We start from the raw sequence: 71,791 nt of genomic DNA on the forward strand, positions 1-71,791 counted from the left end.
GGAGAGAGGGAGAGAGAGAGAGAGTTCTGCTCCCAGGGTTGGCGTAGTGGGTCCTTCGTAGACTCGTGCGTAGCCCTGACATGGTGTCGTCCTTTCATCCTGCTCTGGCTCTTATAGCGAGTCCATCACTGATGTCTTCGTAATAGGTTCCACGGACCAGTCTCAAAATGCGGTCATACGGGGTGTGGCTTCTCCTGTCATCATGGACTCTTCGTCTCCTGCCAGCGTGGGTAGGCGCAAGCTCGATATGGCGCGCTTTCTCGTCCTTCCTATGTATGGGTCACTATAGAGACCCTAGTACCCATTCGGTGTGCTGTGCGCATATCCAGACATGGCTTGATGGTGACGTGTCCCGTCGTAGCTGACGTGGATCAGTAGCATTGGACTTAGATCTTTGCCTCGCCGGGTTGCTCGACGGAGAATTGGTCGACTGGATCTGATTGGCGGAGAGTTGGTCGTCAGAGTTGGTCGTCTGAGAGTTGGTCATCATCAGAGAGTTGGTCATCATCAGAGAGTTGGTCATCATCGGAGAGTTGGTCATCACTAGAGAGTTGGTCATCATCGGAGAGTTGGTCATGCGGTCCATCTCACAGAGTTGGTCGACGGAGTGGGCCGTTTTTGAAGGGCCTATTTCGGGTATCCGGTTCTTGAGTACTCGACAACTATCATAACTCATTATGTTAGAAGGCCAACATATCAATGAATTTGTTATTATATATAAGTATATATAAACATTTTATATGTAATATCTATATCTATATCTATACTATACTTAAAGCACCAGTTTCAACGGTCGTCCTGCATCTTTTTACAAAAAAGTCCAAATCAACATAGAGTAAAATATTAAAAAGCGGTGCAAGAGGTGGGGTTTGAACCCACACACTGATGGAAGAAGGGTGGGAGACACTAGGCGAAGCTGTCTAACCAGTAAAACATCATATTTAAGTGTTTATAATATTTAATATAAATTGTACATATGCATATATGATTTTTTGTAAAATAAACAAATAATCGTGTCGAACTAGGCCAACATTACGGGCCGAGGCTACGACCCAAACACCGCATGGGGCTCGTGCCGGGTTGGCTCAGGCACTATTAAATGGGTCGTGCCTAGGGCCGGCTCGCCAGACACTGCCCATTTGGCCATCTATACCTCCGCACGATAATGATGGTCCTCGCCTGAGTTGCCACCACCTCGTTTGTCATTCTACTTCATTTCTCTCTCCCCTCATGCCTCTACCTTCACGCCACCCCATTCTCGGCAGAGGGCGTATGAGCAGGTGCCTCCTCCCCGTATTCGTCTGACACTAGACCCGACACTTACTCACACAGTGGCTATTGCACGTCCACGAGGACGTTTCACATCATGCGCGCACCATTGTTTTCGCCGTCGTCGGACGTCCCGTTCGTCTTCCCGGCCTTCGCCCTGTTATTCCTCCCCAACCTGCTGCCTCTGCCCACTGTCGTAGTCGCGAGCCGACCGACGCTCGTCGACGCGGGTACGGGGCGAGTCGGTCATGCTCTTGGCCTTTCTCTGTGCGTGGCGTCGAGGAGGTCATGGTGGCGCCTGCTACCCTTAGGTTATCTTGGCGATGAGGAGTACAACTCTGAGATATTGGACAACCAAGGATCGTAGCGTGGCAGCAATCGGCATATGCTACGGAGTTGGTGGTGGTGTTGTGTCGCTTTGGCGGGTCCAGGGCTAGGAAGACACTCGCATTCTCTCGCCCTTCTCGGTCTGGCGCTGGGTGCGGGTGCCTCTCGGTTTGGAGCTGCTCCGGCTGGGCTTCTTTCTCCGTTTACGTGCTCTCTCCCTATATATCTAGCGGTATACTACCTATGTCGGCTCCAGATGCCCAGGTCTTCGTCGTGTCCTTCTCCGGCAACGAACATGTATGTCCGCCTCTTTCTGTCGGCGTTTCGAGACCGGGGGGTCCCTAAGCCGACGAGTGAGTGTGCCGCGTGCCCCAGCCCAGATGGGTTGAGCGCGTGGGCGAGCGCGAAGGGGGGAAGCGAGGTGGCCGGAGACGGGCGTGAGAGAGGTGGAAATCCCGCGGCCTTCGTGTTCGTCCCGCGCCCAGGTCGGGTGCGCTTGCAGTAGGGGGCTACAAGCGTCCACGCGGGTGAGGGAAGCGAGCGGCCCCAAGAGAGCGCCTGTCCCGTCCTCGTCCCCGCGCGGCCAACCTTCTCTAAGAAGGCCCTGGTCCTTCCTTTTATAGGCGTAAGGAGAGGATCCAGGTGTACAATGGGGGTGTAGCAGAGTGCTACGTGTCTAGCGGGGGAGAGCTAGCGCCCTAAGTACATGCCAATGTGGCAGCCGGAGAGATCTTGGCGCCCAGCTGGTGTGGTGTCGTGGCTGTCGGAGGAGCGGCGGAGCCTGGCGGGGGGACAGCTGTCGGAGCGGTTGAGTCCTTGTTGACGTCCTCCTGCTTCCGTAAGAGAGCTAGGAGCCGCCGCCGTCACAGAGCATGCGGGGCGCCATCATTGCCTATCTGGCGGAGCTGGCCGGATGGGACACCGGTCTCGTTCTCTGCGGCCCGAGTCAGCTCGGGGTAGGGTGATGATGGCGCTTCCTGTTGACGTGGCCGGCCTGCGCCCTAGGTTGGGCGACGTGGAGGCTCCTCCGAAGCTGGGGTCGAGTCTGTCTTCCGTGGCCGAGTCCGAGCCCCTGGGTCGAGCGAGGCGGAGGTCGTTCGGCAGAGGCCAGGGCGGAGTCCGAGCCCTGGGGTTGGGTGAAGCGGAGTTCGTCGTCTTCGGGGGCTGAGCCCGAGTCAGAGCCCCTGGGTCGGGCGAGGCGGAGGTCGTCGTCTTCCGGGGCTTAGCCCGAGTCCGAGCCTTGGGTCGGGCGGAGCGGAGTTCGCCGTCTTCCGGGGCTTTGCCCGAGTCCGAGCCCTGGGTCGGGCGGAGCGGAGTTCGCCGTCTTCCGGGGCTTAGCCCGAGTCCGAGCCCTGGGTCAGGCAGAGCGGAGTTCGCCGTCTTCCGGGGCTTAGCCCGAGTCCGAGCCCTGGGTCGGGCGGAGCGGAGTTCGCCGTCTTCCGGGGCTTAGCCCGAGTCCGAGCCCTGGGTCGGGCGGAGCGGAGTTCGCCGTCTTCCGGGGCTTAGCCCGAGTCCGAGCCCTGGGTCGGGCGGAGCGGAGTTTCCTATGGTGCCTTTGGCAGGACCTGACTTCCTGTCAGTCTCACTCTGTCAAGTGGCACTGCAGTCGGAGTGGCGCAGGCGGCGCTGTCCTTCTGTCAGACCGGTCAGTGGAGCGGCGAAGTGACGGCGGTCACTTCGGCTCTGCCTGGGGGCGCGCGTCAGGATAAAGGTGTCAGGCCGCCTTTGCGTTAAATGCTCCTGCAACTCGGTCGGTCGGTGCGGCGATTTAGTCAGGGTTGCTTCTCAGCGAAGGCAAGGCCTCGGGCGAGCCGGAGATGTGTCCGCCGTCGGAGGGGGGCCTCGGGCGAGACGGAAACCCCTCGGGGTCGGCTGCCCTTGTCCGAGGCTAGGCTCGGGCGAGGCATGATCGAGTCGCTCGTATGGACTGATCCCTGACTTAATCGCACCCATCAGGCCTTTGCAGCTTTATGCTGATGGGGGTTACCAGCTGAGAATTAGGCGTCTTGAGGGTACCCCTAATTATGGTCCCCGACAGTAGCCCCCGAGCCTCGAAGGGAGTGCTAGCACTCTCTTGGAGGCTTTCGTCGCACTTTTTTGCAAGGGGACCAGCCTTTCTCGGTTGCATTTTGTTCCGGTGGGTGCGCGCGAGCGCACCCGCCGGGTGTAGCCCCCGAGGCCTCGGAGGAGTGGTTTCACTCCTCCGAGGTCTTAATGCCTCGCGTAATGCTTCGGCTGGTCTGGTTGTTCCCTCATGCGAACTGGCCGTAGCCCGGGTGTACGGCCGGGGCCCAAGTTCTCGGGCTGGTATGTTGACGCTGTCAACGGTTTGGCCGGAGCCGGGTTTGCGAGAGCAGCCCCCGAGCCTCCGCACAGGGCGAGAGGGCGATCAGGGACAGACTCGGCTTTTTTACATACGCTCCTACGTCGCCTTTCCGCAAGGAGGAGGGGGGAGAGCGCCATGTTACCCTCGATGGGCACCGAACATGGTGTCTCCGGTGAGCTGCAAGCGGGTAATCCGAGTGGACGTCCGTGCCCCGTTCGTTAGGGGTCGGCTAGGGGCCCAGAGGCACGCCCAAAAGTACCTGCGGGTGATCTGCCGGAACCGGTCCCCTAGCGACGGGGTCTGAGGGCTTGATGCCTCCCTCCGATGGGATTCCGTTACAAGATCGCTCCCGCTGGTCTCGGAAATGTCCTAGGGTACCTCGGGAGCGCAGCCCGAGCCTTGGTTATGTATCGAACGTACCCCTGGTCATCCCTCGCTCGGCGTCTGAGGCGACTGTGAACCCTTCGGGGGCCAGCCTTCGAACCCCTGATCAGTAATGGGCGCGGAGCCCGAGTAGCCTGAGGCGGCCGTGGAACCCTTCGGGGGGCCGGCCTTCGAACCTCTGACCAGTAGTGGGTGTAGGGCCCACGCGATCTGAGGCGGCTGTTGAACCCTTCGGGGGGCCAACCTTCGAACCTCTGATCAGTAAGGAGGCTCGGAGCCTGGTTCCTTCACGGGGAAGGATCCTTTTCGGGGTATCCCCTTTTCTCGGTCCCTGTTGCAAGAGATAGAGAAAAAGGAGAAAAGGAAAAGGATACGAAATTGAACGACGCGGCGTACCTTTTTCGGCGTGGTTATTACGGCGAAGGCGAAGCGTCGCCCGCTTCTCCTGCCAGAAGCGCCGCCTGTCCCGCCGCGGAGTTAATGCGACGGGGCGAGTGGTTGGCAGGGCGGCCGTTGCGCGTGCGCGAGCCGTTCGAGGAACGGATCACGGGCGCCCTGTCTTCACGCCGTGAGAGGGGGTTCTCTTGCTGCCCCCGGATGGGACGTGAGTCTGGCCGACGACGTGACCGCTGCTCCCGCCCGCCTGCCACCGTCATTACTGCCGGCCCACTTTCGGCTGCATTGACCGTCGCGCCAGGCTGGCGCTGCTGGGTCGTGCGCTGGGTCGCCTCGAGTCGCGGTATTGGTTCCGCAATCGAGGAGGCGCGGTGGTGGCGCAAGTGGCGGTGCGGTTGCTTGCATGCAGCATCCGACGCGCCGGTTGCGTGACGCGTGGGCCTGGGCCTCCATGCTGGCGTGTTGGGAGTCGGAGAAGCGCGTCCACTTGGCGCGGTTGCATGCCGCCTGCATGGCTGCCCGCCCCTTCCGCCCGTTGGTCTGGGCAAAAGTGGGGGGTCGCTTGTAACCGCTGGGCGGTTGTGTGCACCACGCGCGGTGGTTTGGCTTCTTCTGCTCTGAACCGGTTTGCATGACATGCGGGACTCGGCCCCCGCGCCGCAGGGGAAGGCCTTGGAGCGCGTTGGAGAAGACTCAACCCGTGACGGTTGGGGGCGCACGTAGGGAGAGTTGCCTTTAAAAGGAGGGCGACCCCTTTCGGAAGGCGACCATGTCTTCTTGCTCCCTTATGCATCGCGTCTCTCCACCTTCCAAGCCCCCGGATGGGGGATACCCGTCGTCTTTTCGCCTCATCGTCGGAGGAACGCAACTCCGTGGGAGTTGGTACCTTTCAGCCATCGTTCGGCTTCAAGGATTTTCATCAGCCAGCCCGGCTGTACCCCCCCCCCCGCTGGTGGTCACCCAAGACGGTGACCACCAGTTCCTGGGTGGGGAGAAGCAAGTCGGGCTGCGATCTTGGTCCCACCCTCAGCTTCAAGGATGTTCATCATCCTCGCTGGGGTGGGGGCCGGGCTGAGCCGGCGCTCTACCTCCCGCGCGGGTTCGTAGGGGACTTCGACAACGCGGGGCTGGTCGACGGCGGGCGTCGTCACCCCCAGCGTGTCGGAGTCGTCGGCTTGGCTCCCGGCGGCCCCTCCTGCCGGAGGGCGGTTGCCGCGCCGTGTGCACGGGAGGACCACCCAAGATGTCGCGCGCTGCTAGGGCGGCGTTCGTGTTCTGGGGTGGTCCTGCCTTTGCACCGGGATGGCGCCCTCACGCGGAGGCCGGTGCCCCACTCGTCCGGGAGGATTTGAGTGGGGATCTACCGAGGGGCTGATGACCCCCGCCATCGGTGCCGAGGCGGAGGCGGCTCGAGAAGTCCCCGTCACCGACGGGATCACCGCCGCCATCCGCGCCCCGGGCCTCCGGTTCTTCGTACTTGTCCTCGCCCCCCGAGCGTCGGCGTGGGCGAGGGCAAGATTGCAGCAGCGCCCACCCCGAGGCCGGCGCTGCTGCAGCTCGGCCACCCGGAGCGGGGGTCGTTGTCGTCGTAGTCAGAGCGGGCGGCGGCGAGCCGCTCGTCAGTCTTCTGTTGCTCCGCAGGCCCACCCCTATCGAGTGGGGTTGTTCGTACCTGCGGAGGGGGAACCGGAGTTCCGTTTGTAATGGCACTTTGAATGCCAGTGTTTTTGTTCATTATGGCTGTCGAGGCCTGAACATGTGTGTAATTTTGGCACGGAGCCGTGTTTTTTCCTCATTTTCGAGCACTAAGTCTCGCCTGTTGATTATCTGAACCGCTTCACCAAGCATGAGTCGCCCCGTGTCAAGGTGACGAGTGAGGTATCCGTATCCCGGAGGCGTAGGAGTCCCTCGGCTCGATCGGCCTTGTTGTCTGAGGCTCCTCTAGCTTAGTTAAAGAGACCCCTTGGCCGCTCTTCGACGAGCCGAGGCCAGGGGTAGCGATATCAGCACGAACAGAGGCGAAGTTGGCTCAAAAATGAAAACCTGGTTGGCCGGAGCCTAGCCGGGTTGTCCGTCAGCGGGACCGACGCCGGAGTTGATCAGCCGAGGCCTCGGGTCGGGCTGGCGCCCTTGGAAGATAGTCGGCCGAGGCCCCGGGGGCGACCGACCGAGCCGCCTGCTCGGGCCGGATTCCCGGAGAAGTCCCTGGACCGCGTCGCCGTCCGAGGCTGGGTCGGACCTTGCTGAAGGCGTCGTCGATGCCGAGGGTGCTACAGCTCCCTTCCAGCGTGAAGACCCAAGCCTGCAGGGTCAGAGTGTCTTGTAGCGTGTGCCTTCTGCGGCCGCCGAGGCCAGAATACGCACCCTCGCTGTGTTGTAAAGCTGCGTCTCCTTTCCTCTTGTTTCGAGTATCTGAGCTCTTTCGTCGGTAACAGGGATGTTTGTGCGAGCGAAAGTTGCTTCTCGCGGAAGGTGATGAGTGAGGTATCCGTATCCCGGAGGCGTGGGAGTCCCTCGGCTCGGTCGGCCTTGCCGCTTACGCGCGCTTTCACTCGTCCATGAGGCCCTATCACCGACTCAGTCGAGAAGGCTCGAAGGATCGCTTTGGCAGAAGAACTTCCGAACGTGAAGACTTGTTCGGTCCGCGGAATCGCTTCATCCGAACGCGAGTTACTTATCGCAGAAGGTGATGAGTGAGGTATCCGTATCCCGGAGGCATAGGAGTCCCTCGGCTCGGTCAGCCTTGGCTGCTTACGTGTACTCCGTCGTTTTCAGGATCCACTTTTCGAAGTAGTCAAAAAGCACGAAAGATATTCTGGCAAAAGAGATCTTTTTTCGAGGAAAATTTCGACGCAGAGGGGGTTCCCCCCCTTTTAGCCCCCGAGGGAGGGTCGGGCTTTGCCGAGGCGAGGCCGACCCTTCCTTGATAACTAAACTTTGCGTGGGTGCAAGGTATATGAACAACTTGAAAATATCTTAAGGGTAGAAGCGACGTAGCTGTTGGATATTCCAAGCGTTGCCGTAGACCTCGCCTTGACTGTTGGCCAGCTTGTACGTTCCGGGCTTCAGAACTTTGGCAATGACGAATGGCCCCTCCCAGGGGGGCGTGAGCTTGTGCCTCCCTCGGGCGTCTTGCCGCAGCCGAAGCACCAGGTCGCCCACCTGGAGGTCTCGGGGCCGGACCCCTCGGGCGTGGTAGCGTCGCAGGGACTGCTGGTACCGCGCCGAGTGTAGTAAGGCCTTGTCCCGAGCCTCTTCCAGCTGGTCCAGCGAGTCTTCTCGGCTAGCTTGGTTGCTTTGATCGTTGTAGGCCCTCGTCCTCGGGGAGCCGTATTCCAGGTCAGTGGGAAAGATGGCCTCGACCCCGTAGACCAGGAAGAACGGCGTGAAACCCGTGGCTCGGCTCGGCGTTGTCCTCAGGCTCCAGATCACCGAGGGGAGTTCCTTCATCCATCGCTTGCCGAACTTGTTGAGGTCGTTGTAAATCCGAGGCTTGAGCCCTTGTAGAATCATGCCGTTGGCACGCTCTACTTGCCCATTCGACATGGGATGAGCCACGGCGGCCCAGTCCACCCAGATGTGGTGATCCTCGCAAAAATCCAAGAATTTTCTGCCGGTGAACTGGGTACCGTTGTCGGTGATGATGGAATTCGGGACCCCGAAGCGATGGATGATGTTGGTGAAGAACGCCACCGCCTGCTCGGACCTGATGCTGTTTAGAGGTTGGACCTCGACCCACTTGGAGAATTTGTCGATGGCGACCAGGAGGTGCGTGTAGCCCCCGGGTGCCTTCTGCAAGGGGCCGACGAGGTCCAGACCCCACACGGCAAAGGGCCAGGTGATGGGTATGGTCTGCAGAGCCTGAGCGGGCAGGTGGGTCTGCTTCGCATAGAATTGACACCCTTCGCAGGTGCGGACAATTCTTGTGGCGTCAACCGCCGTAGGCCAGTAGAAGCCTTGTCGGAAAGCATTCCCGACGAGGGCTCGAGGCGCTGCGTGATGGCCGCAAGCCCCCGAGTGTATCTCTTGCAGGAGTTCCTGACCTTCGGCGACGGAGATGCATCGCTGAAGGATGCCCGAGGGGCTGCGGTGGTAGAGCTCCTTCTCATCGCCCAGCAAGACGAACGACTTGGCGCGTCGCGCTACCCGCCGAGCCTCGCCTCGGTCGAGGGGTAGCTCTCCTTGGCGGAGATATTGCAGGTACGGGGTCTGCCAGTTTCGATCAGGCGTGGCCCCGCTCCGCTCCTCCTCGATGCGCAGTGCCTCACCCTCGGAGGCCGAGGGTACCTCGGGCTGAATCGAGGGCGCCTCGGGCCGAGCTGAGGGTGCCTCGGGCTGAGCCGAGGGTACCTCGGGCTGGACCGAGGGTGCCTCGGGCTCGGGCGTGTCGTTGATCTTGACGGAGGGTTGATGCAGATCCCAGGAGAAGACGTCCGGGGGAACCGTTGTTCGCCCCGAGGCGATTTTTGCCAGCTCGTCCGCAGTCTCATTGTAGCGCCGAGCGATGTGGTTAAGCTCGAGCCCGTAGAACTTGTCTTCCAGGCGCCGAACCTCATCGCAGTAGGCCTCCATCTTCGGGTCGCGGCAGTGGGAGTTCTTCATGACTTGGTCAATGACGAGCGGCGAGTCACCGCGGGCGTCGAGGCGTCTGACCCCTAGCTCGATGGCGATCCGCAACCCGTTGACCAGAGCCTCGTACTCAGCCACATTGTTGGACGCCGGGAAATGGAGGCGTAGCACATAGCGTAGGTGTTTCCTGAGGGGCGAGATGAAGAGCAGGCCCGCGCCGGCTCCCGTCTTCATCAGCGACCCGTCGAAAAACATGGTCCAGAGCTCCGATTGGATCGGAGCCGTCGGCAGCTGGGTGTCGACCCATTCGGCTACGAAGTCCGCCAATACCTGGGACTTGATGGCCTTCCGAGGGGCGAACGAGATTGTCTCGCCCATGATTTCCACCGCCCACTTTGCGATCCTGCCCGAGGCCTCTCGACACTGGATGATCTCCCCCAGGGGTAAGGATGACACCACAGTTACCGGATGAGACTCGAAGTAATGTCGCAACTTTCGCCTCGTCAGGATCACTGCATATAGCAGCTTCTGAACTTGTGGGTAGCGGATCTTGGTCTCGGACAGTACCTCGCTGACGAAGTAAACTGGCCTATGAACGGGCAATGCATGCCCCTCTTCTTGCCTCTCGACCACAATCGCGGCGCTAACCACCTGAGTGGTCGCGGCGACGTAGACCAAGAGGGCTTCTCCATCAGCTGGGGGCACCAAGATAGGCGCCTTTGTGAGGAGCGCCTTCAGGTTCCCGAGAGCTTCCTCGGCCTCAGGGGTCCAAGCGAAACACTCGGCCTTCCTCAAGAGGCGGTACAGAGGCAGATCTCTTTCGCCGAGGCGTGAGATGAAGCGGCTCAGGGTCGCGAGACATCCCATGACCCTCTGTACGCCTTTTAAGTCCTTGATGGGCCCCATGCTGGTGATAGCTGCGATCTTCTCCGGGTTGGCTTCGATGCCTCGCTCGGAGACGATGAACCCCAAGAGCATGCCCCGGGGCACCCCGAAGACACACTTCTCGGGATTGAGCTTGACGCCTTTCGCTTTGAGACATCGGAATGTCGCTTCAAGGTCGGAGAGGAGGTCGGAAGCCTTCCTTGTCTTGACTACGATGTCATCGACGTAGGCCTCGACTGTGCGACCGATGTGTTCACCGAACACATGGTTCATGCACCGCTGGTACGTCGCGCCCGCATTCCTCAAACCGAACGGCATGGTGACATAGCAGTACATGCCGAAGGGCGTGATGAAAGAAGTCGCGAGCTGGTCGGACTCTTTCATCCGGATTTGGTGATACCCTGAGTAGGCATCGAGGAAGGACAGGGTTTCGCACCCAGCAGTGGAATCCACGATTTGATCGATGCGAGGCAGAGGGTAGGGAACCTTCGGACATGCTTTGTTGAGACCAGTGTAGTCTACACACATCCGCCATTTCCCCCCTTTCTTTCTCACAAGCACAGGGTTGGCAAGCCATTCGGGATGGAATACCTCTTTGATGAACCCTGCTGCCGTTAGCTTGTGGATCTCCTCGCCAATCGCTCTGCGCTTCTCCTCGTCGAATCGGCGCAGAGGCTGCCTGACGGGTCGGGCTCCGGCTCGAATATCCAGCGAGTGCTCGGCGACATCCCTCGGTATGCCGGGCATGTCCGAGGGACTCCACGCAAAGACGTCGGCGTTTGCGCGGAGAAAGTCGACGAGCACTGCTTCCTATTTGGGGTCGAGCCCGGAACCGATCCGAATCTGCTTTGAGGTGTCGCCACTGGGGTCGAGAGGGACGGCCTTAACCGTCTCCGCTGGCTCGAAGTTGCCGGCATGACGCTTCACGTCTGGCACCTCTTTGAGAGGCTCTCCAGGTCGGCGATGAGGGCCTCGGACTCGGCGAGGGCCTCGGCGTACTCCACGCACTCCACGTCGCATTCGAACGCGTGTTTGTACATGGGGCCGACAGTGATGACCCCGTTGGGGCCCGACATCTTGAGCTTCAGGTAGGTGTAGTTGGGGACGACCATGAACTTCTCGTAGCATGGCCTCCCCAGTACCGCGTGGTAGGTTCCTCGGAACCCGACCACCTCGAACGTCAGAGTCTCCCTTCGGAAGTTGGAGGGCGTTCCGAAGCAGACAGGAAGGTCGAGCCGTCCGAGGGGCTGGACGCGCTTCCCAGGAATGATCCCGTGAAAGGGCGCAGCACCTGCTCGGACGGAGGACAGATCGACGCGCAGGAGCCTGGGGGTCTCGGCGTAGATGATGTTGAGGCAGCTGCCCCCGTCCATCAGAACCTTGGTGAGCCTGACGTCGCCGACGATGGGGTCGACGACGAGCGGGTATTTCCCCGGGCTCGGCACGTGGTCGGGGTGGTCAGCTTGGTCGAAGGTGATGGGCTTGTCGGACCAGTATAGGTAGACTGGCACCGCCACCTTCACCGAGCAGACCTCCCGGCGCTCTTGCTTGCGATGCCGAGCCGAGGCGTTCGCCGCATGCCCACCGTAGATCATGAAGCAGTCGCGGACCTCGGGGAACTCTCCTGCTTGGTGATCTTCCTTCATGTCGTCGTCGCGGGCCCTACCACCCTCTGCGGGTGGCCCGGTCCTGTGGAAATGGCGCCGAAGCATGACGCACTCCTCGAGGGTGTGCTTGACGGGCCCCTGATGATAGGGGCACGACTCCTTGAGCATCTTGTCGAAGAGGTTAGCACCTCCGGGGGGCTTCCGAGGGTTCTTGTACTCGGCGGCGGCGACAAGGTCCGCGTCGGCGGCGTCGCGTTTCGCTTGCGACTTCTTCCTGCCTTTCTTCTTGGCGCCGCGTGGAGTTGACGCCTCGGGTGCATCTTCCGATGGGCGGCCCTGGGGCTGCTTGTCCTTTCGGAAGATGGCTTCGACCGCCTCCTGGCCAGAGGCGAACTTGGTGGCGATGTCCATCAGCTCACTCGCCCTGGTGGGGGTCTTGCGACCCAGCTTACTCACCAGGTCGCGGCAGGTGGTGCCGGCAAGGAACGCGCCGATGACATATGAGTCGGTGATGTTGGGCAGCTCGGTGCGCTGCTTCGAGAATCGCCGGATGTAGTCCCGGAGAGACTCTCCCGGCTGCTGCCGGCAGCTTCGGAGGTCCCAGGAATTCCCGGGGCGCACGTACGTGCCCTGGAAATTGCCGACGAAGGCTTGGACCAGGTCATCCCAGTTGGAGATCTGCCCCGGAGGCAGGTGCTCTAACCAGGCGCGAGCGGTGTCGGAGAGAAACAGGGGGAGGTTGCGGATGATGAGGTTGTCGTCGTCCATTCCACCCAGTTGGTAGGCCAGGCGGTAGTCCGCGAGCCACAGTTCCGGTCTCGTTTCCCCCGAGTACTTTGTGATAGTAGTCGGGGGTCGGAACCGGGTCGGGAACGGCGCCCGTCGGATGGCCCGGCTGAAGGCCTGCGGACCGGGTGGTTCGGGCGAGGGACTCCGATCCTCCCCGCTGTCGTAGCGTCCCCCATGCCTGGGGTGGTAACCTCGGCGCACCCTCTCGTCGAGGTGGGCCCGACGGTCGCGATGATGGTGCTCGTTGCCGAGGTGGCCCGGGGCCGCAGGCGCGGTGTTGCGCGTGTAAGGGTGGTAATGGATTACGATCCAAATGCTTCTTCACAAAAAGTTAAGGTCCTCAAATAATATTAGTTCAAAAATGAATAAGAATAAGGCCCGATCCTAATCCGATTCGACCCTTAAAATTTGCAGTATAAAGTTTATAGCCCATTACCACTCCTATGCGCGTGCGCCCGGTGTAGACCGAGGCTTCCCGCATGAATCGGGAAGTCGCGGCATGAGGTTCCGAGGGGTATCCCTGCCTTCGGGAGGCAGAGCTCTCGGCCCGTCGGACCGCAGCGCCTTCCAGGAGATTCTTGAGCTCTCCCTGGATTCGCCGACCCTCGGTGGTTGATGGCTCCGACATCGCGCGGAGAAGCATCGCTGCGGCAGCCAGGTTCTGACCGACCCCACTGGATGTGGGTGGCGGCCTGACCCTGACGTCGTTTGCGACGCGGTGCTGGAGACCTTGGGGCAGGTGACGTATTTCTCCGGCCGGGGGTTGGCACGCCCATGCCTGCTCGACGTCCCGGCGGATCGGCTCAAGCGCTCCTGCTCCCTCGTCGAGCCTGGCCTGCGCCCCGCGGACTTGCTCGAGCTGTGGGTCGTGACCCCCCGCCGGAACGGGGACCATAGCTAGCTCCCGCGGGATGTCAGCGCGAGGCACCGACCTAGGGAGATCACCGTCCTCCGGCATGCCGAGGTGATTGCCTTCGGAGGGATCCCCTAGCTCGACGTGGAAACATCCGCGGCTTGGGCCACAGTCCTCGTTGTCGAGGCTGCGGCTACCGTCGGAACAGTCGGAGAGGCAATAGTCACATGCGGTCATGAAGTCCCGCATGGCACTGGGGCTGCCAAATCCAGAGAAATCCCAACAGATGCTGGGATCGTCATCTTCCTCGGACCCAGAGGGCCCGTAGGTCGAGACGTCCGTCAATCGGTCCCAAGGCGACCGCATGCGAAACCCTAGAGGGGTTGCACTCGCCTCAACGAGAGCGCCCGCCAAAGCGAGGTCGCTAGGTGGGTTGAGGCCGAGTCGAAATGATGTAGGATGGGAATCAGTCGGTACCTTCTGGTCGACGAGGAGCGACATAGTCACGTCGGGGACTGATTGCACCGTCGTCTCAGGTACGAGGGCGACGTCCTGCAAGCTCTTCGCAAGCGCGCTGGCGTCGTCCACTTGCTCGGGATTGGTGTGTTGCGGGGGGACGGCGCTCGCCTTCGTCTCAAACGCGAGGTCGACGCCCGACGCGCCCCCCGTTGGGGCGCTGGGGACGTCGACTCGCTCGACAGCCGACGAAGCGCGGCCTCCCGCTTGGCCTTGGTTGCCCCGCCTCCTCCTCCGTTGGCGGGGGAGAGGACAGGGCGAGCTCGAATGTTGTTCTTCCACCACGCGGGGAAGATGTCGTCGATTCCGCCGCCGACGGGCGGGTTGTCGGCCGCCATTGTCATTGTCGCGCGGCGGTGGAAGGAGTATCATGTCGTAGCTGCCGTCGAAGGACATGAACTCAAGGCTCCCGAAACGGAGCACCGTCCCGGGCCGGAGAGGTTGCTGGAGACTGCCCATCTGGAGCTTGACGGGAAGCTGTTCGTCAACACGCAGCAGGCCCCTACCTGGCGCGCCAACTGTCTGCGTTTCGAGACCGGGGGGTCCCTAAGCCGACGAGTGAGTGTGCCGCGTGCCCCAGCCCAGATGGGTCGAGCGCGTGGGCGAGCGCGAAGGGGGGAAGCGAGGTGGCCGGAGACGGGCGTGAGAGAGGTGGAAATCCCGCGGCCTTCGTGTTCGTCCCGCGCCCAGGCCGGGTGCGCTTGCAGTAGGGGGTTACAAGCGTCCACGCGGGTGAGGGAAGCGAGCGGCCCCAAGAGAGCGCCTGTCCCGTCCTCGTCCCCGCGCGGCCAACCTTCTCTAAGAAGGCCCTGGTCCTTCCTTTTATAGGCGTAAGGAGAGGATCCAGGTGTACAATGGGGGTGTAGCAGAGTGCTACATGTCTAGCGGGGGAGAGCTAGCGCCCTAAGTACATGCCAATGTGGCAGCCGGAGAGATCTTGGCGCCCAGCTGGTGTGGTGTCGTGGCTGTCGGAGGAGCGGCGGAGCCTGGCGGGGGGACAGCTGTCGGAGCGGTTGAGTCCTTGCTGACGTCCTCCTGCTTCCGTAAGAGAGCTGGGAGCCGCCGCCGTCACAGAGCATGCGGGGCGCCATCATTGCCTATCTGGCGGAGCTGGCCGGATGGGACACCGGTCTCGTTCTCTGCGGCCCGAGTCAGCTCGGGGTAGGGTGATGATGGCGCTTCCTGTTGACGTGGCCGGCCTGCGCCCTAGGTTGGGCGACGTGGAGGCTCCTCCGAAGCCGGGGTCGAGTCTGTCTTCCGTGGCCGAGGCCGAGTCCGAGCCCCTGGGTCAGGCGAGGCGGAGGTCGTTCGGCAGAGGCCAGGGCGGAGTCCGAGCCCTGGGGTCGGGTGAAGCGGAGTTCGTCGTCTTCTGGGGCTGAGCCCGAGTCCGAGCCCCTGGGTCGGGCGAGGCGGAGGTCGTCGTCTTCCGGGGCTTAGCCCGAGTCCGAGCCCTGGGTCGGGCGGAGCGGAGTTCGCCGTCTTCCGGGGCTTTGCCCGAGTCCGAGCCCTGGGTCGGGCGGAGCGGAGTTCGCCGTCTTCCGGGGCTTAGCCCGAGTCCGAGCCCTGGGTCGGGCGGAGCGGAGTTCGCCGTCTTCCGGGGCTTAGCCCGAGTCCGAGCCCTGGGTCGGGCGGAGCGGAGTTCGCCGTCTTCCGGGGCTTAGCCCGAGTCCGAGCCCTGGGTCGGGCGGAGCGGAGTTTCCTATGGTGCCTTTGGCAGAACCTGACTTCCTGTCAGTCTCACTCTGTCAAGTGGCACTGCAGTCGGAGTGGCGCAGGCGGCGCTGTCCTTCTGTCAGACCGGTCAGTGGAGCGGCGAAGTGACGGCGGTCACTTCGGCTCTGCCGGGGGGCGCGCGTCAGGATAAAGGTGTCAGGCCGCCTTTGCGTTAAATGCTCCTGCAACTCGGTCGGTCGGTGCGGCGATTTAGTCAGGGTTGCTTCTCAGCGAAGGCAAGGCCTCGGGCGAGCCGGAGATGTGTCCGCCGTCGGAGGGAGGCCTCGGGCGAGACGGAAACCCCTCGGGGTCGGTTGCCCTTGTCCGAGGCTAGGCTCGGGCGAGGCATGATCGAGTCGCTCGTATGGACTGATCCCTGACTTAATCGCACCCATCAGGCCTTTGCAGCTTTATGCTGATGGGGGTTACCAGCTGAGAATTAGGCGTCTTGAGGGTATCCCTAATTATGGTCCCCGACACTTTCCTTCCCTTCCTGCCCTACGAAACCTTGGAAGTGGGAGAGACGAGGGATGAAGATATTTGATTTGCTGACTATGATATCCATGCGTTCATAAAAAATATTATGTGAAGACCGGAGACAAGCAATAAAAAATTTTGAGATCTTTTTGATAGATAGTTTACATGAGTATTGTTGTGATCCGTCGCAACGCACGGGTAACCGACTAGTTTTTTTATGACATGCGTGTCTCACGTGTGTCACCAATTTATCTAAATATAGAGAAAATTCAATTTTCTATAGCCTTCCACGATGTGGTTTAAGATCTCATCTAAATATAAAAGATACATTTTCATTCTTTTATACATGGAGACTCTTATGTTAATTTAATATAACACTTAATTATTTTAGCAGCAGAAACAAGATGCAAACTGATTTCAAATTCGTATTATAAAAGACTACCTTTTTATAATAGCTACGGAAAATCTGAACCTTTTTTTAAAGGAAAAGCGGGGGTTTTTTTTTCAAAAGTAGGACCAAACCTATATATGCAACTTGAATAAAACATGTCGCTAACTGTACCGTGCGGATGAGAGTTCGGATGCGGGTAAAACTTAGAAATATCCTTCAAAGGCGGGGCATAAAATTTCCTAAAATTTACAGATGGATCTCTCAAGCCTTTTGAGGCCACCAATGGTGAAAACCGAGGCGGCGGAGGAGCGGGAGCCCCTCTCCCGGACGCCAGCGGCGGCAGTAGCGGTCGAGGGTAGCGGCAGAAGGACCGCCACGGCGGTGATCGACCTCAGCAGCAGCGACTCTGATTCCGACGGCGAGGGTGCGGTCGGAAGCGGTAAGAGGGTGAGGGGCGTTGGTGGAGACGGCTCCGCGACTAAGCGGGCTAGGGTTTCAGCGGTCGTCGATCTGCCCCCGGGTTTCCTCGAGCCAATCCCGCCGCCGCCGGTGCCGGTGCCATTGGCAGCTTGTGCGACGAAGCAGTTCTGGAAGGCTGGGGACTACGACGGAAAGCCGCTCGGTGATGGGGTGGCTCAGCAGTCAGGTACCATCCTGACACTAAAACCCTTCTGCATTCTATTTCTGTTTCATTAATAGTTTTCCTATTGAAGAATTCGAGGGCAGTTTAGTTCTTTAATTTGGAAACTTATGCATGGTCAAATTTTTTTGCATCCATTTTTGCTTTCATATCTGCCTTCTGAAAAAAACATTGAAGGGTAAATAAACAGGTCCTTGTTTGTAATAGCTTGTCCATGGATTTAGTACAAATCATAACGCTGAACATGCGAACTGTGGAATGATGGTTCTTGTAGCTACTGATTTTTTCCAATATTGACTTTCCACGCTGAAATGAAATGCAATACTCTCTCCGATCCAAATTATAGTTCAATCTGGCTTTGTCTCTAACTCGACCTGCGAGGGGTAAGACAGCCCCCGGGCATTGAATTAAGAAGAAGACCTTCTCACACAGGTCTAGAAAACCCCCGAACCCCTGCCCCACCCATACACAGCGGCATCGAAGCCCATGTGAGAACGACCACGACCGGGGCTGAGCCTTAGACCTGTGCTTTGGCTTGGGACAGACGAGGAGATTTTTTTAACCACAGCCTGAAATTCGCTCCCACGAGGAGTCGAACCCAAGACCTGAGGAGTGCTACTCAGACCACCTAACCAGCTCAGTTAGAGGCCCTTTCGCGGCTTTGTCTCTAACATCGACTACGTTTTTAGAAAAATGATAAACATTTACAATGTCAAGCTAGTTTCACTAAATTCTCCATGAAATATATTTTGCTACTTGATAGGGTATTTATCTGAACTTGTAGATGTTATTATATTTTTCCTAAAACTTGGTCATCAAAATTATAGAAGTTTGACTTAGACAAAGGTAAGGTGAACTATATTTGGAATGGAGGGATAAGGGATTTAAATTAATAGTACTTGTGTTATCATGCTGTGTGTTGTCGCCTGCGCTTGTGTCTATGTCTGTGATTTCTAGTTTTTTTTTCCGGTAATTTTTGTTGTTCTCTCCTGTTTCTCATTTCAGTCTCTGGAATGGATCATGTTCGCGTGCACCCTAGATTTCTGCACTCAAACGCAACAAGTCACAAGTGGGCTCTAGGTGGTATGTATGACCCCCTCTTCATTTTGCCTTAATCAGAGTTCTAACACACCACTCAGCAATCTGTTACTGAATTCTGTCGTAAACTAGTCATATTATTTGGCTAACATATGCTATGATATTACAGCTTTGGCTGAGCTGCTGGACAATTCTCTTGACGAAGTAAGCTTAAATGGGAATATTAATCATTCCTTCTTAAAAAAAATTCTTGCATGTTTATTTAGTAGTATGTACTCTTTTGAAGGTTATAAATGGAGCTACCTATGTGAACATAGATGTGTTAGAGAATGATAAAGATATCGATAAAAAGAAGTCCAGAATGCTTCTTGTTGAAGGTGCATAAAACTTTCTCATACCTTGCATTGTTTACATTTATGTCAGTTGACATGGTTATTTTTGTTTGATTAATCTGACTAGAAGTAACTAAGTTTTCCTTTAGCAATGGCTATACCTCTTTCTAATTCCTATTGAGGCTAGAACTGAATCTATAATAATATCTCTTATGAAGCAAACCCCCACTAACACTAATTTTATCATGATAATCTCTAAGTACAAATAAAATATGTTAATTAGCATCTTCTTGAACGAACTCATTCTAAATAACAATTGGCTTAGTGCTATTTTTTATCCTGTATGTACACAATATACAACTTGTCAATGTAGGAAATTTGTGATACATCTGTCAGATGATGTGGGTGGACCACTGGAGCCACTGAATCATGTTCTAGCTGATTCCTTTTCTTGTTAATTGCCAACAGATGATGGTGGTGGAATGGACCCCGATAAAATGCGGCAATGCATGTCCTTGGGTTATTCAGCTAAGAGCAAAGTTGCTAGTACTATTGGACAATGTGAGTTCTGAAGAATGAATTTGTCTTAGCCCATAAAATATTTTGGTCAAGTTTGATGCATTTAATGTCCTTAATTTGTTGCCTTGCAGATGGTAATGGTTTCAAGACGAGTACAATGAGGCTTGGTGCTGATGTTTTGGTCTTCTCCCGTAGTCCTGGAAAATCAGGCAAAAGGTTATGACCCAGTTTTATTATCTTAACTTACAATGTAACAATAAATTTCTTGAAGATGCCTGCTATCTTTATTGTCTAGGATTTGAAACCATACTCTGCGGAGACAGAAGTTTGTTTGGTTTACGTGAATTTTTTTATGGATTCTTGTATATGATCTTGACAGTGATAGGAAAGTCCTGTGCCTATGTCTGAATTTTATCTAGTACTTTGGCATTTTATCTTCTACCTTATCTCTACTTCAGTAGTTGGAATCTTATTTCTACTTTCAGTTGTAACAGACCACTTGGTCCTACATATGTAACCATAACGAGCCATGGTTCATAGTGTGGCATACTGGCATAAGATGATAAGAAATAGAAAAATCCGCCCCATACCTGTGTTCAACCCAACAAATGGTATCTAGAGCCTAGTTCTTCCTGGGAGGGGCAGGCTTCAACTCCTGTGGTGCCATGGCCAGCCACTCCCACTCCCTCTCCTCTCATGAGTCAGCCACCTCTTAGCATGTAAGTTGTCACGTCTTAGGCTGTAACTCAAGGTCTTTACTTAGGCTGTAAGAAGCCACTAGGGCTGTTTCGATGTACTACAGTTCAGCTATAAATAAGACTTAAATACACCAGCCAGCTGCAGTTCAGCAGCCCTATTCACGTGTGCGTGTGTGCTCTGTTCTCAACTCCCTCTCTTCTACCTTCAGCCCAACTCTGTGTGTGTATATGCTTGGGCTGTGAGCTGCTGCTCACCTGTGCAGGCCAGCCGGATTCTAACACTGCTCATATAACCGAGCTACATTAGATTGGTTTCATGACAATGGCATCAGTAGCTTAGTCTTACTAACAGATAATGAGAAGCAGTGGCAATATATCTTGAGTCAGGGATGACACAAAGGGTAGAATGGTTGTAGTAATTCTTATATGTGTTATGACTTGCCTTTTTTCCTCAATCCATTTTGAGTAACTTGTCAGCAAACTGACATCTTTTCACTTAATACTTTTTGATTGGCATGAAGGCCTACTCAAAGCATTGGCATGCTATCTTATACATTTCTTAGGAGCACTGGCAAAGAGGACATCATTGTTCCTATGGTAACATCTCTTCCTTCATGATTTTCTTATATCTTAAATTCTTTGAATACCATCCATTCTTAACAATCACTGATTAATTGTCTTCTGAACATAATGTATATTTTTTACATACTTGAATCTGTTGTTTGATTATTATTTTCTATGAAGAATTTTTTGCTGGACACTTTGTGTGTTGTGTGTCTATAAGTTGTCTGGCAGCCGTTTTTATTTTGAGGCACACAATCAACTTCTTGATCGTTAAATAGTCTGGTACAATCTGACATTGTGATTTTGTCACTTATTCTGCAGATTGATTATGAATATAAACAAGGCTGGGAAAGAATGGTCCGGACTACATTGGATGATTGGAGCACAAGCTTCCAAACCATCATTACATGGTCTCCATATTCAACTGAAGCAGAATTACTTGAACAGGTATAGTTGATGCCATGTATGATTGTACTGTGCAGTTCTCAAGGCTTCTTTTCATGGTGCTTGGTTTTGAGAGTAACATAACATGCCTAACTTTGGAAAAGTACTAAAGTCATTGCTTGTTGAGCAATGATACTTAGGACTAGTTGTCACAATACATTGTAAAAAACAGGAAAATTATTGTAGAAAACCAAGGTTCTTAAGGCATTCCTTGGTGACAAGTTGTCAATGTTATTAAAACTACGTTTAAACGACGTTTAAACGTCAAAACGGTAATTAGAGGTTGAAACCACGTTTTGGCGTTCTAAACTGTAAAACACAGTGTTTCATGCGTTTTAGACCATTAGCTACTTTTGGGCCTGGTCTGTTAGTTACTTTTGGGTCCAATCCGGCTCATGGGTGAAGTTTTGGTAGTATTTAAATTCATGTTATTGTCTGAAATTATGATATATTGGTATTTTTCCTATGTTGTTTAAAACTACGTTTAAACATTGTTTAAACGTTTAAAAGTCAAAACTTCACCCATAAGTGTTTCAACGTCTTATTGTTTTAACAACCTTGCAAGTTGTATCTTGCCACATGGGTCTTGTTGCATGTACTGAGTCTCCATTGATGCCTTACTGGCTTATTGTTGTAAGAACCATGTAGGAAGGTATTAATGCTCTTGCTACAAGTAAAAAGTAGTGTATTCATGATAGGCATATATAGAAAATGCAAATACGCTCTCCCTGTATGTCACTGTAACTTGGAGATGCTAAGCCTACTAAAGCTAAACTTTGGTGCAAAATCCTTGCAGCACCTCCACGATCCTGTCCAGCCCGAGCCACACGCCCCCATCCTCGCCCCACGCGCCTGCGCGTCTGCATGCTACAACGTCGCCCCGAACGCTGTCCGCCAATCCGGCACCGCCCAGTTGGCCACCAGCGCTACACCCGACCCCACGCACGCCTCTAGCAGCCCCTGCCTGGCCCCAGCTAGCCGGCCGCCGGCGTCCAGCTGCCCCTGCTTGGTCGCCTTACTCAATTTCGAAGGTGAGGCGAAGCGACGCTTCAAGGACGCCTTAAAAACTATGGGTAGGGGGAGGGATTGAGGGGAGGAGGCGATCAGAGATAATTTATGGATTAATGATATTAATGGGAGTTTATCAGTTGGAGCTCTTGCAGACTTTCTGCGCCTTTGGGACATGGTGGCCCAAGTTGATCTTTGCCTTGATAAAGAGGACAAGCATATTTTTCGGTTGGCTGCTAATGGAAAATATTCGGCTAAAGCTGCTTATGAGGGGCTCTTTCTTGGATCAGTGGAGTTCGAGCCTTATGAGAGGATTTGGAAAACTTGGGCTCTGCCCAAATATCGCTTCTTCTTGTGGTTGATGGCTCATAAGAAATCTTGGACGACAGATAGACTTGAAAAGCGAGGTCTGGATCATTCGGAAAGATGTCCTCTTTGTGATCAGGAAAGGGAGACAATAGACCATCTGCTTGTGACTTGTGTCTTCTCTAGGGAATGCTAGTTCCTCCTGCTTAGGCAATTCGGGCTGCATGTTTTGGCACCGCAACCATCTAATATAAATTTCATGGAGTCGTGACATGAAGCAAATGAAGCTATTCAGGGTCCCTTCAGAGATGGCCTAAACTCTCTTATTATGCTAGGTGCTTGGGTCTTATGGAATCATAGAAACAGATGCATCTTTGATGGCCTTTCCCCTAATATTGCTAATTTCTTAATTCAAGTTGGGGACGAGCGCCGTCTGTGGGAGTCTGCTAGGGCCAAGGGGTTGTCCTCCCTTGCTGCCTCCTTCTCAGATGTGGATTAGAGCTTTATAGATGGATCAGTTTATGTTTGTTACGTTTAGACCGTCATAAGGCGTCATTCGGTCTATTTTAGACCTTGTTTCTTTCTCCTTTTAATATAATGATACACAACTCTCCCGCGTGTTCGAGAAAAAAAGCCTTAAAAACTATGGGTAGGGGAGGGATTGAGGGGTATATGAACTAAGATCACAAGACTTATGGCTTTGTTGTCCATGGACCGAACTGAATTGACACATCTGATACAGTGAGCTCTAGCACTTAGTTACATCATCCCCTTCTTTCCATGTTGGCATCCTGGTTTCCTACGTGTAGTGCTGGAAGTGAGATCTATCTACCTTTAGGGGAGGTTTCAAATCGGTGTTGAGTTGTCAAGTGCAGGAAACACAAGGGTATTTACGTCTTTAAGTGATATCTACAATTCTACATTGTATTTACAATTTTTCTTTGAATTTTATTTTCAAACCATTTAGAGCATGCATTGTTTCATTGGATGTGTCATATTATTTATTGATTTATTCTTGCTACAAATGACCATATTGTGTTGTACTTCATGATTGACTTGGAAAACCAAAATATATGGAAAACATGTAAGGGCTAGTTTGGTAACCCCATTTTCCAAGTGATTTTCATTTTTCCAAGGGCATTAGTTCATTTTCCCTTGGGAAAATGGAGTTGCCAAACTAGCCCTAAACAATATGGAAAACTGTCCATCTGATTTCTGAAATGCCACAATGTGTCAAATACTCAAATTTTCAACTTGTAATTTTTAATTGCATGCATCTTATTTAATTTATGTTTGAACACAATAACATGCATCTTAGGGCCTGTTTGGGAGTAAAATATTTTTACAGTTCCTATGCAATACCATGGTTTTGGGTAATACGTAGTATTTTATGGCATGAGGTGTTTGGTTCATTCTAGAAAATTATGTTTTCAAAACCATGGTATTCTAGATACCATATTATTTTTTGAGTATTGGAAACTCCACTCCAACCCAAAGTTTTCATGGCATGGCTAGCTTTTTGCCTAATACCATGGTTTACAATGTTGTATCCAAACAATGTTTCTCAAAACCATGGTATTTTTGGAGCTGCCAAAACTATGGTATTGTCATAACAATTGTGAAGTATAGTATTGTAAAACCATGGTTTTGAGAAACATTGTTGCCAAACAGGCCCTTATTTTACTTTTAGAATGCACTAGATTATAGCATCCCATGTGGGCTTTTGCAGTTTAGTTCTATGAAAGATCGAGGGACACGAATTATTATTTACAATCTTTGGGAGGATGACCAAGGGGACTTGGAGCTTGATTTTGATGCTGAAATACATGTAAGTTCTGTGGCCAAGGACTGTAGGCTATATCATCGTTTTAGTTAAACTGCTCACTATGATTCTACTGATGCCTAACATGGCAGGATATTCAACTCAGAGGTGGTAATCGTGATGAGAAAAATATCCAGATGGCAAATCAGTTCCCAAACTCCAAGCATTACCTCACATATAGGCATTCATTGAGAGTAAGTTTGATGTATGCATACTCTAGTTGCTGGTAACTTGATGATGTGATGTATATAATTGATCTTTTTTATTGTGTTATACTTGTTATAACCTAAGCACCTTTTTTTTGCTATTACTCACTAAACAGTGGGTGAGTTTGGTTCTGCACTTCTGCTGAAGAAGCACACCTCACCTCGCCCAGTGAGAAACTGGAGAGAAAAACACGTTTAGGGCCTGTTTGGCAACAATGTTTTTCAAAACCATAGTTTTACAATACTGTACTTCAGTGTTTTCATTCCGTCCGATCGACTGATTGTTCTAACTGGGCGATTAGTCGTGATTAGGCGACGATCAGGACAATTAGTCGTTCCTGATTGACCCTAATCGTCCACCTGTTCATCCTGCATATTTCCAGGATATATATGTGTGTGTGTGTATATATATATATATATATATATATATATATATATATATATATATATATATATATATTTGCGCCCCGCGCCCGATTGATCGAGTCGCGCCTCTGCCAGTTGGTCGAGCGAGGCACCTCTTGAATGACTTAGTATTTTCTCAAATGACTGAACCAATAACCAAAAATGTCTGAGAAAAAACTAGAAAGAATGCTGAAGATAAGAATAACTTAATATTTCTGAAAAAAAAATTAATATTTACTAGAGTGACTTAATGTTGATTGGAATGACTTAACGTTGTCTAAATGGCTGAATGACTTTGCTTGGACTCTGAAATGACTTAATGTTGTCAGGACGCTAGAATGCCTTAATATTGCCTAGAATGACTGAAACAATAACAAGGAATGTCTGAGATACATAAAAAAGTGACAGAATGACTTAATGTACGCTAGAATGTCTGAAACAGAAGGGAAATGACTTATAATAGGCACACGCCTATGGAGCCGACGCATGCGTAGAGGGAGCCGCACATGTGGAGGAGCCGACGCGTGACTAGAAACTGAGTCGCGCGGGGTGCGGAGCCGCATGGGGGGTGGAGCCACGCTGGCGCGGTTGGGCGGGCTGATGGGCGTGGCAGGTGGTCTAGGTGATGACAGTTGGGTCCATCACTCTAGCTGATGAATAGAGTATATATATAAATATAAATATATATGCTATTTGGCACCCTAGGTTCCAAATAACTATTTGGCACCAGCCTCCACTAGCACCTTATCCCGAGTGGAATGAACAAAAAAAATTCCACCCGTCGAGAATGGAAGCAACAGGCTATTGCATGCTCGCGTACTGGTGGCGTGGTGCCCAACGGAGCAAAAAAAGTCCAATTGCTTGACACATGCATCCACCACATAAGTAAGCACGCATGCATGCATTAGTAGTTCACTTAAAAATTAATATTTACTAAACCGAGTGTCAAAATCGAAAACCGATTTCACCATTTTGTTCGTCGCGATGAAAGCTTCAAAACTAGATCCCACTTGATATATTAATCTCACATTCAATTTTTTGTATTTTCTCAGGGTCAATTATTGTAGTTATCGGATTAGTCATTCTACGAATACTCAGTCATTCCATCTTTTAACCTTAGTCATTCATTAGAATTGTTGAGATATCATTCATTTAGTGAGTCAATTATTCTAAAAAATATGCATTACACGAAAAGATGTGAACAAACTCAGTCATTTTATGAATACTCAACTATTCCATCTTTTTAGCCTTAGTCATTTACGAGGATAATTGACATAGAAGTTATTTAGTGAGTCAGTCATTCTAAAAAAATAGGCATTACCGGAAAGAAAGTAAACAAACTCAGTCATTCTATGAATATCCCGCCATTCTATCTTTTTAGGATCAGTCATTCATGAGAATAACTAGATAGGAGTTATTTAATGAGTCAGTTATTCAAAAAAACATTGTAGGAAAGGATATACATCATTTAGTGAGTCAACTATTCTAAAAAATTATAGAAAAAGTATTGAACAGACTCAGTCATTCTATAAATACTCAAATATTCCATCTTTTTAGTCTCAATCATGAGAATTAGGGGGGTTTGTTTGGGATTATAATCTGTCCAGATTATATAATCCAACAAATTTTGAACTAAGTGTTAGTTCAAAATTGTTGGATTATATAATCTGAGCAGATTATAATCCCAAACAAACACCCCCTCTCTCTGTAGAGGTGACTCCTTGATTCATCCATGCATCCAACGACACAGTAGTTACCTAATTCATCTAGCAGCAGGCTAGCTACATCTAGCTAGTAGTATTGGACAAGTAGCTATTATTTATTTGAGTTATCTTCCTTTAACTTTTTTCGGCTCGTTTATATAGCGCACCCAACTTAACTAATTAATAAGCGAGCCATATGCTATTGCAGACGTGATAGTTTGTACAAATAAAACATACGGCCATGATTTCAATTGATCCTTGAGCGGGAGCGTGGGACGTGCGGCACGGCCGCGTCGGAGGAGAAAATGGCAGGGGCGATATACACCTGGTGCCAAATAGCACCGCCTGACCGCCGTGTGTGTGTGTGTATATATGTTTGTGTGTCTATATATATAACACTATATATTGATATATACTTATATAGTATAGAATATACATAGAACATAGAGATTAGAATATAATTTGCAGGGCAGCAAGCCTGAAACGATCACCAGCAAGGCAGCAGTATGAAAACAGAGATCACCAGCAAGTCTATATGAAACTATGGAACTGCAATTCTACAACTTACAAGACCATGACCAACAACTATATGCGATCATCATCCAGCTTGAATTTATCACCAACAGCTCCAGATTCTTCTTCATCATCAATTGCTTTTTCTGCAACATCTTTCTCATTTGAAGTTGACTCTTGATGATCATCTTTGTTGTGACTGTCACCGTTATCTCCTTGCTGCAAGACTGCAAGTCCTGAGCTGCTGCAACTGCAACTTTTTGGCTCTTCCTACTCCTAATATAGGTCTCGGAGTAGGTCCTCCCACCATGTGCAGCTGCTGCCCTAGGCAAGTTTCTGCCCTGGGTAGCTTGAGTTGCACCTAAAATGTCATCCACGGCACTCCAAAGAACCCACTCATTTTTCCACATAAGCTCTTCAAGCACCAGTGGTTTGCTTCTCTTTCCCTTTGAACCTTGCTCTCTTATCTCTGCAAATCTGTTTTCCATCTTCCTGTTGTGGCTCACATAATTTGCATAGCCTTTGGTGCTCTAGCCGGTTCCTCTATTTGGTGTGGATTTGCACATGCAAATTCAAGGTCATCAAACATCATTAATCATTTTAGTGCATATGAACATTGGACAAAGTAAAGTAACACTTACTGCTGAAAATTCACTCTAGTTTCTCTCACAACCAGAGACCAAGCAACAGAGGCTTATAACTCTTTTTGCAAGGGTTTGTAGTTCAAAAGCAAATCCTCCATATGCACCCCACCATAGCACTGTTATAAAGACAAACATTGTAAGTTCAGTTGCAAACACATAAACAAATTACATAACTAATATCATAAGAATTTAGAAATAAACTTACTAGGTTTTTTTTTTCTGTCCCTATCTCATTGCTCTTGGCTTCGAGAAGCATTCCCCTTTAGACCTCTCATAGTCATCTGCTTGCTTACTTATCTTTGTTTGCTCATCTTCATCACTGACCATCTTCCACACAACATCATTAAACATGGGTCTTAGCCTTGCATCATGCCTCCTGTCTTTTTCCCTTACGCCCCGTTTGGATCATATTTATGTGCTATATTTTTACTATAGAGGAGTGAGACGAAGAGTGTCATGTAAGTTACATAGTAGAAACAAAATTCTACTATGCATAAAATCATTTCCCGTCCTCCACCCAAAGAATTTAAGATAGGCTTATATCTGAACTTTAGAAAGTGGTGGAATGTCAAATTCCAAACTAAATAAGTTACTTTATTGAGTGAATTCCAATTCCTCTAAAATGAAGGGATCCAAACGCCCCGTTATGTCAAAGGATTTGCTCGGATTAAAAGATAGGGCTGCCTCGTACAACTTCTGACTTTCCCACCTTTTGTCAAAGCATGAGATTACTTCTGCAAGTAATCTTGGCTTATTTTTATTGCCTCTTTGACGGTGGCTTTTGCTTTGTCCATAGCCGCCATGATCTCCGGAGCAGCAGGTGTCTCATCACCATCAGAAATCCTTAGGTCAATGAGAATAGGTTGAGAAGCTTGTAGACAGTAATCAACACCATTCCAAAACTCTGTAGAGAGGATAATATTTTCAGTTTGGATACCTTGATTGGTGGAGAACTTGCTCTGCTGCCAACTGCCATTCGTCACTAAGAAATAGACTCTTCAAACCATTCTTAAGCTTGTGCATGCTAGCCAAGGTGAGAAAAGACGTGGCAAACCGAGTAATACCAGGCCTAACAAGGTCACCACCAATCTTGTCTCTCATAAGGCTATGGAGTCTTCCATGCTTGTAAAGGAACCGAGATACCTTCTTTGCTTGGTTCATGCAAGTGATGAAGGACTTAATCTTCCCAATGTCTTCCAGCAACAAATCCAAGCAATGGGCAGCACACAGTGTCCAAAACAAATGCGGAATGCTCTCCATAAGGAGCCTCCTAGCTGATTTGAAGTTCGCTCCGTTGTCAGTGATTACTTGCACTATATTTTCTCTGTCGATTTTGTCAATTTGCTTCTCTAGCAAATTTGCCAACATGTTGGCATTAGCTATCTCACTTGATGCATCAATAGAGCAAAAAAAGTATGTCCCTATTGGACTTTTTTGCGAGAAAGTTGATGAGATGTCATCCTCTAATATCTGTCCATGAATCTGACATCAATGAGCAGCCATACTCCTTCCACGATTCTTCATGCTTGGACCTTAGCGACGATGTCCTCTCGACAACCCTTTCAAGCCATGGAATTCTAACGTCGTGGTATTCAGGACTATACTGCCCTATTGACTCCAACACGATCTCCCAGCTTCTTGAGTTGACCATGTCCAACGAAATCTTGTTCTCGTACAAGATATCGGCAACGTGGTCATCAACGATCTGCTTGGTCTCCTTGCCTTTCTTTGTGCAATGCTCTAGAGTGGACTGGGAAGCTTTGTTGCTGTGCCGTTCAGCAACCACTTCTAGGCTCTTGCAAAGCTTTGTTGCAGAGCCGGAGGTGGATGGCGACGAAGAATCGGTCTCGTAGTAGACCACTTTCTTCATTTTCTTCTTGTCGCCACTCCGGTGCGACTTGACGCGGGGAGGTGATTCCTCCCTTTTGTTGCCGGACTCTCCCGATGGAGCCTTCCCGTGGCTTGTGGCGGGCTTCTCGCCGGTCACCATCTCCTTGGCGTGAGCTCCCGACATCACTTCGAGCGGTTAGGCTCTTAATGAAGTACCGAGCTCTGATACCAATTTAAAGTCGCCTAGAGGGGGGGTGAATAGGCAAATCTGAAATTTATAAAGTTTAAGCACAACTACAAGCCGGGGTTAGCGTTAGAAACATAATCGAGTCCGAAAGCGAGGGCAAAAAACAAATCACAAGCAAATAGCGAGAGTGATACGATGATTTGTTTTACCGAGGTTCGGTTCTTGCAAACCTACTCCCCGTTGAGGTGGTCACAAAGACCGGGTCTCTTTCAACCCTTTCCCTCTCTCAAACGGTCACTTAGACCGAGTGAGCTTTTCTCTTCAATCAAACGGGACACTTAGTCCACTACAAGGACCACCACAACTTGGTGTCTCTTGCTTTGATTACAATGACCTTGAGAACAAGAAAGGAGGAAGAAGAAAAGCGATCCAAGCGCAAGAGCTCAAAAGAACACGACAAAACTCTCTTTTCTAGTCACTATTGCTTTGAGTGGAATTGGGACTTGGAGAGATTTTGATTCACTCTATTTGTGTCTTGTATTGAATGCACTAGCTCTTGTATTGAATGTGTTGGCTAAAAACTTGGATGCTTTGAAGTGTTGGTGGTTGGGGGTATTTATAGCCCCAACCACCAAAGTGGCCGTTGGGGAAGGCTGCTGTCGAAGGGCGCACCAGACAGTCTGGTGCGCCACCGGACACTGTCCGATGCGCCAGCCACGTCACCCAACTGTTAGGGTTCGACCGTTGGAGCTCTGACATGTGGGGCCACCGGACAGTCCGGTGGTACACCGGACATGTCCTGTTCACTGTCCGGTGCGCCATCTGGCGCCTGCTCTGACTCTGCGCGCGCAGTCGCACTGTTCACTGTTCACTTTTGCAGTCGACCGTTGGCGCTGTTAGCCGTTACTCCGCTTGGCACACCGGACAATCCGGTGCTACACCGGACAATCCGGTGAATTATAGCGGAGTGACTCCCCAAATTCTCGAAGGTGGCAAGTTTGGAGTTGATCTCCCTGGTGCACCGGACACTGTCCGGTGGCACACCGGACAGTCCGGTGCGCCAGACCAGGGCAGCCTTCGGTTGTCTTTTGCTCTTTTTATTTGAACCCTTTCTTGGACTTTTTATTGGTTTGTGTTGAACCTTTGACACCTGTAGAACTTATAATCTAGAGCAAACTAGTTAGTCCAATTATTTGTGTTGGACAATTCAATCACCAAAATCATTTAGGAAAATGTGTTAGCCTATTTCCCTTTCACCTTCCCCTAGGCAATTTGGGACTACGGGAAGATCACTTCAACAACAGCAGCACGTCGGCCATCACCATCTATATCTGCGACATCAAAAGGATGCAACAAGCCAACAACAACATGATCAAGACAGGAGCACTAGATCAGATGGAAGCCTAGAACTCTAAAGTCTGAATAGAACACAATGAGAGAATATGGAGAGACATGTACCTTGAGAAGAGGTGCTTATCTTTGAGATGGATGCTTGCTGCCAGTGAGACAGGAGGGTCTGAGGGAGAGAGAAGGGAGCTGCCAGTGAGACAGGAGGGTTGGAGGGAGAGAGAGAAGGGAGTCACCGCTGAGACATGATGGTCAGAGGGAGATAGAAGGGAGCCGCTGGTCCTGGGAAGCAGAAGAGTCGTCTTGGGCGGCTATATATATTATGGGTTGAAAACTGCATGTTGGACTTCCTTGATCAGTAGGCCCTGTTGCTCAACTGATCGCCCATCAAGACGACTAATCGCTAGTTCGCTACTATTGGTGCCGATCTGGGCGCCAATCACTGGTGGATGAACCACCTGGTGGTGCTCTCTGTAGAGGCGTGGACGGTCTGCGACCCTGGGCTGGACAGTTCGCGACTTAGGCGCAGGAGCGGCTCCTTCTCTATGTACGTCTAGATGGTCCGCGCTTGGGGCTCGGACGGTCTGCGATGGTGCAGAGGGTCGTCTTCGCAGCAGACCTAGATCTCGCCTCCCGGGAGGGACCCCGTCGAGGATGAGAGATCCTAGGGTGTGTCTTGAGGTTGGTAGGCCACCCAAGACGCCTATAGTCGACGTAGAGCCGAAGAGAGGTGAAGATTCGAGGTATAGAAAGGCAAACTAAGGCTAAACTAGGTCTACTCCTAATGCATAAGGTAAAAATGGCAAGTAGAATTGATTTGATCGATTGTGGGGGGTTCAATCGGCTGTAACCCTTCATTTGTATAAAGGGGGGACGGTCTGGACCCGTTACAAGTCGGTTCCTGAGTTAATCCCGCAGGTTTTGCTAACAAATCCCGCTAGAAATCCAGAACCCTAATTCATTCTGTGCACGCGCGGACCGTCCGCGTCACCACAGCGGACCGTCCGGACCGCGGACAGGCTGCCCACTTTGGTGTTCAACATATGCCCCCATGCCTTTTGGTGGAGGTTGACGAACCAAAAGTATATGTATTGCCAGCTCTCTTCGAAAAATAAGAGATCTCACAAGTCATCTTGTTCACGAAGTAAAAAATAAGCCTGATGCAAGTCACCGACTTTTCAATCCAATAGAGTGATCCTTCCATAGAGCTCTAATGCATAAAGGCCATTTCTAATTGCATCTTTCTCGGCCATGACCGTTTGATCAATGGATCAAAAGGTATAAAATAGAGGTGCCCACAGACTGAATAAGCAAAGGGATTATGCTTGTACCATGGGCTCATCGTTGAACCATTCCACATTTGAACAGGACAATATATCGACGATGAGTAGGTGGGGAAGTATCCTGGCATCACTGGATGATTAGGCGATGCTTGCTGCGTCGTCTTTCGGGCCGTTTTATTTGGCCGTTTTGTTTTAGCGGGCGACCGAGGTTTATTGTTGGCCGCTCGGCGTAGAACGACCTTCTTGCTAGCATATTTGGAGAGCAATTGATCAAAAGTAGGGCCGACTTTGACCAGTCGACCATGTGCGTTATATGTACTTAGCCCCTGTGACCCCTTTTTTTCGCTTTATGTGGAGGCCGACGCCTCTGGCCATCGGCGGACTGTCGAACCGTCTGCTTGAGCATCGGACCGTCCCTGCGTAGGTGCTGGACCGTCCGTGATGCTCGAGTCAGGGAGCTTTGCCTGGCTGCTTGATTGAGCCTGCCCCCGGTGCCTCCGAAATTGTTAGTCTTCCTGTCCGAAGCTTTCCGAGCAATCCCTCCTTGTGATATATTTGACGTGTGAGGATTACCAATGACGGCGGCGGGTGTGGCCAGAGATGGGTGGGCCCGACGGCGGCGGAACGGTGGCCGGCGGCGGCGGAGAGGGGTGGGCGCGACCAGAGCAGAGGGGGCGGCCCGACGGTGGCGGACCGGAGCAGAGGGGGGTGGGGCCGACGACGGCCTGCGCAGGGGAGGCGGGCTGCGCCGGCGGTGGCCGGCGCTGGGAGGTGGAGGGAGTGAGGGGGGGGGGGTGGCCAGGCCAGGGAAGGGTGGCGGAGGCGGCTGGATGGGTGGGGGGAGGGACAGAAAAAATATCTTAGCTCTATACCATGTGGGAGACCCTAACCCTAGTGAGGGGTTGGGAGATGTATTAATAGACTGAGTTAGGTGGGCCTGGCCCATTACAGGGGTGAGACGGTAAATACACGGGGTAGAACCCCAAACCCTAAACGGGTACACTAACACTTACAATGCAGAACTTCTTTCCTGCTGCATTTTCCTTGGTTGGCAAATTATAATTTATCTGTTATTCAAAATAATGTTAGCTTGTCGAAGCTCTTTGTCGAAGCTCTTTTCTCTGCCTCGGTCCACACTACTGTAGGTGATGGCTCTCGAACCCTGTTCTGGACTGATCGCTGGATTCATGGGCAATCAATATCTACCCTTGCCCCCACTTTGGTCAGCCATATTACAGTGAGAATCAAGAAAAGCAGATCTGTGCAAGAAGCCTTGGTAAACAATAGATGGGTTAATGACATATCTGGCAGCCTGTCAGCCCAGATTATCATCGACTTCTTAGTAATTTGGGACCTAGTGCAAGGTTTTCAGTTACACCCGGGGATTCCTGATGTGCATAGATGGTCCCCGTCTGCATCTGGAGATTATTCCACTAAATCGGCATATGACCGTTTTTTGGCTGGTTCAGTCTCTTTTGAGCCGGCTACTAGAATTTGGAAAAGCTGGGCCCCCCAAGGTGTAAATTCTTCATTTGGTTGGCTTCTCTAAATCGTTGCTGGACAGCGGATAGATTAAGCAGACGAGGTCTTGTGCATCCTATAAGGTGCCCCCTTTGTGACCAGCAGGAGGAAACAGTTCAGCATATCTTAGTGGCTTGTGTGTTTGCCAGAGACACTTGGTGGCAGACTTTGCATAAGGTAGGGCTGCATCGCCTGACTCCAGGATTGGCAACAACGACCTTCCAAGACTGGTGGAGAGAAGCTGAGTGCCAGGTGCCAAAAAACCAGAAAAGAGGATTTAATTCCTTAGTGATTCTGGTGGCTTGGTGGCTATGGAAGCATAGAAATGAATGTGTGTTTGATGGTGCATCCCCCAACATCAGCATCATCATGCAGCATATTCATGAGGATGCTGTTCGGTGGGGCTTGGCAGGGGCAAGAGATCTTAGGAGATTGTGGCCTTAGGTGCTGGTGTGGCTGGGGGTTTTTACTTCTTCTTTTTTCCTGTCTTGATCTATTTTTTTGGCAGCTTGTACTGGGTCTATTTTAGACCTCTATCTCCTTTTTCTTAATATATAAGATGCGCAGTTCTCCTGCGCGTTCGATAAAAAATGTTAGCTTGTCAGCCCTCATAGGTGTTTCATTTAGCTGTGATTGACTGATTGCTGAGAACGACTTCTAAATTTTTTGCAGAGTTATGCATCAATTTTGTATTTGCGACTTCCGACTTACTTCCAAATGATTTTGCGCGGAAAAGAGATTGAACACCATAATATTGTGACTGACATGATGTTGAAGAAAGAGGTCACCTACAGGCCTGTGGCACCTAATGGACATCCGAAGGATTCAAATGTAAACAACTATGACCCAAAACCGTTTCTTAATCCTAACATGTTTTTGCAACTCATTAGTGATCTTTGGTGCAGATGGTAGCTGATGTAACAATTGGGTTTGTAAAAGATGCAAAACATCACATCGACGTTCAAGGATTTAATGTATACCACATGAACCGTTTGATAAAGGTACTATTTTTCTTATGGAAATAAATCTTGAAGAGTGACATAAATCATTTTTTTTTCAAAACTACATTTTAGTGGTATTTTTTTGTCACAAACTATGCGTTCGAGAAGCAGTTTGAGAAAAGGACACTTGTACTAAGTACTATTTCTTGCAATACTATACTTTTGTTGCCAGTCAGCCAGTCTGCTTCAAAACTAAATTTAATACAATTTTGCACTTGGAGTATGTTTTGTACTTGGAGTATGTTAAGACCCATTAGTCCCATCCTATTGCTAAGGCAGTATATATACTGCAATCCCTATGGACAGGGCACTAAGACCTTGATCCCAAGGTTAGTAACATGGTATCTGCAGGTTAGGGTTAGAGAATCCTAATCTCACCCTTCTCTTTTGGCCTTCATTACAGCCAGTTTCCAGCCGCTGTCGCGGCTGCTTTCCTTTCGGCCGCCGTTGCTTCTGCCTTCTTGCCACCAGCCACCGTCGTGGCCTGATGTACAACATGGAGCAGCAGAGGCAGGCAGTCGTCTGAATGGAGTTGCCAGCCACCTGGTGCTACAGGATGCAGCATTGGCACTGCAACAGGAATGATGTCTCCAGTCAGGTCTCAGTTTGGGCTGGTGGAGCAGCGGCAGTAGGGGCAATGCCAGCAGCACCTAGCAAGCGATGGAGCTGTGACTTAAGAGGGGCCAGCTCCAGCCATGAACTAGCAAGCAACAAATATTTGAGAATGGAGGTAGTACTTAGCAAGCTGAAACAACTGCACTACTCAGCCCCATTTTCAGTTCCTCCGGCACTGTCCAACCAAACAAGGTAGCCAGTGCCTCAACATGAGCCATAGGAAGGTTTTCACTAAACACTTCCGTATAATCTTCTTTTGCTTGCTGAGTCACTCCTTCGGCTTCACCAATTACTTTCAGAGCCTTCATGGCCATCTTTGTGGACCGTAGATAGAGTTCTTGCTTGTCAAATTCCACCCCAACTCTTGCATTGCGACGACTGTGATGAGGGGTGGCAGCAGGAGCCTGCTTACACCTTTGCGTGGAGAGTTCTGCAGGATTAGAGAGAATGCCAGCTACCTTCTTAGCGAGCTTGGAGAAAAACTCAGTTTGGGCAGTAGCTAAGGAGGTTGCATCTGATCTCTGGGATGTTTCAAGATCTTCCTGAGCGATGTTAATAGTTTTAGCCTGATGATGTATGTCAACCATGTCTGTACAACCATCAATGACCTTCAAGCTGTGCCCTCCTGAAGCTTCCACTGTCGCAAGAGCGGTATCAGGAACAATCCCTCCATCTTCGTTTCCCCCAATTGCCTTTTTCTTGTGAAATCTTCGTCTTGTGTACACTATTAGGTCCGGGTGTGTGGGCTCAGGAATCCCCACTGGTAGCGTTTGTAAGTGTGTGGACTTAGGCAAAAAATCTTTGTCAACTTCGTTTTCCACACAGCTGAACTGGCACAAATTCTCAACATCACTGGGTGATGGAGTCAAAGGCAGATCATCTGTAGTGAGAGGAGATAGTTCAACTTCAAAGGACTCCAAGGTGGGAGAAACAACCGAAGGATCATCTAACTGAGAAGTTTGCACTGGCAGAGTTGCATCATCATGGGGGACACCAGCAAAAGAGGTCCTAGAGATGCCCGCACAAACCATATCAGCTAGCTCATGCAGAAAGGGAACCTAAGTGGATAACAAAACCGCAACATTCGCTTGGGGAAGGAACAAGTCTTCAATAGGGGTATTGCAGCGCCGAATCTTGGGGACCCACAAAAATCCTGCCTTCTTTGGAAAGGGGGGAGCTTTTTCGCGGGTTTTACGCGGCATGCTCGTTGTCGCGGACCCAACCGATGGGAAGGAGGAAGCCAAATCTCGTCAGAGATCCTTCCCTTGGGAATCCATACGGGTGCTGCCTTCTTCAATGCGCACTCACCGGGGTTCGAGCGCTGGCCCAACCATGCATGGACGGAGAGCCGAGGCAGACAACTCGTGGGTTCCCAAGCGCCTAGAAATCGTGGAACCAGGTGTGCGTGGACCGGGAGTCGAAGTGAGCAAACTGCAGACGCGTGGCTGGTCCCCACGCGTGGGCCCAACCTTGCATGCACTGAACGCCAAGGTGGGCAATCCACCGTCGTCGTCGTCGTGTCGCTCCTTGGAACGCCACAATAAGGGGGAGGCCGTCGGGCCCGACGTTGCCGTTGTCGCTTCCTTCGATCGTGATCATCATCTTCAGCCGGTTCATGTGGTGGCGTGGGCGTTGAATGTCTCTCTGGCCGATCAAACGACGTTACCACAAGTCCACAATAGAGATTGGGTAGACGAGGGAGCGACACGACGAATCACCCTCGGACATCACGACCTGATCTCGAGCTCCAGCTTCTTGGGGATGATCTTCGAGCTTGCACACCAAACAACAACCTTGAACACTTCACGATGACGTGCAGACATAGGGTGGAGGTTAGTGATCTAGCACTATTCACAGAGGAGGGTTTCTGCCGTCCCAATATCCCAGGCATGAGCAGGAATGCCTCGCAGTTCAACCTCGATTGGATGAGAAAGAGTTGCCGCAGAGGAGTTCTGGAACCTACTCCAGCGCATCACATGAATTCTGATCGTAGGTGAGACAGTAACCGGCTTGCCGTCGCCAAAGGCGCGAGTCGACGCCTCCACACTGGGCAAGCAGAGGAGGACGGTAGTAGGTCCCAGGCGTCGCAACGACATGGTAACAACTTCAATGTCCAAGCGCCGGGCAAAACATGACAGGATTGGGGCCTCCGCATCAACAGGATTACCCATCATGACATTGATCACCAGAGCTTGCTCGAGATCCTCTGCATTCTGGATGAACTTAGAAGACCAATTGATGATTCGTTTAGAAATCCTTGGTCCACCAAGACTCCCACTGGTGCCTCAGCAACCTTCATATCCACAGCCGCAGAAGAGGAGCAAGCACGCCACTTCCCGATCAGGCCCCCTGTCGGAAGGCGGCACAAGGGGATTAGCAGGACGTGACCGTCTGGCCATACCAGGACGGAGCGGGGCAGCTCGTTGCCGAGCTAGACGAGAGCGTGGGCAGGAAGGAGAGCAGTGCCCAGTCGCATTGTAGATGAGGCACTGAGGCAACAGACATTGAATTTGCAGAGGGCGGGGCGATGATCAGTGGAGAGACAGTTGAAACAACGACCTTTAAAGCACTCCGGAATTAGCTTGGCGAGACGTTGATCAAGGTGTCGCCTCTACTTCCTCGCACGTCGTCCCTCCACCTGAGTGAAGCCGTCACGGTCGATGAGGCTCCCCTAACGCTTAGGAAGCACCAGCGGAAGCGGAAGAGATCTCTGGCGCACACGTCTTGATACAGGACTCTTGTGAGTCGCGTCGCCAAGGCTCGCCAAGACCTTCGACGGCCTAATCTTCTGAGCAGAGGCATGCAAGGTCACGATTGGGACATCCAGGCGGGCAGAGCCGCCGGAGTTCATCGATGCAATGGCCGAGGCTGTACCCGCCAGAAGAACGTCCTTGAATGAGGGGCTGAACAATGGCAGATCCTCTCCCGCACAAGAGCAGGATGACATAAGAATCTCTCCACTGGAGGGCCATGCTTCGACCAAGAGAGCAGGTGGGGCGGTCCAGAAGAACTTGTCCCGATGCCTTTGAGGTGGACGTTGGCTTTGGAGTAAGGAACGACATGGGGTTGGTGGGAGGGGTTGTAGCTGGCGCAGAGATGGCTGCCGGCGATGGGTGGGGGGGGGGGGGTGGCGCTGGGAAGGGGAGGGGGGAAGGAGGGGAAGGTGAGGAGGCCATCATATCCTTCAATATTATTGTTATCTTATGAAATCTTAATCTAGTTCTGCCATATCTGATTTACTACCTTAGTGTAGTTTTAAGTTTGCTCTATAATATTTATTTTCTTATGTGTTATCCTATTAGCTGCAAATTTTGGTTCAACTGCCACTGTAACTATTGCTTTAACCCTCTTGTATGTCTCTGAAATATCAACGGGATACTTAGGCTAGCTCCAGCAAGGGACCCTAAAGGGTTCTGTACCCTAAATATAGAGGATCAAATGGTCCTCTACGCTCTCCAGCAGCGTCCTCTAAACGGTCCTCTAAATTTGGAGGACGCTGCTGGATTATCTATATATAGAGTTTCTTTAAACGGTCCTCTATCTATTTGAATAATTTAAATAACTGGTTTAGAAAAACTAAAATATATACAATACATTTAAGAGTATGACAAATACGTATGTACAAAAAATAAAAATAAAAAATGTCTCCAATATAGATATTTGAGTATAGAGGACGTGATTTAGAGGACGTTGTTGGAGAGGAAGGAGATATAGAGGATGAAATCTTTTAGAGGATACTGTAAAGGACGGATATAGAGGATGGATATAGAGAACGTTGCTGGAGACAGCCTTATGCTGGATTACTGGTGGAACATATCCTTGGTTTGTTATCAGTATTGGGCAATTTCCATCCCTACCACCACTTGCAGGACACTTTTTATTTATGCCATCAAACTTGTCAATGGCATGTGGTAGTATTTTTGTCAAGGGCGTTAGTGCCCAAGGCAGGCGGACTTCGGCTACGTAATTCGTAGCCTTGGTCCGTGGTTGCCGGCAGGGTTATGCCCCCACGCTGAGCTTCAACGTCGACTGGGTGAATCCTCCAGTCGCTGGCTTAGAGAGATAGAGAGAGAGAGAGAGAGGGCTGGAAAGTAGTGATATTGCTTACCCCTCAAGGTGCCTCCGCACAGGGTTATATGGCCGGTGACCTTACAAAATGGAGAAGGTCCTCCTTGATTGTAGGACTAATCAAAATAGGGAAATGACTAATCAGCTAGATACTTTCTATCCTAGCCAATTCAAAATAGGGAAATGACTAATCAGCTAGATACTTTCTATCCTAGCAAATTCAAAATGGGGAAATGATTAATCAGCTAGGTACTTTCCATCCTAGCTGATTGCCTGCTGCTCCTGTGCCCTTGCTGCTCGCTCAGCCGCACGGCACACGTCGTGGGCTCTCCTGCGCCTGGCGTATGTGTGCCCGTACATGACAAATTTATAAGGAAAAAAGTTCCATAAAAGAGCCAAATAAATCTCCCACCAACTGAATAATTCATGGTAGCATATATGCCATTTCTTCATAAACTGATTGTTGCATCTTTATCGTCCTTTTGCTGTAGAGTAGGGTTCCATTTGACTATTTGACATACTTAGTAAAGACGGAATCGATATTTACTTTTAATACTAGTGACTGACTGGCCTTGCTCACTCAATTGTGTTGACCAGTATTCTATTTCTGGTATACTCAGTACTACTTCGTATGATGCTTACTGATTAAATAACATAAGTGTCTTTTTAGCCTTTCTGGAGAGTGTGGACTGCTGCTGGAAGTGGAGGTCGTGGTGTCATAGGTAGTCCCTATTCCATGCTTTCGTTTATTTAGTCTTTTTTATTGTCTATTGATCTTAAAGTCTAGTAATGATCAATTACACTGCAGGTGTTCTTGAGGCAAACTTCATTGAACCTGCTCATGATAAGCAAGACTTTGAGCGGACAACACTTCTAGCAAGACTTGAAGCACGATTAGTTCAAATGCAGAAGGATTACTGGTTCGTTTTGTTATCATTTGTTTTTTTATCATTTGTCATTTTGTCTTTATTCATTCTAGGCGAATTCCAAGTCCTTAATACTTGCTTGTTTGGTCATCTTTCGGCAGACAGTTGTAAGTCTGATTCTCAACATTCCTTTTCCTCTTTCTTTCTGATAGGTCTGGGAATGCTCATCGAATAGGATATGTTGCACCACGATTTGGCAGGAATACTGAGGCAGGAGATGGAGGTAAATAATGCCTGTAATTATGAAGTATAGGGTGAAGTTGCAGTTGTTTGTGCTTGTGATTTGTTGAGAGCATTTTAGCTCGCTATGTACACACTTAATTGCTAGTTAGGAACTTTATAACTTGTTGACTGGCGTTAAGTGATTAAAAATAGACAAGTGTCTGAGGTCCTGAACTTTTGGTTTCCTTCTGCTTCCTTTTCTGGTGCAAATACACTTGTCTTCTTTTGTTACCTCAACTTTCATATCTTGTTTTTTTGTCCTTTTGTTCAAGCAGTTGTATGATTCATCTGAGACGTTGTGCCATTCACATGTGGGCTCAGACATACCTGTTTATAACAAATGTTGCTGTGCCAGACCAGGGGGAGATATAAATGGCAAACAGTAGCTCCCATTTTTATCAAACCGCGCAGGAGAACTGCGCACCATTTCATTAAGAGAGGAAAAATCCCTGGGAGATTAGGATCCCCCAGGGTTAAAACAGTACATCGGACTCACGGACTTACAGACCAGGCAAAGGCACACGACCACGACCTCTAAGACCTGTAGGAGCCGATCCTACCGACTAACTCCTGGAGGGCTTTTGCCCCAGCCAGACACCATAAGTGCCCCTCAGCCACAACTGACTGGACCACAACATGAGCATCCGACCTGAATTTTTCAAAGTCGCAAGTATTTCTATGCTTCCATAACTCCCATTGAAACGATGTGGTTCAAAATTAAGCAATGATCCAAACTTAAATATTCAAAATCATGCCTTTTAAAATATAACTAGTAAATATACCCGTGCGTTGCAGCGGGAGAAAAAAATAAAACGTTAATGAGGAACAATTTAAAAGATATAATTTATTTTATGATAACCATGACGTCCATAATGTAAGTTAATACTGTCATAATATGACAATATTCTATTGTTTGACAATAACAACAAAGCATTCCAGTCTCGAGCAAATTGGGGTAAGCTAGAGTTGAAACCCCACATGAGCCCTTAGGCCATCTCCAGCAGACTATCCTACCTCCTATCTCACTTCTTATTTCAAACTTCACTATGTGAACAATGCAGTTTACAGTGCAAAGCAGTGTTTTGCACGGACATATGCACCCTCTGCTGGAGATAACCTTAGTCATGATTCAGGCATATCAATAGCTGCTTTCTTTTTTTCTCGAACTACGCAGTAGAACCACATGTCATGTTATTTAAGAAAGAAAGAATCAAGTACAACAGGGCATAACAGAGCCCGTCCCGAACACATCACACTAGGGACTTCTCACAGGAGAAGGGACACGACCCAGAACACCGATTCTCCTATCCAAACATAGGTATCTACATATATCCCATTTTTATTGCTTCTCTCATGTCAATTTCGGTCTTTCCCTACCTCTTCTAACATTATTATCTTGACCTATGTCTAGGACTACACAATGATTGGTGCAAGTCTCCTTTAGACATGGCCAAATCACCTAGCCAATGTTGGACAAGCTTTTTTTCGATTGGTGGTACCCCTAGATGATCATGTATATCATTGTTCTAAACTTCGTTCATTCTTGTGTGACCACAAATCTAGCGAAAATATGCATTTCTGTGACACTCGTTATTGAACATGTCGCTTTTTTAAGGCTAACATGTGCCATTTTATAAAACTTGCCTTCTAGCTTTTGTGGTACCTACTTGTCACAAAGAATGTCAGATGCTTGGCGCTACTTCATCCACCCTTCTTTGATTCTATGACTAAAGTCCACATCAATATCTCCATCCCTCTATGGCATCGACCCCAGATATCGTAAAATATCCTTCCTAGGCACTACTTGACCTTCCAAACTCACATATCATGCACAACAGTGCTAAAGTCGCATATCATGTATTCAATTTTACTTATGCTTACTCAAAAACCTTTGGACTCAAGGGTGTACTGCCACAGTTCTAGTTTCCTATTTACTCCATCAACTAACACTATGTCATCTGCAAAAAGCATACACTAAGGGACATTCCATTGTATGTGCCGTGTAACCTCATCTATTACCAAGGGAAAGACGTACGGGCTCAAGGCTAACCGTTGTAGTCCTATTTTAATCGGCAAGTAGTAGCCTAGTAGGTGTTACCATCATTTGTTCGAACACTACTCATAACATTGTTGTACATGTCCTTGATGATGGTAACATACTTCGCTGTTACTTTGTGTTTGTCCAAAGCTTATCACATAATATTTCTTGCTATCTTTCATAAGTCTTCTCCAAGTCAATGAAAGCCATATGTAGGTCCTTTTTGCTCCCTAAACCGCTCCGTAACTTGTTATATTAAGAAGATTGCTTCTATGGTTGACCTTTCAGGCATGAAACCAAATTGGTTCTTAGGTATTAGTGTTGTTTCTCGCAGATGATGCTTGATGACTCTCTCCCATAGCTTCATAGTGTGGCTCATCAACTTGATTTTCTGACAATTACTACAACTTTAAATGTCCGTTGTTATTGTAGATTGGTACCAATATGCTTCTTCTCCACTTATACATCTTATTCTATAAGATCTGTATTGAATTAAAATACACTCTTGATAGAATTTTTTTCTTCTGTGGTAAGGCACAAAAATATTCACTTGTAAATATAGCATAACTTTAATTTTTATACTATCTATGTGCGGGTACAGTTAAATATTGAGTTTATTTGATATTGAGGACCCATAAAGATAGAAATGTTTACTCGTAAATATATCATAACTTCATCTTTTTATGCTACATATGTGTTGATAGAGTTAAATACCAAGTCCTGTGATTTTCTTTTAGGACCCATAAAAATATGCATGTTAGAGGTGTATGTCGTAGGCCTAGGTGGACAATATACCCATTAATGTTAGGGTAGGGGTCAAGTAAACCTCTTTATATAAGAAGAGATGTATGAACATAACCAAGCAAGAATTAAGAAGGAAAACCCTTCCCTCTTGCTCAGCCGTGGGCAAGAGCCCCCGGTTGGCCCCCTTGCGCTCCCTCAACCCTAGCCCTTCTCTCATTATATAAAGAAGCTTACTTGCCCTCTAAGCAAGTGATCCTTATCTCTAAGGTTTACTTGACCCTTAAGCAAGTGATCCTTATCTTACTTGACTCCTAAGCCAGCGGTCCTTAACTTCTTATCTCTAATTAACCCGAACACTAATGGGCTATACTGCCAACCTAGGCTCATGACATATGCCTCTAACAATGCACTAGTCTTTGATTAAAGTCGGCAATGAGTTAGCTGTCATCATCTAGGTTTACACTGATTATATGGTATATGCGTACTTGGACATATATTTATTTATATTTAGATTGGGTAATTAATAAACTGCTCAAGATTTCCGTTCATGGTTTGATTAGTTGGACCATCAGCTGATATAGGTACTAACAAGAACACATTTTATTCATAATTAAAATTATACCAACAACTTAGATGTGCTGATATTTATTTATTCGGAAAGAATAAAGGTTAAACAGAAAAAACTATAATATTGCATCTATAATTTATTTTAGATTTGATGTTTATAAGGAAAAATATATACTTTGTGAAAAAGGAGAAAAGAAGGATGGGATGAAACCATAAAAAAATAGAAGAAGCAGATATAATTAATTGAAAGGAAAACAAATCGAAGCAACAGAAAAAACAAATGGACGCAGCGGACGTAACAGAGGGAATGGAGTTAAAAAGGAAGCAGTGAACATAATAAAAATCCAAACAGGATTACATTGGGGGAGGGGTAGAAATAGGAGAAATAGAAACGGACTCTTATTTGAGAGCATAGACAATAGCTGCATTTGATTGAAAAGAGTAGTATCATGAGATGTGGAACAAAAAACTGGAGAGAAATTTTACCTCTTTCATATAAGGTACAGATACCGAATGGGTCATGCGACATAAAAAATGGAATGAAACAGAGATGCTCTTGCCTAAATCTTTGGTATCTTTGAAATACCACTAAAAGAATTTTGAGGCCAATACACAACATTAATCATTCTTAACAAACAAAGATAACAACCAAACCCTTGGTCTTAACTTCCAAGCAGATTATGGTATGCTATTGAGGAATGAGGACTGATGTATTGAGCAATAACTTCTTTCTTTGAATGGAATCTTTGCCTTTTCTGGAGTTTGGGTTAAATATTCCTTCTGTTCATGCTATATCAGCACACTGTATCTTTGCCATTTTTTGAGTTTGTATTAAATATTTTTCCTATTCATGCTCTATCAGCAGTTCAGCACACGTAGTCCAATGACAAAGTGTTGAAAAGAAAAATCTAATAACAACCTTCATAGAAATACAGTTTTGTATGACATCTTTACCATTTTCTTTTGAATTTGTTTTACATTTTTAAGTGATTATTTTATCTTGAATAACCAGCAATTGTATGACAATTATCTTTCCTATGTTGGACAGAAGACTCTCCTGAAAACACAGCAAGTGCACAACCATCACCTTATCATTCTGGTAAAGGGTACACACATGCAAAAGACTTGAGTAATAATATCAAAAAGGGTGGTAAGGCAAGCACATCATTTGGTATTCAGCAAAGAGCTGAGAAGTCCGCAAGGACTAAACGATCTACGAAGTCAATACTGCACGGGCTGTCTGATAGTGATAATAGTGATTCTGAGTTTATGGGCACCCTGTCGAGGTCAAGATCGCACACCCTGAAGACAAACCGAAAATTGTTTCAAAATGGCAGTACTGGTTTGATAACACCTCAATCCAGTGGACTGATAGAAAGAGAGAGGGTCAGAACTAAATCCCAGCCATTGGTAATTTCCTTCTCCTAATTTTGGATTATACTGATCTATGTGCTTAGTTTCTTATTCACAAATGATAACTGAACCATGTTGTGCTCGAGCATTATGATTTATTCATATTTAAAAACTGTATTTTGTTCTTTTAACCATGTTTTACCATATAATATCTGTAAGAAAACATAGAACTAGGTTTAAGCTGTTCGCCCTGATCTATTTGGCTGAGGGGGGCTGAGTAGATATAGGGCAAAATACTGCCATCAGAATTACATCATGATAGGGAGTGCAACTCGGGTACAACTACCTTAATCGAATCCAATTCTAGCTCTGCTATCTCTAGGACAGATCAAACCCGATTCTATCCTATCTTTAATCAGAGTCCGTTGAGGTGGTCTTCTATTATAGAACAACAATGTGGACTCGTGATTTGATATATGACCGTAGCCTGTATACAAGAACATTCTACTCTAACAACCCCCTCAAATCATAACGTGAACAATTTAAGGTTGTCTCTAAATGAAGACTTCTGCATAATTAGTGTCTTGGTAACGCCATTTGCAACTTGATCTTTTGTCGATATGATTCTGACTTCCAAAATTCCTCTAACTACTCTTTCCCTCACAAATGAAAAATCAATCTCAACATGTTTCATACGACTATGAAACATTGGATTTGCTATAAGATAGGTTGCTCCAACATTCTCACACCAAACCAAATTCTTTGGAGTAGGAGGACAAGAAACCTTAATCTCTTGTAAAAGGGACTGTACCCACATCAATTCCGCAGTGGCGTTGGTTATAGCTTTGTTTTCAACTTCAATACTTGAACTTGAGATTGTGGGCTTCTTGCGAGTACACCAAGACACCGATCTTATAGTTGGAGAGTGAGAAGGTGGCGAAGGCACGATGTGTGCGGAGAGGGCCAGAGGAGGTGCCCCAACAGAGGCACTAGTAGGGAAGGGAGACAACAAGGGCTCGATCGCCAGGGAGGCGATTACAGCAAGGGGGAAGACAAGCGGTCCAGGCACGTGACGGCCTGCCTGAGGGTTTAGCTCGACGCAGTCATGGAGAACAGGGTTCAAGGCTAGATCGAAGGACACGAAAGTGCCTCGGACAAGCTGACCGTCGTAAAGTAAGATGCGCACAGCGATCCCGGCGGAGCTAGGAAGGAGGGGGTGCTGGCAGCCAGTGCGAAGGCGGGGCTGAAGGAGCCAGGGTCCACGAGAGTAGTGGAAGGCACAAGTGCTGTAGTCAGAGGAGTAGGGCCAAGGACAGATGGGGGTTGGCCGAATGTGGCGGCGCCGTAGGTATAGGGGATGAGTACTGCCATGGAGGGAGCGGCGCTGCGCCGAGTGCATGGTTGCAAGAGGCAAGGAGAGGACGGTCGAGGGGCGAGTGAGGCACTACCGACGAGGTCGAGGCCTGGTGACGACGACCGAGCAGAGAGAGAGAGCGACGAGCGAAGACCACCGGTGAGGTGTCTGGGCGCTGCAGTTGCTCTGGCGATGGACCACTCGGTGGTGGGGCGGCACGGGTCGGACCGCGCGCCGGCGGGGAGGGAGGGCCGAGCGCCACCGGTGCTGCATGGGGCGGGGAGAGGGCCGCGTGCCGGCGGGAAGGGACCGCACGTCGATGGGAACAGGGGACCCACGGGCGAGGGGGCGGCGTCGTGGTGGTGGATGGCGGCGTCGTGGTGGTGGATGGCGGCTGGAGGATGAGGAAGATGGCGGCTGTGGGTGGAGAGGGGTGAAGAGAGAGAAAACTGGCTCTGGTACCAAGTTGGAGAGTGAGAGTATGGAAAACCCAAACACAGGGTTGGGTGTTGTATTAATAGACCGAGTTAGTTGGGCCTGACCCATTACATACGGGTGAGAAGGTAATTACACAGGGTAAACTCCAAACCCTAAATGGGTACTCTAACACTTATCAAGATATACTGCAAAACCTCTTGTAGAGCTTCTATCATCAATGTCACCAGCCCAATCTACATCAGAAAAGGCGCTCACAAGAATAGGAGACTTAACAATTTTTGGATTATGTCTAAGAGTAAACTTGACATATATGAGAATCCTTTTCACGACTCTCCAATGATGAGTGGTCAATGCATGCAAAAACTGACACTTTATTAAAAAGCTTGACCTGCGGGGGCTAAGATAGGCCTTAACATTTTTTAAAAAGACTCACAGGATAGCCCCATGTGGGTCGTGGATTTCAAATTGTGGGTCGTAAATACTTCACTACAAGTGATTCTGATTAATCCATATTGATGGTGTTGGTCTCTGAACAATAACAATGAGTGCTGATATGTCACATGATTAACTCATATGCATACATATATACAAGTAATAATAATAGACAGACCCAGTGATGGCGACTTCCACATGAGTGGGGTCTAGTGAAGGAATAACTGAGGCAAGTCTTACTTCTGCATTTTTGTAGAGGCCGCGTCCAAGCCAGTACCTTTTGGTCAGTGAAAAGGTGTCTCACCATTGCACTAGTCCTATCCTTCGTATACAAGTAATAATAACAAAAGAAAAGAGAAAGTAAAATGTCAACTTTGCTCTTTGTTGCCAAAAGTCAGCCTAGACAACCATTGACACATTAAGCTAACCCTTACTAGCCTTACAAGTGTACCCGTCTCGACTCACTGGTGGGGCTGTTATTTTTGCCGTGGCACACATTCCATTTTAGTTATGGTTTAATGTTGAGTCAGGGGTAGGGACATAATCGGATCAGATACAGATGAATATTACTTGTTACATATTTGTTTTCATATTTTCTCTTTGGATTCAGAACGGATACATCATACATGTATTATCGAGTTGTGTCGGATAATATTTGAATGTATATTGACATCTTTAATACGGATACTAATATAGATCAGATACATATCAGATATTGAATATCTGGGCTTGGGTACAGATCAGACCCCAACCCTCTTAGACGGATCGAATTTGAATACGATCGGATAATATCCGTACCATTTACATCCCTAGTCAGTGGTGGGGTGATGGTAAGGTTTGTTCTAGCCCTCATGTTTGTATGATTTCCTTAATGAAATAACACTCAACTCGTGTTTTCAAGAAAAAACTGGCACAACCACAACAAGCCATCTTCTTTCTCGACCATTTTCACCACAGTCTTCTACCTTTTGCTCGACGTTCACCATAGTCTGACGGTCGACGCCGAGGGTCAACGTCGAGCAAAAGGTAGAAGACTTGCCCTGAATTTGTGCGCACAGGGATGAGGTGGCTGCCGTGGACTTAAGCACACACTTGTTGAAGCAGTGATGGCCTACACCGCTGGGAACACACACGTGAGCTCAAATCTCGACCATGGCAGTTGCAGTGTCCAACGAGCGCAAAGGGTAGAGCAGGCAGTGACGAACTCAATAGAGCTCATTTCATGGACAAGAGGTGCAACACAAGGTGAGGAACACTAGTGATAGTAGGAGTTCAGTCGCAAAGGGTAGAAGATGTGGAGATAACTCAATAGAGCTCATTTCTAGGGCAGAGGTGAAGCACAAGGTGAGGAACAATGGTGATAGTAGGAGCTTGGTTACCTGTAATGGTGGCTATTATACTATGTAATTAGGTTGATCATGCCTGCCATATGTGCTGGTCATGCTTGCCATATGTGTCTTGGTGTTTATGGTAGTTGATCATAGATTAGGCAAGATCTCCATTGATTGGGTGCTTTCTATAAACCTTAGATGTGTTAGAGATGAAGGGGAAAATGTCAACATCAGTATTCCATAGGGTCCAAAGGGCAAAAGTACATGTGGACACTTTACAGGTAGAACCCTAGAGTACAAGAAAACACACTAGTATACATATACACTACCCCTCCCTCTCAAACTCATGATGGATCAACAACACTAAGTTTGGAAAGAAGAAAACTATGTTGAGCTCTTGTATGGGCCTTGGTAAGCAAATCCGCAAGCTGTAACTCTGAAGGCACATACTGAAGGGAAACCACATGATCCTGAACTGCAGATCGAACATAAAAACAGTCAATGCCAATGTGTTTGGTGAGTTGATGCTTCGCCGGATCCTGAGCAATACTAATAGCATCGGTGCTATCATAGTGCACAATCATAGGAGTAGCAAGAGAAATTCCAAAGTCAGCCAACAGCCATCGAAGCCATGTCATCTCAGTCGCCACACAAGCCAAGGCACGCAACTTAGCCTCAGCACTAGAACGAGCAACAACAGTCTGCTTCTTGGTCTTCCATGAAACCAAGGAGGAGCCAAGAAAGACACAATAGGCAGAGATGAACCTGAAATCCGAAGGATCAGTACCCCAAGTCGCATCAGAATAAGCAGAGAGCTGGTGCTAGGAAAGAACAAATGACGGTCAACGGTGCCACGAAGGTATCGAAGAACACGAAGAAGGTGACCATAGTGGACGGTACTATTGTAGTGGGTGCAGACATGAACTGACTCAGAATGTGAATAACATAGGAGATGTCAGGACGAGTTATGCCAAGGTAGACAAGATTGCCAACAAGATGACGATAGCGAGTGAGATCCGCAACAGGAACATTGGTGGCACGAAGACGAAGGTGAAGATCCATGGGAGTGTCCACAGAACGGTGATCAGTAAGACCAACACGATCAAGGATGTCCTGAATGTATTTGCGCTGAGCGTGGTAATAGCCATCAGGTGTGGAGGTGACCTTAATCCCAAGAAAGAAGCTAAGAGGACACAAATCAGACATGTGGAACTGCGCACTGAGTCGTGCCTTGACGAAGGCAATGTAATTAGGATCATCACTAGTGATCAACATATCATCAACATAGAGAAGAATGAGGGTGCGGCCTCGAGATGAAGTGTGAACAAAGAGAGCAAGATCATGTTTGCTAGCAACGAAGCCAACAATAGTGAGAACAGAGGTGAAGCTTTCAATCCAGGCACGAGGAGCCTACTTGAGGCCATCGAGAGAACGACGAAGCCGGCATACATGACCATCAGGAACAAGGTAACCAAGCGGAGGATGCATGTAGACTTCCTCACGCAAATCACCATGAGGGAAAGCATTCTTCACGTCAAGTTGTGAGATAGCCCACCGACGAACAGATGAAGGGTATGAACAGTGGTCTGATGAGCAACAGGAGCAAAGGTCTCCTTATAGTCATGCCCATACTCTTGTTGAAAACCACGTGCAACAAGTCAAGCTTGTAGCGCTCAATGGAGCCATCAGAGTGTGTCATAATCTTAGACCCACTTGCATGTGATAGGAGAAGCAGAGGAAGGAAGTGAGACAAGATCCCAAGTGCCAGTCCGTTCAAAAGTAGCAATCTCCTCAGCCATAGCGAATTGCCACTCAGGATGAGAAAGCACATCACGGTAGGAGGCAGGCTCAGAGAGAAGGGAAACAAAAGCGACAAAACCAAGACGAGTCGACGACAAATCGTACGTCTATCGCGAAGGTCATATCATGGAGGAGACACACCAAGTACAGATGGAGACGGGCTAGATGATGCCGGAGGGGATGATGGAGGACGCCGACGTCGAGTGTAGTGGAAAAGAATTGGAGGACGTGGCGGAAGAGATGGTGGAGGTGGGCAAAAGTACATGTGGACACTTTACAGGGAGGACCCTAGAGTACAAGAAAATACACTAGTATACATATACACAAACAAGATGATCCTTGCCTATATATTGTACACCCCTTGTACCTCTACCATCAATCTAGTATCTGGCAACACATATTCTATCATGGTGTCTAGACCGAGGTTTTCCCCTATCACTCCCGCTTTCCTTCCTAGCCCTACCACCAGGCCCTCGAGGAGATCCAATCTGCTCCATGGCCAACCTCGACATTGATGCCCTACAGACACATCACACCTAGGCCGTCGTCGAGGCTGCTCACGCTATCGTCACCCCTCCTGCTGGTGCCAACGCCTCCAACCTCTCCGATTGGCGCAACAAGGGACACAACAAAGGCCACAATGACGACGGCGGCCACAGCGGCAGCAACTACGGCTCCAGAGGCAACACCGGCGGCCACATCTCGGGTGCCCTTGCTAAGGCACCTGCTCTTGCTTGTCCCTCCTACAACCCCTATATTGGTCACATCAACATGTGGCGTGGCCCGACTAATGGGGGGGGGTCAGCAGTAGCAGTGTCCCCAATAGGACTTTTTTATCTGATCCGCGGGTGGCCAGTTGCATTGGACGCTGCCCCCGTCCCAGTAGCATTGGGTGCTCAGCAAACATGGATGCCCTAAACTGGTTCCTGGGATCAATAGACCCTGCCCCCTGGTGACCTCCTTCAACACGATGGTCCTTTACCAGCCGTCTACCGTGGTAGCGGATTGGGTCGTCTACTCCGGCACCACCAACCACACTACTTCCAACGCCACCAACCGCATCGTGCTCTTCCTCTAACCTTGTTGGTAATGGATCCTCTCCGCTGACCACCATAGTTGGCGTTTCGGTTCTTCCCAGTCCGTTCTACCTTAACAACGTTTTACTTACCCCTAATATTATTAGTAATCTTCTTTTTGTCCGACGCTTTACTACTGATAATCATTGCTATATAAAATTTGATCCGTTTGGTGTTTCTGTGGAGGATCTTTTTTTTTCCAAAAAACGTGATCGCAAGGTGCAATAGTGCTGGTCCACGATACACCCTATGCCTCCCTGTGTTGCCTGGCCTCACACGTGCGTTGGTTGTTGTCTAGACCTCCACTTGGCACCGCTGCCTTGGTCATCCTAGCCCGTACGTTCTATCTCATCTAGCTTGCTCGTCAGCTATCTCTTGTAATAAGGACATGGATGTTTCCCGCTGCCACCATTGTTGTCTTCTCGTATTATGCATCAGTTTGATCTCGTGCATGTGACTTGTGGTCTATGGACTTCTTTGGTTTTTAGTGTGTCCAATATTACTTGATGATTTTTTTCGCACTACTTGTGGTCCTTTCCGCTTTGCCTGTAGCATGACGTTTTCACCACTCTGTCACACTTCTTTTCTTTTGTGTCCACCCAATTCGGGTGCACCATAAAGAGCATATGGTGCGACAACGGTCGCGAGTTTTAACAACTCATCTACTCGAACCATCTTCCTCACCCATGAGGTTGTTCTTTAGATGTCCTGTCCTTATAACCTTCCCTTAGAACAGTAAGGACAAACATATTATTTGGACTACAAATAACATCATCCGTTGCTTACTGTTCCAGGCATCCCTTCCCGTTTGGTATTGGGGCGAAGGTTTTCACACCGCCACCTATCTCCGTAATCGTCTTCCATCCAAGGCCATCGCTGCATCTAGCCCCTACGTCACCCTATGCGGTATAATTCTATCCTACGAGCACCTTTAGGGTTCTGGGTGTGCCTGCTATCCTAATCTCTCTGCCTCTGTCCCCATAAACTTGCTTCCCGTTCTTCCCGTTGTGTTTTCCTTGGTTATTCATCCGATCATAAGGGGTGTCTCTGCCTTTACCTCTCAAATTGCGTATCGTGATCTCCTGTCACGTCGTCTTCGATGAGTCTGCTTTCCTTTTTTCTGAAACTGCTGATTCTCCTAATGATTTCGACGTTCCTTTTGAGTCGGACCCGGTCCCCTGCTAATAGGGACTAGGCTCGGCCCTATAGGTTTCCCACGCCATGTGCAACCACGTTTGGCCCTGCTGGTGTGCCTGCCTCGGTGATGGGGGCTCCTGCACCTTCGGCGGGCACGCCTAACACCTCCCTAGGCTAGACGCCCTCCATGGCGGCACCACCTGCCCCCCTGTTAGGTCTGCTGGTCTCATCAGGCCTTAGCGTTGACCGCCAGTCAGTCTGCATCGACTCTTTCATGTCGATGCCCGGACGCGGGAGCTCCTGGGGGCGCGAGCTTGGGGAAGGGCGGCTCGGCCGCAGTGGCTGCGCGGGGCCGAGGCCGGCGCGAGCTTGGGGAAGGGCGGCTCGGCCGCTGGTGCTGCGCGGGGCCGAGGCCGGTCGGTGCAGGGCTGGGCTCCTGGTGCGCGTTGGGGAGGGCTCCTGGTGCGCGCGCACGGACGACCCTGGCGCGATGGGAAGCAGGGGCGGGCACACCAGACGGCGCGCCGGGGAGGGAGGCTGGCGGCCGGTGGTGGGAGGGAGAGGGGCCGGCGGCGGGGGTGGAGGTCGGTCGGTTGGAGCCGGCGGCTGAAAAAAACCCCTAAACCTAACTCTTTGATACCATGTTGGAATGAGAACCCATAACAATAAACAGGGTTGGGTGTAGTATTAATAGACTTAGGTAATTGGGCCTGGCCCATTACATTGAGGGTGAGACGGTAATTACATGGGGAACACCCCAAACCCTAGACGGGTAGTCTAACAATGTGAACCACAAAAAAAGTTTATGGACCCAAAAGTTCAATCAAAGGGCCAAACAAGAACGTGTATGGACTTATGGTAAACCAGTTAAAAAGTTTATGGACGCGAAAATCAACTTTAAAGGCTTGTTTGAAACATGGAAACTAATTCTTGCTCCTATGTTTTTCCTTTGAAATTCTCATGTTCCTTAGAGGTCCTTAGAGTTCATGGATCTAACTGAAACCCCAACATAAGCTAATGGACCTCTGGTGCATCTAATTGTGCATGTCTCATCGCTACTTGCCTACTTTATAATTACTAAAACTCATATCAAGGTGCCATAATTTTATCTGTCTGATATTTACTGCCCAGGACCCAAAAGCAACAAGCAACGGAGATCTACATACTATGGATGAGTATCAGTCTGTTATCATGCAGTTAAGGGATGAAAATTCATCACTAAAGGAAAGGTAAATATCAGCGTATTACCGTTGGGCAACCAACAATTACTATATGTCGATGGTATTTTACGAGATCTAATAATTGAACAAAGTTCAAACTTAAAAACATTGGATTGATCACATTGTCACTTTCTTTGCATACTTCCTGTTGTACAACTGTTGCGAGAATGACTTAAAATGTAGCAACAAGTTTGTGTTAAGGGATTCCTTATTCAAATGGGCTTTGGTATCAAGAGTCAAATGTTTTCGTCGAACAACGTTGGAGAGCTACGTGTTATTACATTAAGAAATAAAAATGGAGAGACAAGAGTCTACTCCGAGTACAAGGGAGAAAGAAACTAACTACTGCACCCAACACTTAAGAAACAATAAAAACTAAAATGAAAAAAATTCCATCACAATAAAACAGCACAAAGCATTCCCATCAGCAGCTTAAAGAAACATCTCATTAGGAGCAGAGGCACCAGTAATGCACCACAAAGCACTCATTAGCCACAGCTTGTAGAACCAATTGGACATTTGGAGGAGCTCCTACGAACACACAAGCATTACGATCCTTCCATATTTCAGATGGGCTATGGTACCTAGAGTCATGAATAAGGGATTATGATGACCCACAGGCCACGTTCAGAAATTAAAATTTAAAATTGGCAATGGACCTGTATTAGATACTTCGCCTTCTGATCTTGTTGTTAAGAGAGGAATGTGTTTTTTATTAAAATGATCATGCCGACGAGACACATAAGTGGCTGTTGAAGTAAACCATAGATTCCAAGTAACCTCACCTTGGAAGTTTTAATTCTTGACACTTGAGGATTTGTTTGGTTAATTAAGAGTTGGAATTTTCATATTGAAAGGAAATTATAGCCTGTGTGATTTGCTATGCTTCTGTGTGGCCTGTATGATTTGCTATGCTTCTGTGTGGCCCGTCCTGCATATGGGTGGGTTTTAGTGGATTCTCACCTCTTGAGTTTATATAGTTTTCCCAAGAAGGGCTATTTGAAAATTACGTCACTTTAAAAAATTCGTTATGTTTCACTTGTTATGAATAGAAATTGCACAAAACATTGTAGGGATCATTTGTACTTTATATATGCTATATAAAAACTAGATTCCTTTTACTTTCGACCATCAAGGTGTAGCTACTCCAGTCCATTTGACCATGACAATGTGGAACTACCAAGCCTGCATGCTCGCAGTCAAAGTTACTTGGTCAATTGGGCTACTTTTAGAAATGTTTTGACAACACGGCAACGGGATTGTTCCCATGCAACTGGAATGGGACTGACATTCCCAGGATGAGGAACGGGCATTGTAATGGTACTCCAATTTGTTTTGAGATTGCAGTAAGGTGCCTTCATGTTCTTTTCTCAGATTATCAAAGATGGAAGAATCGATGTCGCAAGAGCTAGTGGTTGAGTGTGACAAGAACAAGTCTTTGACAGAGAGGGTATGCTCTTCTGTCTTTTCTGCGTACTGTTTTGCTGTAACAAATATTGTTGCTTGACCTAAAAGAGTGAGAATGCCCACTGTTATGTTTGACCTAAAAAGACAAGCTGTGTTATCTGTTACCATTATATATTTGTCGCTTTTTAGTGGGTTGAAATGTTTTACCATTGAAATCTATGTTTATATGCCTGACACAAATGTGCTTTGGTAACTTTAGTTTCCCCATTCACCACATGGATCCATTTTTTATTGTGTTTGGTAAGGTAACAGGCCATTGATATTTTAAATTCATCCTATTTTGTGCTATGTATTGGAAACCCTAACCCTAACCGGTTGAAGCCATTACATTAGGGACATTACAATTACGCTAACACTATGAGCTGTCGTATTTATCACATGCCTGACTTTGCTCTATATGAATACATTGTGCTCTTGGCATAACATATGCTGCTCGCACCCTCCTATTTTTCAGGTGGAGGATCTGCAGAGACAACTTGAGTCTGCAACCAAGGAACAGGAGGCGCTGATCGACATCTTCTCAGAAGAAAGGAACCGACGAGACCAAGAAGAGGAGAGCCTGAGGAAGAAGCTGAAGGTGAGTGAACAAACTGACTGATGGAAAGTCGCAGCACAACATGAACCTTTTGTTTCTTGCACTTCTGAACATTTTCTTGCAACTTATTCCCTCTTTGGCAGGACGCATCTTCCACCATACAGGATTTGCTGGAGCAACTGAATGCTGCCAGGAAAGGCCGCAAAGTTTGAGGAAATAAACTAGTAACGTTGCTCCTTGCGGGCATCATCTTAGATTAGAGTTTGAGGGTTAGCTGCATCTACATTGTGCTCCAGGTCGTTTGGAGCATCCCATGTACAGCCAAGCAGTAGTGACCACTGAAGAACACGTTATGCTTTATCTGCAGTTAGCAGTTACCCTACAAGAAATAACTTGCGTAATTATCTTTTTATCCTGTTACGTCATCTCTTGATTACTTGTCGGTTTCTGTGCTCTGGTTGCTGCTGCTTTGGGCTTCGGGAATACTTGTACTACCAGTTGGCCATGGTTGGTTTGAAAGGTTATGTTACTGCAAGCCATGGATCTGTAGTGTCTACGAGGTCCTATCGAGGTCGCTCATACAGACGATGGGGTGAACGATGTGTTATTCTTTCATTCAATTTCTGTGTCTGGAAGATTACATGAAGAGGAGAGTAACTTGGGAGAGGGGGAAAGAACAGAACTGCAAAATACTGACTAAACCCAGCCCTGGTGTTCTCGCTCTATTTATATGTTCACTTAGGATATGTTTGGTTTAAAGTCAAAGTAGTATGAGGTGGGGTGAAACAACCTCTCGATTTTTTGGGATTACACCGCTACCAAAAATTACTTCGGTTTTGTCTCGTCCTCACGTGACTTATCCAAACACTATAGAAACTGTAGTCGTCTTCTTCCATCACTCTTTGTACATCTAACTCTTCAACGTTTCAGGCCCGCTGCCGTGCCCAGCCCGTTGTCAGTGGACGCTTCACCTGTATTATTAGACGTGGAGGTCCTTGAGAACTAAACTGGTGTCGTTGTCAGTGGACGCTTCACCTGTATTACTAGACGTGGAGGTCGTGACACTGTCCCCTCCTTGAGAACTAAACTGGTGTCGATGGATAGTGACTTTTCATAACGTAGTAATCTTCCAAGTTGTAGCGTCAAGTGGCAAAGAACTCCATTTGATCAACACCTGAACAACCGTGGTGTTACCACGCTTAGACAAGCGATGATCCAGAGTAGCTTCTGGCTGAGCAGCACTGATGTCGAGCGAAGGAATCATAGGTGAAGAAAATATAGGAGTAAAATCCGGAGTAAAGCCCTTAAGCCGGGAAACGTGGAAGGCGTGGTGAACTTGAGAGCCATTAGGCAACTGTAAGCAAAAGAGCCAATACGCTCCAGAAATATTTGTATGACAATTTGGGGCCACTAGGAACCACCACTAAAGACTGCACATAAGGCTGAAGTTTGAGCAAGACACGTTCGCCCACTTGAAAAGAACACTATGTCTGGTTGGCATCGGCATATTGTTTCATTTTCAGTTGAACGCGAGCCAATTGAGACTTGAGAATGTCAGTGAACACCTGGCGTTCCTGAAGTAAAGATTGCACATCTGTGTGACCAGACTGAAGCTGTGGAGGCACCACATCGTAAGACGCATCATGGCCATACAAAGCTTTGAAGGACTGCATTGCAGGGAGGAGTGAAAGGTAGCATTAGACTATCTTGAGTAGTTTACCTATCTCATACCCATATTTAAACTTCACTCTACGAACATTGCACTCTACAGTGCAGAAACAGTGCAAAAATAGTGTTTTTAATAAGCTATGAGTAATCTGTTAGAGGTGGTCTTATACCAGAATTCCGCCAAAGAAAGTCACTTGACCCACTTTTTCGGGGTAGCATGCACTGAACACCGTAAAAACATCTCAAGGCATTGATTGACACGCTCCGTGTGTCCATTGTTTTGAAGGTGGTAAGCCGAACTAAGCTGTAGCTTGGTGTCAATGTCACCAGCAGGCCTTCTTCAGTACCGGATGCAGCATCAGGTGATCAGGAGGAGGTGCTAGGTGGTCTACAGGAGACGAGCCAATCATTACCAAGTGATGGGCCGGAGGTTGACAATGGTAATGGGCCGAGGACGGACGTTCGCGCACGAAGGCCGAACCCACGCGTCATCGGGTTGTAGTGGACTATCTGAAGCCTGTTATATGCGTGGACAGGAGGGTGGAGAAAGCTAGGAACATTTTTGTAATAATCTGATAGTGTTCTACTTCCTCCTCGCGTCTTCCTCTACCTCCTCTACCTGTTGCCTTCTTGTTACTGCTACACTATCGTGGTGTCACACATGGATTTAAGAGAAAATTCAGATGCATCTTAAATATGTGTTAAGATTAAATCTGACACATATGATGACTCATGTTACATAAATCAATATCAGATCTTTATTATATAATAGAATTTCGTACAAAGATACCTGAGCAAAATACATTGTATAATGACAACGATCCTCTACAACCATAGTTGACTAGGAGACGACGAACTAGATCTCTCGCCGACCTCATCACAACATCTTCCATGCTCCTCCGGCAGTACCTGTTCTTGACATGATGTGATTATAGCAAGAGTGAGCTCTCATACGATCATCGCTCAACAAGTGTGGGGAAAAGTGTGTATGAGCTCACTTACAGTGGGGGCTCATGTGTATTACCAAGAAAAATAGTTAAGGCTAAGCATTACTTTTAAATAAGTTGGTCAAAATTTTATTAACAATTACTAAGTATAAGTAAATATTATCCCAATTAAATAATTGATTATAATGAATAATAAATCCCACAATGAAATCCATGACAGATTAAATTTAATTACATAAATTAATGATGTGAGGGTTCGAGCCACTCTTAACCGTGAGCACGACTGGTATACCAGTTTTACACTCTGCAGAGGTTGTGCATCTTTACCCACAAGCCATGATACCCATCTGCCACGGGTCATGAATCCGATACACCTCTACCGAGAAGGCGAGACAGGATATCACTATGAGACTTTTCTAAAGTTCCACTAGTTTGACAAAACCCACTACGGTTTCAGGCAAAAGGGAACATATGAATCCCTCGTAGGGATGACAATTTTACCCGCGGGTTCGGATATCCGTCAGATATCTGACCCATCGGGTTTGGGTTCGAGCACAAAATTTAACTCTTGGGTCTCACTCGTACTCCCGGCTTCCACATACAGTCGTCATCACCAGGACTAGGAGGCAAGACTATAAGAGACTCGCCCACGCTCACCATGCTCCTGGAGTCCTGCTTTGGCATTCTCCATTTGGCCATCCCCTCCAGCAGTTCGACCTCCACTGCTCCATGCCTCAGTGCAGGTTTGGCCCCAAGCGCGGCGGTGCAGGTGCTGACAAATCTCTATCTATCTCCCTGAAATTCGCCTAGAGGGGGGGGGGGGTGAATAGGGCGAATCTGAAATTTATAAACTTAAGCACAACTACAAGCCGAGTTAGCGTTAGAAATATGGACGAGTCCGAGAGAGAGGGTGGAAAACAAATCGCGGGCAAATAAAGAGTGAGACACGATGATTTGTTTTACCGAGGTTCGGTTCTCGCAAACCTACTCCCCGTTGAGGTGGTCACAAAGACCGGGTCTCTTTCAACCCTTTCCCTCTCTCAAACGGTCACTTAGACCGAGTGAGCTTCTCTTCTCAATCAAACGGGATACAAAGTCCCCTCAAGGACCACCACACAATTGGTGTCTCTTGCCTTGGTTACAATTGAGATGATCACAAGAAGAATGAGAAAGAAAAGAAGCAATCCAAGCGCAAGAGCTCAAATGAACACAAATGTCGCTCTCTCTAGTCTCTATTTGATTTGGAGTGATTTCGGACTTGGGAGAGTATTTGATCTCTTTGGTTGTGTCTAGAATTGAATGCTATAGCTCTTGTAATGTGTTGGAAGGTGGAAAACTTAGATGCCATTGAATGTGGGGTGGTTGGGGTATTTATAGCCCCAACCACCAAAAGTGGTCGTTGGGAGGCTGTCTGTCGCATAGCGCACCGGACAGTTCGGTGCGCCACCAGACACTGTCCGGTGGTGCACCGGACAGGTCCTGTAGACTGTCTGGTGCGCCTTCTGCGCGTGCTCTGTCCTCTGCGCGCGTAGGCGCGCATTAAATGTGTTGCAGTCGACCGTTGCGTGCGAAGTAGCCGTTGCTCCGCTGGCACACCGGATAGTCCGGTGAATTATAGCGGAGCGACCTCCCATTTTCCCGAAGGTGAGGAGTTCAGCGTCGAGTTCCCTGGTGTACCGGACACTGTCCGGTGGCACACCGGACTGTCCAGTGGCACAACGGACTATCCAGTGGCACACCGGACTGTCCGGTGCGCCAGACCAGGGTGCCTTTGGGATGTCTTTTAGCTCTCTTTATTTGAACCCATCTTTGGTCTTTTTATTGGCTTGTTGTGAACCTTTAGCACCTGTAAAACTTATAGACTAGAGCAAACTAGTTAGTCCAATTATTTATGTTGGGCAATTCAACCACCAAAATCAATTAGGAAAAAGGTGTAAGCCTAATTCCCTTTCAATCTCCCCCTTTTTGGTGATTGATGCCAACACAAACCAAAGCAAGCATAGAAGTGCATAATTGAACTAGTTTGCATAATGTAAGTGCAAAGGATACTTAGAATTGAACCAATATAAATTCTCATAAGATATGCATGGATTGTTTCTTTATATTTTTAACATTTTGGACCACGCTTGCACCAAATGTTTTGTTTTTGCAAATTCTTTTGTAAATTCTTTTCAAAGCCCTTTTGCAAATAGTCAAAGGTAAATGAATAAGATTTTGAGAAGCATTTCCAAGATTTGAAATTTTCTCCCCCTGTTTCAAATGCTTTTCCTTTGACTAAACAAAACTCCCCCTTTTTGAAATCCTCCTCTTAGTGTTCAAGAGGGTTTTGCAATTTTCAAAGATACTACTTTCTCCCCTTTTGAACATACTTTCTCCCCCTTTTGAACACAATAAGATATCAATTTGAGAATCTTTATTTTAAAATTAGGTGGTGATGCAGTCCTTTTGCTTTGGGCTAATACTTTCTCCCCCTTTGGCATGAATCGCCAAAAATAGATACTTGAGTGAAATATAAGCCCTTATAACTAATTCCTCCCCTTTGGCGAACAACATATGAGTGAAGATTATACCAAAGTTGGAGAGTGGCTCGGAGCGACGACGAAGGATGAGTAATTTGATGGAGTGGAGTGGAAGCCATTGTCTTCGCCGAAGGCTCCAATTCCCTTTCAATCTATGACTTGGGTTGAAATACACTTGAAAACACATTAGTCATAGCATATAAAAGAGACATGATCAAAGGTATATTAAAGAGCTATGTGTGCAAAACATCAAAAGAAATTCCGAGAATCAAGAATATTTAGCTCATGCCTAAGTTTGTTAAAAGTTTGTTCATCTAGTGGCTTGGTAAAGATATCGGCTAATTGTTCTTTGGTGTTAATATATGCAATCTCGATATCCCCCTTTTGTTGGTGATCCCTTAGAAAATGATACCGAATGGCTATGTGTTCAGTGCGGCTATGCTCAACAGGATTATCCGCCATGCGGATTGCACTCTCATTATCACATAGAAGAGGAACTTTGGTTAATTTGTAACCATAGTTCCTAAGGGTTTGCCTCATCCAAAGCAATTGCGCGCAACAATGGCCTTGCGGCAATATACTCAGCTTCGGTGGTAGAAAGAGCTACGGAATTTTGCTTCTTTAAAGCCCAAGACACCAGAGACCTTCCCAAGAACTGGCAAGTCCCCGATGTGCTCTTTCTATTAATTTTACACCCCGCCCAATCGGCATCCGAATAACCAATTAAATCAAATGTGGATCCGCGAGGGTACCAAAGCCCAAACTTAGGAGTATGAACTAAATATCTCAAGATTCGTTTTACAGCCGTAAGGTGAGCTTCCTTAGGGTCGGCTTGGAATCTTGCACACATGCATACGGAAAGCATAATATCCGGTCGTGAAGCACATAAATAGAGTAAAGAACCTATCATCGACCGGTATATCTTTTGATCTACGGATTTACCTCCCGTGTCGAGGTCGAGATGCCCATTGGTTCCCATGGGTGTCTTGATGGGCTTGGCATCCTTCATTCCAAACTTATTTAGAATATCTTGAATATACTTCATTTGGCTAATGAAGGTGCCCTCTTGGAGTTGCTTCACTTGAAATCCCAAGAAGTACTTCAACTCCCCCATCATAGACATCTCGAATTTTTGTGTCATGATCCTACTAAATTCCTCACATGTAGATTCGTTAGTAGATCCAAATATAATATCATCAGCATAAATTTGGTATACAAACAAATCATTTTCAAGAGTTTTAGTAAATAAAGTAGGATCCGCCTTTCCGACTTTGAAGCCATTAGTGATAAGAAAATCTCTTAGGCATTCATACCATGCTCTTGGGGCTTGCTTGAGCCCATAAAGCGCCTTAGAGAGTTTGTAAACATGGTTAGGGTACTCACTATCTTCAAAGACGGGAGGTTGCTCAACATAGACCTCTTCCTTGATTGGTCCATTGAGGAAGGCACTCTTCACGTCCATTTGGTAAAGCTTGAAGCCATGGTAAGTAGCATAGGCAAGTAAAATACGAATTGATTCTAGCCTAGCTACGGGTGCATAGGTTTCACCGAAATCCAAACCTTCGACTTGTGAATATCCCTTGGCCACAAGTCGGGCTTTGTTCCTTGTCACCACACCATGCTCATCTTGCTTGTTGCGGAAGACCCACTTGGTTCCTACAATATTTGGGTTAGGACGTGGAACCAAATGCCATACCTCATTCCTGGTGAAGTTGTTGAGCTCCTCTTGCATCGCCACTACCCAATCCGAATCTTGAAGTGCTTCCTCTACCCTGTGTGGCTCAATAGAGGAAACAAACGAGTAATGTTCACAAAAATGAGCAACACGAGATCTAGTGGTTACCCCCTTTTGAATATCGCCGAGGATGGTGTTCACGGGGTGATCTCGTTGGATTGCTTGGTGGACTCTTGGGTGTGGCGGTCTTGGAACTTGTTCATATTCCTCATCTTGATCATGGGCATCTCCCCCTTGATCATTGCTCTCCTCTTGAGGAGGCTCAACCTCTTGATCTTCTCCTTAATTATCTTGAGCCTCATCCTCATTTTGAGTTGGTGGAGATGCTTGCATTGAGGAAGATGGTTGATCTTGTGCATTTGGAGGCTCTTCATATTCCTTAGGACACACATCCCCAATGGACATGTTCCTTAGCGCGACGCATGGAGCCTCTTCATCACCTAGCTCATCAAGATCAACTTGCTCTACTTGAGAGCCGTTAGTCTCATCGAACACAATGTCACAAGAAACTTCAACTAGTCCAGAGGACTTGTTAAAGACTCTATATGCCCTTGTGTTTGAATCATATCCTAGTAAAAAGCCTTCTACATCCTTAGGAGCAAATTTGGATTTTCTACCTCTTTTAACAAGAATAAAGCATTTGCTACCAAAGACTCTAAATTATGAAACATTGGGCTTTTTACCGGTTAGGAGTTCGTATGATGTCTTCTTGAGGATTCGGTGTAAATATAACCGGTTGATGGCGTAGCAAGCGGTGTTGACTGCCTCGACCCAAAACCGATCCGAAGTTTTGTACTCATCAAGCATGGTTCTTGCCATGTCCAATAGAGTTCGATTCTTCCTCTCCACTACACCATTTTGTTGTGGCGTGTAGGGAGAAGAGAACTCATGCTTGATGCCCTCCTCCTCAAGGAAGCCTTCTATTTGAGAGTTGTTGAACTCTGTTCCGTTGTCGCTTCTTATCTTCTTGATCCTTAAGCCGAACTCGTTTTGAGCCCGTCTCAAGAATCCCTTTAAGGTCTCTTGGGTATGAGATTTTTCTTGCAAAAAGAACACCCAAGTGAAGCAAGAATAGTCATCCACAATAACTAGACAGTACTTACTCCCGCCGATGCTTATGTAAGCTATCGGGCCGAATAGATCCATGTGTAGGAGCTCGAGTGGCCTGTCAGTCGTCATAATGTTCTTGTGTGGATGATGAACACCAACTTGCTTCCCTACCTGACATGCGCTACAAATCCTGTCTTTCTCAAAATGAACATTTGTTAGTCCCAAAATGTGTTCTCCCTTTAGAAGCTTGTGAAGATTCTTCATTCCAACATGTGCTAGTCGGCGATGCCAGAGCCAGCCCATGTTAGTCTTAGCAATTAAGCAAGTGTCGAGTTCAGCTCTATCAAAATCTACTAAGTATAGCTGACCCTCTAACACTCCCTTAAATGCTATTGAATCATCACTTCTTCTAAAGACAGTAACACCTGTATCTGTAAAAAGACAGTTGTAGCCCATTTTACATAATTGCGAAACTGAAAGCAAGTTGTAATCTAAAGAATCTAAAAGAAAAACATTGGAAATGGAATGGTCAGGTGATATAGCTATTTTACCCAATCCTTTGACCAAACCTTGATTTCCATCCCCGAATGTGATAGCTCGTTGGGGATCTTGGTTTTTCTCGTAGGAGGAGAACATCTTCTTCTCCCCTGTCATGTGGTTTGTGCACCCGCCGTCGATGATCCAACTTGAGCCCCCGGATGCATAAACCTACAAAACAAATTTAGTTCTTGATTTTAGGTACCCAAACAGTTTTGGGTCCTTTGACATTAGATACAAGAACTTTGGGTACCCAAACACAAGTCTTTGACCCCTTGTGCTTGCCCCCAACATACTTGGCAACTACTTTGCCGGATTTGTTAGTTAAAACATAAGATGCATCAAAAGTTTTAAATGAAATGTTAGAATCATTTGATGCAATAGGAGTTTTCTTCTTAGGCAATTTTGCACGGGTTGATTGCCTAGAACTAGATGTCTCACCCTTATCATAAAAGCATGGTTAGGGCCAGAGTGAGACTTTCTAGAGTGAATTCTCCTAATTTTATGCTCGGGATAACCGATAGGGTATAAAATGTAACCCTCGTTATCCTAAGGAATGGGAGCCTTGCCCTTAACAAAGTTTGACAATCTTTTAGGAGGGGCATTAAGTTTGACATTGTCTCCCTTTTGGAAGCCAATGCCATCCTTGATGCCAGGGCGTCTCCCACTATAGATCATGCTTCTAGCAAATTTAAATCTTTCATTTTCTAAGTCATGCTCATTAATTTTGGCATTAAGTTGAGCTATGTGATCATTTTGTTTCTTAATTAAAGCTAGGTGATCATGAATAGCATCAACATTAATGTCTCTACATCTAGTACAAATGGAAACATGCTCAACGGTAGATGTAGAGGGTTTGTGAAAGTCGCCTAGAGGGGGGTGAATTGGGCGAAACTGAAATTTACAAAATTAATCACAACTACAAGCCGGGTTAGCGTTAGAAATAGAAACGAGTCAGAGAAAGAGGGCGTAAAACAAATCGCAAGCGAATAAAGAGTGTGACACGTGGATTTGTTTTACCGAGGTTCGGTTCTCGCAAACCTACTCCCCGTTGAGGTGGTCACAAAGACCGGGTCTCTTTCAACCCTTTTCCCTCTCTCAAACGGTCCCTCGGACCGAGTGAGCTTTTCTTCTCAATCACTTGGAACACAAAGTTCCCACAAGGATCACCACACGATTGTTGTCTCTTGCCTCAATTACAAGTGAATTTGATCTCAAGAAAGAATGAGAAAGAAAGCAATCCAAGCGCAAGAGCTCAAAAGAACACAACAAATCACTCTCACTTAACACTAAAGCTTTTGTGGAATTGGGAGAGGATTTGATCACTTGGGTGTGTCTTGTATTGAATGCCTAGCTCTTGTAAGTGGTTGGAAGGTGGAAAACTTGGATGACTTGAATGTGGGGTGGTTGGGGGTATTTATAACCCCAACCACCAAACTAGCCGTTTGGTGGAGGCTGCGGTCGTATGGCGCACCGGACAGTCCGGTGCGCCACCGGACACTGTCCGATGTGCCAGCCACGTCACCAGGCCGTTGGGTTTGGACCGTTGGAGCTCTGACGTGTGGGCCCACCTGGCTGTCCGGTGGTGCACCGGACAAGTCCTGTAGACTGTCCGGTGTGCCACCCGCGCGTGCTCTGCTCCTCTGCGCGCGCTGGCGCGCATTTAATGCGTTGCAGTCGACCGTTGGCACGAGGTAGCCGTTGCTCCGCTGGCTCACCGGACAGTCCGGTGTGCACCGGACATGTCCGGTGAATTATAGCGGGGCTGACATCCGAAGCTGGCGAGTTCATAGTCGCTCTCCTCTGGAGCACCGGACACTGTCCGGTGTAGCACCGGACAGTCCGGTGAATTATAGCGAAGCGGCTCTGGATTTTCCCGAAGGTGAGGAGTTCAGCGTGAAGTCCCCTGGTGCACCGGACACTGTCCGGTGGCACACCGGACATTCCAGTGTGCTAGACCAGGGCACACTTCGGTTATCCCTTGCTCTCTTTGTTGAACCCAATTCTTGGTCTTTTTATTGGCTAAGTGTGAACGTTTGGCACCTGTATAACTTATACACTAGAGCAAACTAGTTAGTCCAATTATTTGTGTTGGGCAATTCAACCACCAAAATCAACTAGGAAATATGTGTAAGCCTAATTCCCTTTCAATCTCCCCCTTTTTGGTGATTGATGCCAACACAAACCAAAGCAAATGTGGAAGTGCATAATTGAACTAGTTTGCATAATGTAAGTGCAAAGATTACTTGGAATTGAGCCACTATAAATGCTTATAAGATATGCATGGATTGTTTCTTTAATTTCAACATTTTGGACCACGCTTGCACCACATGTTTTGTTTTTGCAAATTCTTTTGTAAATTCTTTTCAAAGTCCTTTTGCAAATAGTCAAAGGTAAATGAATAAGATTTTGCGAAGCATTTTCAAGATTTGAAATTTTCTCCCCCTGTTTCAAATGCTTTTTCCTTTGACTTAAACAAAACTCCCCCTTAATGAAATTCTCCTCTTAGTGTTCAAGAGGGTTTTAAGATATTGATTTTGAAAATACTACTCTCTCCCCTTTTTGAACACAAGGAGATACCAAATTGAAAATCATACCAATTAAAAAACTCTTTTTAAAATTAGTGGTGGTGCGGTCCTTTTGCTTTGGGCTAATACTTTCTCCCCCTTTGGCATGAATCGCCAAAAACGGATATTTGAGTGAAATATAAGCCCTTGCCTAACTATTTTCTCCCCTTTGGCAAATAGAACATATGAGTGAAGATTATACCAAAGTCGGAGAGATGCTCGGAGTGACGGCGAAGGATGAGTTACGGAGTGGAAGCCTTTGTCTTCGCCGAAGACTCCAATTCCCTTTCAATACACCTATGACTTGGTTTGGAAGAGACTTGAAAACTCATTAGTCATAGTATATATAAAAGAGATATGATCAAAGGTATACTTATGAGCAATGCATGCCAGATATCAAAAGAAATTCCTAGAATCAAGAATATTTAGCTCATGCCTAAGTTTGTTAAATGTTTGTTCATCAAGTGGCTTGGTAAAGATATCGGCTAATTGATCTTTAGTATTAATGTATGCAATCTCGATATCTCCCTTTTGTTGGTGATCCCTTAAGAAATGATACCGAATGACTATGTGTTTAGTGCGGCTATGCTCAACGGGATTATCCGCCATGCGGATTGCACTCTCATTATCACATAGAAGAGGAACTTTGGTTAATTTGTAACCATAGTCCCTAAGGGTTTGCCTCATCCAAAGTAGTTGCGCGCAACAATGGCCTGCGGCAATGTACTCGGCCTCAGTGGTAGAAAGAGCTACGGAATTTTGCTTCTTTGAAGCCCAAGACACCAAGGATCTTCCCAAGAACTGGCAAGTCCCCGATGTGCTCTTTCTATTAATCTTACACCCCGCCCAATCGGCATCCGAATAACCAATCAAATCAAATGTGGATCCCCTAGGATACCAAAGCCCAAACTTAGGAGTATAAACTAAATATCTCAAGATTCATTTTACGGCCGTAAGGTGAGCTTCCTTAGGGTCGGCTTGGAATCTTGCACACATGCATACGGAAAGCATAATGTCCGGTCGAGATGCACATAAATATAGTAAAGAGCCTATCATCGACCGGTATACCTTTTGATCGGCGGATTTACCTTCCGTGTCTAGGTCGAGATGCCCATTGGTTCCCATGGGTGTCTTGATGGGTTTGGCATCCTTCATCCCAAACTTGCTTAGAATATCTTGAGTATACTTCGTTTGGCTTAGGAAGGTGCCCTCTTGGAGTTGCTTCACTTGAAATCCCAAGAAGTACTTCAACTCCCCCATCATTGACATCTCGAATTTTTGTGTCATGATCCTACTAAACTCTTCACATGTAGATTCGTTAGTAGACCCAAATATAATATCATCAACATAAATTTGGCATACAAACAAATCATTTTCAAGTGTTTTGGTAAAGAGTGTAGGATCGGCCTTTCCGACTTTGAATCCATTAGTGATAAGAAAATCTCTAAGGCATTCATACCATGCTCTTGGGGCTTGCTTGAGCCCATAAAGCGCCTTAGAGAGTTTATAAACATGGTTAGGGTACTCACTATCTTCAAAGCCGGGAGGTTGCTCAACATAGACCTCTTCCTTGATCGGTCCATTGAGGAAGGCACTTTTCACGTCCATTTGGTAAAGCTTGAAGCCATGGTAAGTAGCATAGGCTAATAATATACAAATTGACTCAAGCCTAGCTACGGGTGCATAGGTTTCACCGAAATCCAAACCTTCAACTTGGGAGTATCCCTTGGCCACAAGTCGGGCTTTGTTCCTTGTCACCACACCATGCTCGTCTTGCTTGTTGCGGAACACCCATTTGGTTCCTACAACATTTTGATTAGGACGTGGAACTAAATGCCATACCTCATTCCTAGTGAAGTTGTTGAGTTCCTCTTGCATCGCCACCACCCAATCCGAATCTTGAAGTGCTTCCTCTACCCTGTGCGGCTCAATAGAGGAAACAAAAGAGTAATGCTCACAAAAATGTGCAACACGAGATCTAGTGGTTACCCCCTTATGAATGTCGCCGAGGATGGTGTCGACGGGGTGATCTCGTTGGATTGCTTGGTGGACTCTTGGGTGTGCCGGTCTTGGTTCTTCATCCTCCTTGTCTTGATCATTTGCATCTCCCCCTTGATCATTGTCGTCATCTTGAGGTGGCTCATCTCTTTGATCTTCTCCTTTATCAACTTGAGCCTCATCCTCATTTTGAGTTGGTGGAGATGCTTGCGTGGAGGAGGATGGTTGATCTTGTGCATTTGGAGGCTCTTCGGATTCCTTAGGACACACATCCCCAATGGACATGTTCCTTAGCGCGATGCACGGAGCCTCTTCATCACCTATCTCATCAAGATCAACTTGCTCTACTTGAGAGCCGTTAGTCTCATCAAACACAACGTCACAAGAAACTTCAACTTGTCCAGAGGACTTGTTAAAGACTCTATATGCCCTTGTGTTTGAATCATATCCTAGTAAAAAGCCTTCTACAGTCTTAGGAGCAAATTTAGATTTTCTACCTCTTTTAACAAGAATAAAGCATTTGATACCAAAGACTCTAAAATATGAAATATTTGGCTTTTTACCGGTTAGGAGTTCGTATGATGTCTTCTTGAGGATTCGTGTAGATACAACCGGTTGATGGCGTAGCAGGCGGTGTTGACTGCCTCGGCCCAAAACCGATCCGATGTCTTGTACTCATCAAGCATGGTTCTTGCCATGTCCAATAGAGTTCTATTCTTCCTCTCCACTACACCATTTTGTTGTGGGCTGTAGGGAGAAGAGAACTCATGTTTGATGCCCTCCTCCTCAAGGAAGCCTTCAATTTGAGAGTTCTTGAACTCCGTCCCGTTGTCGCTTCTAATTTTCTTGATCCTTAAGCCGAACTCATTTTGAGCCCGTCTCAAGAATCCCTTTAATGTCTCTTGGGTATGAGACTTTTCCTGCAAAAAGAATACCCAAGTGAAGCGAGAATAATCATCCACAATAACTAGACAGTACTTACTCCCGCCGATGTTTATGTAAGCTATCGGGCCGATTAGATCCATGTGTAGGAGCTCCAGTGGCCTGTCAGTCGTCATGATGTTCTTGTGTGGATGATGAGCACCAACTTGCTTCCCTGCTTGGCATGCGCTACAAACCCTGTCTTTCTCAAAATGAACATTTGTTAATCCTAAAACGTGCTCTCCCTTTAGAAGCTTATGAAGATTCTTCATCCCAACATGGGCTAGTCGGCGATGCCAGAGCCAACCCATGTTAGTCTTACCAATTAAGCAAGTGTCGAGTTCAGCTCTATCAAAATCTACCAAGTATAGCTGACCCTCTAACACTCCCTTAAATGCTATTGAATCATCACTTCTTCTAAAGACAGTGACACCTACATCAGTAAAAAGACAGTTGTAGCCCATTTGACATAATTGAGAAACGGAAAGCAAATTGTAATCTAAAGAATATACAAGAAAAACATTGGAAATGGAATGGTCAGGTGATATAGCAATTTTACCCAATCCTTTGACCAAACCTTGGTTTCCATCCCCGAATGTGATCGCTCTTTGGGGATCTTGGTTTTTCTCGTAGGAGGAGAACATCTTCTTCTCCCCTGTCATGTGGTTTGTGCACCCGCTGTCGATGATCCAGCTTCAGCCCCCGAATGCATAAACCTACAAAACATGTTTAGTTCTTGACTTTAGGTACCCAAATGGTTTTGGGTCCTTTGGCATTAGATACAAGAACTTTGGGTACCCAAACACAAGTCTTTGACCCCTTGTGCTTGCCCCCAACATATTTGGCAACTACCTTGCCGGATCTGTTAGTTAAAACATAAGATGTATCAAAAGTTTTAAATGAAATGTCATGATCATTTGATGCACTAGGAGTTTTCTTCTTAGGCAATTTAGCATGGGTTGGTTGCCTCGAACTAGATGTCTCACCCTTATACATAAGTGCATGGTTAGGGCCAGAGTGAGACTTCCTAGAATGAATTCTCCTAATTTTGCTTTCAGGATAACCGACAGGGTACAAAATGTAACCCTTGTTATCCTGAGGCATGGGAGCCTTGCCCTTAACAAAATTAGACAATTTCTTAGGAGGGGCATTAAGTTTGACATTGTCCCCCTTTTGGAAGCCAATGCCATCCTTAATGCCAGGGCGTCTCCCACTATAAAGCATACTACGAGCAAATTTAATTTTTTCATTTTCAAGTTCATGCTCGGCAATTTTAGCATCTAATTTTGCTATATGATCATTTTGTTGTTTAATTAATACCATATGATCATGAATAGCATCAATATCAACATCTCTACATCTAGTGCAAATAGAAGTATGTTCAACGGTAGATGTAGAGGGTTTGCAAGATTTTAATTCTACAACCTTAGCATGTAATATATCATTTTTACTTCTAAGGTCGGAAATGGAAGCATTGCAAACATCAAAATCTTTAGCCTTAGCAAGCAATTTTTCATTTTCATTCCTAAGGCTAGCAAGGGAAATGTTTAATTCTTCAATCTTAGCAAGCAAATTATCATTATCATTTCTAAGATTGGGAATTGAAACATCACAAACATTTGAATCAACCTTAGCTAACAAATTAGCATTCTCATTTCTAAGGTTATCTATAGTCTCATGGCAAGTGCTTAGCTCACTAGATAGTTTTTCACATTTTTCTACTTCTAGAGCGTAAGCATTTTTAACTTTAACATGCTTCTTATTTTCTTTAACAAGAAAGTCCTCTTGGGAGTCCAAGAGATCATCCTTCTCATGGATAGCACTAATCAATTCATTTAATTTTTCTTTTTGTTGCATGTTTAAGTTGGCAAAAAGAGTACGCAAATTATCTTCCTCATCACTAGCATTATCATCGCTAGAGGATTCATATCTAGTGGAGGATTTGGATTTAACCTTCTTCTTTTTGTCGTCCTTTGCCATGAGGCACTTGTGGCCGATGTTGGGGAAGAGAAG

At 47.8% G+C, this 71,791-nt stretch overlaps 1 protein-coding gene across 3 annotated transcripts; it reads left to right on the forward strand.

The window, feature by feature from the left end:
* The first annotated feature begins 16,591 nt into the window (after window positions 1-16,591).
* Window positions 16,592-56,272, forward strand: LOC100304405 (uncharacterized). Of its 3 annotated transcripts, none has more exons than XM_008670012.2 (20): window positions 16,592-17,148; window positions 18,148-18,225; window positions 18,350-18,384; window positions 18,467-18,557; window positions 18,981-19,073; window positions 19,163-19,247; window positions 20,251-20,326; window positions 20,615-20,740; window positions 23,781-23,879; window positions 23,966-24,067; window positions 34,185-34,343; window positions 34,418-34,513; window positions 39,867-39,918; window positions 40,005-40,116; window positions 40,275-40,345; window positions 44,745-45,103; window positions 53,746-53,843; window positions 55,209-55,284; window positions 55,756-55,878; window positions 55,980-56,272. In XM_008670012.2, the coding sequence occupies exons 1-20, from the start codon at window positions 16,755-16,757 to the stop codon at window positions 56,046-56,048; spliced, it is 2,394 nt and encodes a 797-aa protein (XP_008668234.1). In that variant the 5' UTR covers window positions 16,592-16,754; the 3' UTR covers window positions 56,049-56,272. The 3 variants fall into 3 exon arrangements, with proteins under 3 accessions (XP_008668234.1, XP_008668235.1, NP_001159313.1); NM_001165841.1 differs by having other exon boundaries at window positions 16,675-17,148; window positions 44,742-45,103; window positions 55,980-56,255; XM_008670013.2 differs by lacking the exons at window positions 23,781-23,879; window positions 23,966-24,067 and having other exon boundaries at window positions 16,612-17,148; window positions 44,742-45,103.
* Window positions 56,273-71,791: the final 15,519 nt, after the last annotated feature.

This window comes from Zea mays, chromosome 2, assembly GCF_902167145.1.
Source record: "Zea mays cultivar B73 chromosome 2, Zm-B73-REFERENCE-NAM-5.0, whole genome shotgun sequence".
Classification (NCBI taxonomy): Eukaryota; Viridiplantae; Streptophyta; class Magnoliopsida; order Poales; family Poaceae; genus Zea; species Zea mays.

What these genes read in the sequence shown, in the direction of transcription:
- LOC100304405 (NM_001165841.1), top strand. Translation starts at nt 16,755, where the DNA reads ATGGATCTCTCAAGCCTTTTGAGGCCACCAATGGTGAAAACCGAGGCG. An exon ending in TGGGGTGGCTCAGCAGTCAG is followed by an intron (nt 17,149 to 18,147) that starts GTACCATCCTGA and finishes TTCTCATTTCAG; the next exon opens with TCTCTGGAATGGATCATGTT. An exon ending in ACATGAACCGTTTGATAAAG is followed by an intron (nt 34,514 to 39,866) that starts GTACTATTTTTC and finishes GTGTCTTTTTAG; the next exon opens with CCTTTCTGGAGAGTGTGGAC.